The sequence below is a fragment of the Hyperoodon ampullatus genome, assembly GCF_949752795.1.
Source record: "Hyperoodon ampullatus genome assembly, chromosome: 11".
In the NCBI taxonomy this organism is placed as follows: domain Eukaryota; kingdom Metazoa; phylum Chordata; class Mammalia; order Artiodactyla; family Ziphiidae; genus Hyperoodon; species Hyperoodon ampullatus.
In genome coordinates, this window is record NC_136924.1 from 14,990,598 (window position 1) to 15,062,686 (window position 72,089).

The window sequence follows — 72,089 nt, forward strand, 5'->3', positions numbered from 1 at the left end:
TATCAATATACAAAAGACTCAGAGGAACCTTAAAAGCATATTGCTTAGTGAAAGAACCCAGTCTGTAAAGGCTACATATTGTATAATTCCAGCTATATGACATTCTGAAAAAGACAAAACTATGGAGTCATGTCAGTTAATTTGTCCTTCTAAATGCTAAGCATACAGAATTGGTGGGAGCTGGGAAATCCCTGAGATATCAAAGAAAAATCACTGTAGCTGAGGAGATGAGAAGTTAAGGGGAAGTTCTGATGATGGGGAGGTGAGTTCTTGGCCAGAGTCTTCCTTGCAAATTGTACACTGTTAACTTGATTACTAAACATAAAAGAAAAACCATTAATTGCTGTTTGGTTTTTTTTTTCCGAAGAGAAGTTTTGACATTATGCAAAGATCAAAACTGAGATTTGGGCAAAGTGAATTTCTGATCATTTCACTAAGTGAAACAATTGCCATGATGCATAATATGAAAACTCAATGCAGAAATAATGGACTTTAATAGCAAATGAAAGTAACATTTCAACTCATATCTCGAAATTTCTGGGCAGAAGTGAGAATACCCTCAAACAACAGCACATGTTAACATGGCCATGATCAATTATTTATGGAAATTAAAAGGGTCCCTTGAGAGCCATTTATCAAAACTGTCCTCTGTATAGCTAAAGAATTCCTATAATGGACTGATAACTCCATAATACGCTTTAGCTTTCTTTCATTATTTTGGATTCACAGATCCTTGTGATAAACAAGCAGATACCATTCTCCTTAGTTGAAACCAAATATTGGTCTGATAGTAGATTCATGTTTTCTCATAGGATAGGATAATTAAAACTGACACATTACATCATACTACCTAATTAATATTTTCTTTCTTAAGTTCAGAGGGACATTTATAGAACCGTAATTTTGGAAATATCTATCGCCATCCTGAAAGGCTGTCACCATGGGATTTCCATCATTCAGGGAAACTGCATACATAGTAGCCTGAGGCAGAGGCCCATTATTTTCTTTTCTGCTTTTTGATCCACACCAGAAATTTCTTGGGGAAGTTTATATAATATTCAAGTTCATTTTGTTGGCAAAGGCAAGATGTTATTGATGTCTGACACAGACGTACTGTATCATTTCTAAAAATTTTTTCCATATTTTCTTGAGTTATTTTTGACAAAGTTAAATTAATACAAAAATTTATTCTCTTATTATTTTATAAAGAGATGACTCCTAAAATATTATATATTTTTGGTACAAAAACCATGTGAGGGCTTCTCTGGTGGCGCGGTGGTTGGGGATCCGCCTGCCAATGCAGGGGACGCGGGTTCGTGCCCCGGTCCGGGAGGATCCCACGTGCCGCGGAGCAGCTGGGCCTGTGAGCCGTGGCCGCTTAGCCTGCGCGTCCGGAGCCTGTGCTCCGCGGCGGGAGGGGTCACAGCGGTGAGGGGCCCGCGTACCACACAAAAAAACCCAAAACAAAACCATGTGAATTTGCTCTGAGTAGTACATCTGAACTTATGATGGCCTTTGGCCTACAGAAGACAAAATGCCTAACCTATTCTTGGATCTCTTATTATGCAGCAGACAGGACAATGTTAGTATAAAACTCATTGTTAAAACTGGACAGAAACAGTCAGAATAAACAGTTGTAAACCTTCAATGAAGTGAAGAAGTAACAATTTCTACCAAGGGATTGCTCCGTTTGGGGCCCAAATTATAGTTTTGTTAGGGAGAAAAAGTTCACTAGATGGGAGGTTGCTTGAATTCGCAACCATATCTATCTTTTTCTTCTGAAAGAAAGAGGCATTTGTTTCCTGACATGTTATCAGAAAAATTGTTCATTTTTATTCTTCATCTGTCACTCAAAGTTGTCACTACATTTAGTGGCTATTTATTCTGCACATCATTCCTACCTCTAATAGTGGTGTCAGCCTGTCTGGTATTCATATGCCAGTAACACATTTCTTTTTACTTCAAACACAACTTCTGAGAAGTAACTTCCTCCTTTTGTTATAAATCTCAAACGAGTCACTGCAAGAAGTTCCAGTCTGCTCACCCTCCTTTCTGTTCCTCATTTTTAATCAGAATAGGAACTAGTGACACTTTCGTTGATTAGTGGGGCCTTGTTTTAAATTGTTCCTTGAGTTGAAGTGTTTGATTCAAACTGATTTCTCCATGCATTTCCACTGAGCCTTCTTTGGGACAAATGACACAAATTCAAATTTGAATGGTGGAGGGTAAAGGCGTAAATTGATCTCTAATCTTCATATCATAAATATTTAAATAAACCTAGCTCAATAGTAAACATTAAGAAATGGCGATATCAGTTTTTATTACTCATTTCTTTCACATTGCTTGAGAGCTCAGAAGCTCACACCCCTAGGATGGATATAGGCTGAACAACAAACTGGGAATTCCATCTAATGCATAATTTAAAAGCATCTGTTTTGCAAAACAAAACCAACAAAACCAAAAAACCAAACCCAAACAAAACAAAAAGCTGAGTACTGGAATCCTTTCTTTACCATTAATATACTGCATGATTATAAATAAGTTAATTAACCTCTCCATTCCAGTCATTTCTTTGGCAATGAAGTGAAAACCAAAGTTACCGCATAGAACAAAAATACTTAAGATTGTTCTTGAAAGGTTTTTATTAAGATTTTCTCAACTAAGTGTTTACTATAATAATTTATTTACCAAGAAAATGTTAACCAATATCTAACAAAGATAAAGTCTTAACACAAAATTATTTGAAGAACCATGATAATATCCTGAAAAGTATTACCTAAATGAGCTTAAAAGTGAAAAATGCCAGATGGCTTTAGAATTTCCATTTCCAAAATGGAATTTTAGTGTTTGATCTTGCTTCTTCAGAGGACAAGTGTTTCATCATGTATTACTGTAGCAATGATTTTCTACCTTATGATTTAGTGAAACTAGTTAGCTCAGTCACTAGGTCTGTCCTTAGAAAGAAAGAATCTCCCAAAGAAGAATTTACTCCTTCTCATTTACATAGTGGTCGCATTGTGTGACACTGCAAAGAGCACTGGAATACGGGGTAGGAGATTTAGGATCCAGTCCTGCTTCTGTCATTAAAAAGTCCCCAGACCACTTTGGGTCTCAGTTTCTTCATGTGTAAAATGAAAAGTTTGGGCCAGATAATTCCTAAGGTCTCTTCCAATCCAAAGATTTTATTTAAGAATTTGGAATCTGATTTATATTGCATACAAAAGTGGAAAAGTTAATAAAAGTAATTTTAAAAAGTTGAGATGGTAACTTTGAACGTAAAGGTGAAACAAGCTGTGTCACAGTGTATTTAGCTAAAATGACTGATATGCAAATGGTGGTATTCTCAATCTTAAAAATAAAATCTATATTCTCTGCATTGGACAATAAACTGCCAAAACAACAAACAAACAAACAAACCCAGGCAATGCTGACAACCTGACCGCAGAATAACTTACTTTCTGAACCAGGGTTTCTCAACCTCAGTGCTACTGACATTTTGAGATGGGTATTTCCTTGCAGTGGGGGGCCTCCTGCACAATGTAGGATGTTTGGTAGCCTTCCTAGCCTCTATCCACTAGATGCCAGTAACATCCCTGACCCCCAAGTCGTGATAATCAAAAAGGTCTCCAGATATTTGTCCCTAGCTGAGAATCACTGCTATAAAGTGAACCAGCCTTCTCTGGCTTCCTGTCTTGAGCTGTGCCCAAGGTACCATAGTTGTCAGGATATCTTAACACCTTTTAAGTATGTATATATATTTCTATGAACCAAAGCACCAAAAACAAGAATTATTATTAGTATGCGAGTTATAATACATGGATGCTTACTTATGCCAGGCACCAAATAATCTTATTTCCTTAAGCCAGTATCCATTCAGTTAACTCCTCTATTCTATGAAAAATAGACTCTTTATCCCCAAAGACCTTGCTTTACGGCTAGAGAGACACACAGCCCATGAATATAAAATGGGCTTCAGACCGTTTACAAAGTAGGGCACTGATGAAGTGAGTATGACTGAAGAGGTTGCTGAGTGAAGGTCTGATAAGAGTGGACAGGAAGAGAGGCGGCAGAGAGGAGTGAAATGGCCCTTACGGGGAGGTACTGCGGGGCAGAGGCAGGAGGCAAGCCCAGCGTGAGGGACGGCAGGCCAGGCGCCCCAGGAGCAGTGAGAACTCTGAATTAGAAAGAAAGGCAATGAAGGCTGTGGGAGGAGTTTGTGGAGTCCTGAGGCCCAGCCCAAGGGCTTGGCTTCAATTTCAGCTGTAAGTGACAAGAAAGCTGATCTTGAGAAGGGCAGTGAAGTGCAAGCAGCTTTCTGATGGAAGCAGCACCTTTCATTCCTACTACAGGGGCTTTGAAGGAAATTGAAAGACTATTCAAAACTGCCATTTTACTTCCCAGGATGGCAGTCCAAGGATGATTTTGCGGTTTTTTCTTTCCACTCCCACTTCACAAGGGGATCAGTATGGAAATTTAGAGTCTAGCACGCCTCACATACAACCATTTTCAGGGCAGCTAAATGATTCCGTGACCAAGATTGTGCAGTAGCTATATCTTCATTGTAGGTTATTGGAAAGTGCCATCCTCCTTGCAAATAAATGCCAAAGGCAGCAAGGCCAGAGTTAGTCAGAGCAAGAAACCATGCAGAATACTGACCAGAGGATGAACGTGGCGGTCATATGGGTTTGGTCTTCAGTCCTGAATCCATCACGTACTATTTGTGATCTTCAATTTTCTCTTCTGTTAAATGGAAATAAGAGGTGTATTGAAAGCAATCATGGTAGGTTGAAAATATTGGGATAAATAATTATATAATACATAACATATAATTTATAATATAAAGCGCTTAGCAGAATCTCTGGTGGTTAGTTAGGAATCAATAATATACATTATTGTACATACATTACATAAAATAAGTTACATTATTACTCATTTTAAAATGTAAATACTTCTCTTCAAGAGTTTTACAAATGTACTAGAATCCCCCTGAGGCTTCCTTTCACATGTAAATATGTTTTGTGAATCCACAAAATGAGAAATTTTTAAGTAAGATAAATGGTATGAGGAGAAAGGCTTCAACTATGTCTGGAAAAGAGAAAGTGCTCAAGAGGACTTATCGTTTTAACTAAAAGGTTGGTGAAAGAATGAGCAGATCAGGTTCAGAGTTCCTGAGAGGGATTATGGAGAGAGGAGAGGCTGAGGCAAAGCTGATGCACTGCATGTGGCCCCACGGGTGCACGCGGGTTTGTGCAGTCCTGCCCAGGGCAAGAGGCATCTCTTAGAGGGAGTGTTACTGGATTCAGGTTCAGCTGCTCATTGCTTGAAAGCCAATACTCTAGAGACAAGTGTTGGTAGGAAAGGAAAGGTTGCTTTATTCAGGAGGCCAGCAATCTGGGGAGAAGGTGGACTCGTGTCCAAGAGCCAACTCCCAACTGCCGATCAGCAGGCAAAAGATTTTAAAGGAGAGTTTCAGGGGTGTACAGGTGGAACGAGGGGGCTATGTGCAGAACAGCACAGTCAGCTCCTACAATCATCTTGAAATTGGTCATGTGGTGGTCTGATAAGCGTCATCTTGATTGTTTTAAGTACAGTTAACCTTTAGTTCTAGGGTTGGTTTGTTCCCGTTTCTTTGAGGCCAGTTCTTGGAATTGTGCAAGATGGAGCAGCTTATGTCATGGCTATAGGCTGGTCATCATGTAGTTAACTTCTTCTACATGGTGGAGGTTTCAGTATCTGTAAAACAGCTCAAAAGATATGACTCAGAATATTATCTATAGCCCTTGAGGAGGAACTAAAAGTCCTTGACTTTGTTTAATGGCTAAACTACTATTATTTTTTCTTGCTTGACTCTTTTCCTTCATTTCTGCATTTTCTCACTTCTCTGATTAAACTTATTCCTTGGTGAAAGTTTGTCTACAGACAAGAGGCAGGCAGAGGACCTGGGGTCTGTCCTGGGAAGGGCCCAGAGGTCCCTGCTCCATTACAGGAGCTTTTAGTGCTTTTGGATGTCCCTGGGCGTACTGTTCTCTTCATATTGTTTCTTGTGTCCCCTTCTTCCTCAATTCCAAAGAAAATAGGGTTTTGAGCAGCTCAAACACATCCTGCCACTCTCAACACTGGGAAGGAGTGGAAAGGGGCATCTGTCTTTGTCTGAAATGAGTTGGGGACATATAGGACAGAAAGGATGTCTCTTGCACGAGTGAGGAGGTGGCCTTGCATATGGTAGTTTCAACCAGAAACCAAAGGATCCTATGAAGAATATAGCTTAAGCCAAAGCTATTAATCAAAAGGGGGTCTGGCCTGCTGTGAAACTGGAGAGTAGGAGGTAAGGCAGATAAAAGAGAAAGACCCAGTCCCAAAGCCAGATAAGTTACTGGGCCTCAGGGAGGTGAATGAGGTGCTAGTTTACCAAACCCAATGCATTCATCTTAATCTCTTGGTTCTATGTCCAAGATGCCAATATGTGGATCTTGATTTTTCAGGAGGAGTAAACAATGTCCTTCCATTTGAGGCTGGTCTAATTTCAGTTTAAGACACTCTGTCTCTGAAGCAGTGACCTCTGGTCCTCCCAAGTGTTGACGTCTTTCTGCACTGGTGCCTTCTCCTGACCCGATCTCTCTGGTTTCTGATTCTTTGTCTGACTTCACCTCTCCAGTTCCTTCTATCTTTTGGTTTTTTATGTATCTCTGTCTCCAGGCTATCTGTTCAATGTGTTCTTATAATCTGGTTCCAACTTCTACCTTAGTTCATTTTCTGCTGTAGTTCTCCTGGCCCTGGTTTATAATCCTTCATTGCACAATCTACGGTTGCTCAAGTTTCAGTGTAACAAAGGAGGAGGGTCTATGGAACCTCAGAAGAGACTATTCAGTGCTGTACAAAAGAGGACCAAAGGACAACCATCATGAACACTGACTTTGTTCTATGTGTCCTTACACTGTTAGAACTTAGGTGAGTCCATGAACTGATGGCACGTGCCTGCAGTGTGAGAGCTTGTGATGAGGGGAGGCACGGGAGAAGGAGATCATCAGGAAAGGCTTGACGAGATGGAATTGCGTGGTTCTGAATGGAAGACAGCTTCCCTCTGTCCTTGCCCTCTCTGACCACCCTCCTTGCACTCTTTGATGGTTATGCCAGAGTTCACTTGAGCTCAGCCTGTGTATGAGATGAGCTCCTTATGTGTCTTATTAGCCAGATATCATTCTGCCATTTGATGTTTATTAAGTATGGCATCTTCTTATGATACAGAACACTTTCCAGAGACCAATTGTGACCGCAAAAGCTAGTTCAGGTCTCACATTCGTCAGTGTTTTGGGAAGAACATAACCTTTTTTCACTGTTTAATTCCTGTCCATGCCTTGCTGTAAGTAAATGCTCTCTGACTTCCTTAAGATGTTTTTAACTTCCTTAGAAGTACAATTGCATTGTTATATTATCGGATAGTATATAGAGATAACATAATTCCATGTTGGCTTTCTATTCTGAGCTGTTCCCCTTCATCTCTTTCTCTTCATTATCCAGTCTGTAAAGTTTATGTCATGTTGTCAAAATGTTACTTTTAACTAAAACGCATCATTCTCATCATCTAAAGTTCTGCTAAAAGTGAAAAACTGGGAGCAGTATAAAGGAGTAATTGGTAAGTGGTGAAATTCAGAGTTATTATGCATGTATCTTATGTATAACAGGCAGCCGTGAAAAATCGTTAAAAAGTATGATTTCAGAAAATGTTTAATAGCATGGAAAACGCTTATTATACAATCTAAGAAAAAAAGTGAGATGCAAAGACACATAAATATAGGTAAAAAACATAGATCACATATGAAGAAAAACATTGGAAGGAAAACACCAAATGTTACCAGAGTTTATATCTGGTATGATTTTATGGCCGATTTTATGATTTTTAAAAAGAATTTATATGCTTTCCCAGTTTTTTTTTAAATTAACTAATTAATTAATTTTTGGCTGTGTTGGGTCTTCGTTTCTGTGCGAGGGCTTTTTCCAGTTGCGACAAGCGGGGTCCACCCTTCATCGCGTTGCGCGGGCCTCTCACTATCGCGGCCTCTCTTGTTGCGGAGCACAGGCCCCAGACGCGCAGGCTCAGTAGTTGTGGCTCACGGGCCTAGCTGCTCCGCGGCATGTGGGATCTTCCCAGACCAGGGCTCAAACCCGTGTCTCCTGCATTGGCAGGCAGATTCTCAACCACTGCGCCACCAGGGAAGTCCCCAAGTTTTTTTTTTAAGTGTGAATTATATCATAAAAGAATAAACACGATAAAAATTTCCTTAATCATACCTTACTTATAATACCCTTTCAAGGGACAGCTTCTTGTTCTACAGTCTTCCCAGAAACCTCCTCTCCTTTATATTAATTGCCTTTTGTATCTTTTAAGTAGCCAAGCATTTATATGTACATCTGAACAACTCTCATCAGTAACATATTTAATGCTACTTCTTTGTGACTTGTGTAAATAGTTTTATTTTTTTGTAGTCATCAGAAGGGCACTTTTTGTTTGTTTGTTTAATCTTGGTGTCTAAGAAGCAGAACTGCCAAGAAGGTGCAGGCTTTACCATGAGTTAGCAGTCAGAAATCAAAGTGAAATGCAATGTGGAGAGAGAACGGTTGGTTGTGGGGTGTTCTATGCTAGGCACTTCCACGGTGACCTCATTTCCTCTTTAGACCCCACTCAAGAAGTAGGTGTTCGCTCCTCCTCACATATGAAGAACCGGAGGCTGAGTGAAGCTCTAAGACTTACACAGGGCACACAGCTGGTAAGTGCTGCCTCTTCCAGGCCTGTTTTCTCAACCGGACTCTTCTACTTTACCTGGTCAAAACCACATCTATCTGGCAATGTGTGTACACTGAGAGAGCAACAACATAACTGAAAATGTAAGTTTATGAATGCATGACAGAAAAGTGTGTGTATGTATATGTTTTAATGCTTCTCATTTCACATCACAGCAACTTATTTTGTGTATGTTGTATATAAGTTCCTTGTTGTCAGAGAACAAATGTTTTTATTCCTTTTTAACTTCCTACGGTTCAGTCCAGATTCTCAATGGGTGCTCTCACCTAGCCATTAAACCTTAGTCTTATACACTACTCATGGCACACTGCTATTCTGTATCCAGAGATGGTTTGGTGCATTTCATTATGTTAGGACTTCGTGCAGAAGGATAATAGCTAATGAAACAACAAAGACTTCCAGACAATCAAAACAATTCGTGCGGGAGCTATAGCTATGATCTCGTGCATACCTTCATAAACTTTAGAGAATTAAAACTGGCCAATTTTGTAGCTAATTTTTAGACAAGAATGGTAGAAAATGTGAGTGTAATGAATGTTACTTATATAACTACTTTCTAGAAGAATAATAGTCTCTTAAATTAGTGATATTTTCTGAAGTGTTAAAATGTAGTAATAACAATTGAGTTCCAAATATATTGCTGAAATTAGAACATTTTGGTAAGGTCGGTAAGCAAAGTTGTAGTAATTAAATCACCAGTGACTAATGTATCTGATAGTTCTTAGATTCCAATATATTGCTGAATCAGAATACTGAAAAGACCAATAAGAAAGTGATAATAATTAAAATACCACCAACAAAACCAAAGCCACTTGGCTTTCTCTTCATGCGTTTTTACTCATTTTATTTTGCAAAACTTTATATGTATCCTAGAATTAATTAATTGATTAGTTAACTAACTGAATATCTAATCACATCCTGGGTGTTCTGCCAGATATAACTCGAAATACAAAGACAGGAAAAGACACAGTTCCTGGCATGAAGGATGTGAAAGTCTAGTCTGTTATTTGTATTTCAACAAGGACACAAAGAACAGTAAACGAAGGTGGGGAGAGGAGAAGAGGCAATGTGGTCCAAGTAGAGAATGAGTCAATCTAAAGGGGTTTTATCAGTTCATCCAGAGGCAACAAATCCTGTTGGCCAGATGACAGTGAAGGTGGTTTTCATAACATTTCACTGCAAGACGCGTAATGGTTATAAAGCCATGAACCATGTAGTTCTGTTCAGGGCAGTACTGTATGCAAAGGAACTCAGCTACCAAAAGTAATTTCAGAACATCTCAAATACTGCACTTGTGTTTCTCATATACTAGGAAGGGTACAAATAGCTCTTGGAAAATTTCCTCTTTTCTCTTTCCCACAAGTTGCCGTCACACCCCATAGCTATTCGCACTCCTAGCTTCTTTTCTGAGCCATTTCCTCTGCCCCCAGTTTGGGCTGTTTTTATTTTTCTCTTCCCACCCTCTCTGGCTCTTTATCCTAATTGACTCTGTTACATCTTCCTCGTTTCCTACCATCTCGCAGGCACTGCTCTCTGTTCATTCTCTGACGATTCTCCATTACTAATGCCCAAAGCTTACTTTCTTTTGACATCTCTTCTCTTCTCAGAAGATAAACGAGAGGGGGAAGCAGCACAAAGCCAGAGTCTTCTTTAGCAGCCTGGAAAGACTCTTAAATAAGTAGTTTCTGCACTCTTATAGAGGTTCAAAATCTTTCCTAAAACCTACCATATCTGAGGTCCTGCACATTAGTCCTTTAATCTCTTGCCTATAGAATTGCTCTGTCAGAGTGCTGTTGCCTGTGTATTTTCATACCTCTGTTGCTGCACATTTCATTGCAGCTGTGATTCACTCAGGAAACAGCCCTCAACTGTAGAAATGTAGGTCAGGATCATACATATGTAGGATGTCATTCATATGGAAGATAAAAGACAAGAATTTCTATTGTAAACTTCCTCTTTCCTTAATTCATTCTAGTATTTTCCAGTATTGTAGGTCTTGGTACTTTGATTTTTCCTGGTTTCATATGGAAAAAAGTGGATTCTTTCATATTAGTATTCATGGACATGTGTACATGTGATACAACCCATAAACTATCATTAAATAGATTATTTACCAAAATATATTATTTTCCAAAATCGATCCAATAGTTATGACTATCAGCATGCATATTATAGGAACGAATTTGATAAAGTTTTCATGGGTTATGGGCTGAGAGATAAATTTTTGAGTAGTTAGAAGGCTCTACTACTGTGGTGGTGGACAGATTACTTACATTTATATGTATATGTATTGTACACACACACAATTATTTTAATAATGACATGAGATATAGAAAAATAATTGCACAAGTATTATAAAAAGTCTCATCCAAGTCCTTTTCCACTAAATTCCTCTCCAAACCAGAAATGCTAAAAGGCTGAAAACTGGTAGATGTGAGCTTTCCCCAGCTATTTGCGTCCTCTCATACTTGCAGGAAGTGTTAATGAACTGAGGGCTTACACAAAATCCAGCACACGGTTGTCACTCAAATTTTTACTGAATGGAAAATGAAACCCCCAAAATCAGAGCACAGAAGGATACAAGGTAGGAAGGAGCTGAGTGCATCCTGTTCATTTATATACTGAGTAACTGTTCCCTGCATAATCACAGAGTGGCTGAAGATGATTCATCTGAAAGACCTATTTAAGGAAGGAAGTGAAAGTCAGAGGCTAAAAAATGACCCATAATCAGGTGCTGACAGTTGTGTGTTGAAAGGTTCTATGTAAAGCCAAACTTTCCAACCACAAAAAGGGACCTGTTTTGTTCAACATTTTGGAGTGAAGAAATTAAGGGGAAAGCTGAGCTAAGATGAAAGGTCTAGAAATAGTTTTAACTTTCATGCTTGACACAGAGAAATAAAAGAAATCTACTGAGTAGATTAAACAAATAAATGTCCAATCATGCGTTTAATTTGAATTCCCATGAATATTTGTAGAATTTGTAAGAAGACTCCAAAGTTTATTTTTCATACAAGGTAGGCCATCTCATATGCCCAAAATTGAAAAGCCTTATGAAATTGTGTACAGATGACTTAACGATTCAGGGGCAGAATGTTCAGATTGTCTGTCGTTGATGTTCCCTGCAGCTCCCTTATAAGTTTACTCACTCATTCATTTATTCCTTTTTAAAAAATTCAACGGATAGTTAGTACTTCATGCTGGGCATTGTGCTAGGTTTTGGGGATACAAAAAATGTGTTTCCTTCTGTTAAGGAACTTACAGTCTGGTTTGTAAGACAAGAAAAGAGACTTTAATGGTACAGTGTTATGAGTGCTGTGACAAAAAATAAGCCCAGAATGCTAATTCAGACCGGGGGATTGAAGAAGCCTTCCAGGAAGTATTAATGCATGAGATGTGCTTTGAATAAAAACGAGTTTAACCAGATGAAGGCAAGGCACTAGAGCATGGGTGCTAAATGTATAGATTCTATAGCCAGGCTGTCTGGGATCAAGTCGTGGTTTTGCCAGAAACTATGCATGACTCCAGGCAAATGTCTCTCCCTTTTCTCCATGAGTGGGGATAATAATAGTATCCACCATCTACTTACCCATCCCAGGGTTGTAAGGATGAATATGTGAGTTAATACTTCCAAAGCACTCAGAACAGTGCTTGTCTCACTGAAGTATTATGTGTGATGAATAAAGGGGTTGAGTGTCCTCAGTAGCAGGGAGAGCTGGTGCAGTGGCCTGAAAGGGTATGCATGCTGCATTTAGGAAAGAGTTAAGGATAGAGCGCAGAGTCCATACTGAAAAGGATTGAAAGATAAGGCCAGAGAAATATGAAGGGTCTGTTAAAGAATGTGGCTATTATCCCAGACACCATGAAGAACCTTGAAAATATTTTAAGCAAAGGAGTGATAAGATTAGATTCGTGTTTTAAACAGGTCACTGGCAATGCTGTGGAGAGTAGATTATAGGGTGGGTGGCAACTCTGGCATTTGGGAGGCAAAAAAAAATTTTTCCATGTTTCCTGATAGCAAGAATCATCTGGAGTGCTTTTTAAACATACGTATTTCCAGGCTCCTTTCTGGGAGATTATGACGCAGAAGATTTGGGGCATGTCTGGTAATCTGTGGTTTTAACAAGCATAAAAACATATGCTTCCTGTCTTCAGATGATTTTTGTCTTCAGAGCGATTTTGCAAACACTGAGTTGGGGGGTAGTTGTAGGCATCTAGATAAGGACTAATGAGGACCCAAACAGAAGTGGTCGAAACAACGTGGTTGGAAATAAGGGGGCTGATTTCAAAAGGAAGGTGTAACAGGACTTAAGCAACCGATAGGATGGAGCCAAGGATAACATTCAGATTTTTGACTTGGGTGACTAGGTAGAATGTGGAAGAATCTGGAAGAAAAGTAGGTCTGGCAGTGAGATTAATGAGATCAGACTCAGACAGGTTGAGTTTGGAGTGTCAGTGGGGAGAAAGTCCAGTCAGAGGTTGCATATACATGCCTGAAGTAAGGAAAGAGATTTAGGCTCTGGAGACATAAAATTGGAAAGCATCAGTGTACAGGTAGTAACCAAAGATGGGCAAACTCTAACATTTAGTTGGTGGGTAGGGGAACATAATCCTTTTTTTTGTTGTTCTTGCATTCATTCACTCATTCAATAATTCATTCAACAAACCATTTTAAATGCTTATTTTGTGCTAGGCACCATGCTACACACTTTTTGCATAAAGGAGACTGTGAAGAAATAGCTAAGAGGCTTATAAGGAAAAGAATAGTGTCATCAAAGCCAAGGGAGAAGATTGTGTCAAATGATGCCAAGATGCCAAATGAGATGATGAGGGAAATGGGTTCCCTGGATTTAGCAAGAAACAAGAAGTTCACTGGTAACTTATGAGAGAATAGATTCTGCTGAGTGATGGGTAAGGAAATTGAACTTGAGGCATGGCTTGAGGCGTGAATGGGTAGTGAGAGAGTGTAGTTAATGAAGGAAGAAGAGAAGTACATGAGCTAGACTGCAGAAACATGGTTTCAAAATCTTCCCCTACCTGAATGCATGTCCTTTTGCAGTGTTTCTTTGTAGTTACTCTCATCAAGAGGTGGAGTCTGTTTCTTCACCCTTTAATCTGAGCTTAGTCATGTGACTTGCTATGACCAATAAAACATTAGCAAATGTGATGTAAACAGAAGCTTGAAAAGTCTTTGAGCATTGGGGCTTGCCTCTCTTGCTGCTCTTGGGAATCCTGTGGCTGCCACCAGGTAAATATAAACCTGGAGTAATTTGCTGGAGATCTGTGGCCAGTCATCTTCATCACCCCACTGGCAGCCAGCATCAACTGACAGCCAGCACCAGCCACCAGACATTGAGCGAGACATTGAATCAGCCCTTAGCCAATCTACCCACTGACTTTAGCCCCAGAGTGAGCCTAGCCAATCCTAGCAGAATGACCCAGCAAATACCAGCTTAAATCACTGATTCACAGAGAAGTGATACTGTTTAAGTCACGTAGTTTCAGGGATAGTTTCTTACACAGCAAAAACTAATGGATAGAACAGAATATTGTCTGAGTGTCGAAGATTTCATATGTCTAAGTTAGCCCGAGGTTTGTATCTGAGCTGGACTGAAGGTCGGAAAAGCTCAGGTTGTTCTTAGTCTCTTTTCTCTTCTTAACACATTGTCCCAGCCAGAAACAATAAACGTAGTATATAAGAGGGACTTCCCTGGTGGCACAGTGGTTAAGAATCTGCCTGCCAATGCAGGGAACACGGGTTTGATCCCTAGTCCGGGAAGATCCCACATGCTGCGAAGCAACTAAGCCCCTGCACCAAAACTACTGAGCCTGCGCTCTAGAGCCCGCGAGCCACAACTACTAGCCACAACAACTGCCTAGAGCCTGGGCTCTGCAACAAGAGAAGCCACTGAAACGAGAGAAGCCACCGCAAGAGAAGCACACGCACCACCGCAATGAAGAGCAGCCCCTGCTCGCCGCAACTAGAGAAAGCCCACACACAGCAACAAGGACCCAACGCAGCCAAAAATAAATAAAAAAGTAGTACATAGGCGTGGAATGGCTAGGTCATGTAGTATTATTGATTGAAAAAAGGCAGATCCCCCCACAAAGTACATACTGTGTAATTCCATTTATATAAAATTCTAGAAAATACACACTCATCTATAATAACAGAAAGCAGATCAATGGTTGCCTGGGAATGAGATGAAGGAGGGAGGGATGGGTTAAAAAGGGTCACAAGGAAACCTTTAGGAATAATGGGTATATCCATTTTATTGATTGTGGTGACAGATTTATGGGTGTATACTGTATACAAATGTCAAAACTCATAAAATTGTACATTTGAAACATGTGCAGTTCAATGTACATCAACTGCACCTCAATAAAGCTGTTAAAGAGAAAAAGAGGAACAAACAAAACCTTCTAACTGTGCTTCCTATTCATAAATGAGGTTGCAGAATAATGTCCTCCAAGGATGTTCCTGGCTTTATCTATGGACCTGGAGATGTGAGCTGTGGAACTGGGTAGGACTGTATATATTTTACCTTACATGGCAAAGGAGCTTTGCAGGTATAATCAAAGGTATGGACCCTGAAGTCAGGAGATTATCCTGGGTTAATTGCATGGGCACAATATAATCACGTGAGTCCTAAACAGGGAAGAAACTTTCCTGGTTGGGTCAGAGAGATGAGACGGAAGAGGAAGGAGGAGAGATTTGAAGAACTCAACTTGCCATTGCTGGCTTTGAAGGTGAGAGAGGGGGCTATGAGCCAAGGAATGTGGCAGCTTCTAGAAGCTGGGAATGGGCCTCAGTTTACAGGAAGCAAGAAGACAAGACTTCAGTCCTTCTCCCATCACAAAGAACTAAATTCTGCAAATAATCCAAATGAGTAAGAAACAGATTCTCCCTTAAAATCTCCAGAAAGAAACGCAGCCTGCAGATACCTGGTTTGTAGTCCCGTAAGACCCATACTAGATTGCTGACCTACTAAACTATAAGACACTTAATTTGTGTTGTTTTATGCTACTATATTTGTGGTAATTTGTTACAGCAGTAATAAAAACTGAATGCACAAGGTTTTCATGGGCAGAAGGTTGAACGTATCGGCTAAAGTAGCTGTTTGAATGACCTGTATTTCCCAGCCATGAATCACAAATAATCAAGAGTTGATTGTATTTTTGCTTCCATTTGCTTCCATCTTACTAACTTTAGACTTATTCACCTTTTAAAATGCTGCTCTGGACACTAAGGTTTGCTGCCATAGGCTGGTTGTGGGAGCCTAGCCCTTCTGATCCCCTAGTCAGAACCATACCCAGGTTACATTTTCCAACTATAGGTATACCTTCTCATTAAACACTGGTCTCATCAAACATCACTATTGTAAATTATGGTTTTTGTTTTTGTGTGCAGACTTTGAAAGGCAACAGACTCCAAGGGGAAATATTATAGACTTTTCCAGACACTTATTCTCTCTTCAGGGTTTAAAACCTGAAAACAGATTGCCTGGGTTTAAATACTGGCTCCACTCTACACCTTATGACTTGCTTAGCAGTTGGAGACAGCAGTGGTACACTGAAAGCGAGGCTGAAATGAGCCTATTCATGTAAAACACTTTTAACAATGCCTGGTATGTATAAGCACTCAGGGAGTGTTGGGTTGCTAATTATGATGATGATGACGACGATGTTTTTGCTGCTGATAGGAAAATTTCTATCTCAATAGTGAATTCGTATATCCCAATTTCATATGTCCTAGCAGAAGAGATCTCCATTTGCCTTTCTTGTGTGCCTGTCCTGCTAAGATGCACATCATTTCCTCTGTCTTTCTTGTCCTAAAATTTCCTGTTTCTTGTTTCTACTGAAGTAGAAGCAGGAAGAGAAAATCGCATCGTGACATTTGCTGAGCATAGCAGAATTCTGTCCAATGACTTTTTTTTTTTTTCCAATTAGAAGGGTGTGTTGCCAGGACAGAGGATTATTTACACTTTCCTTGTCTTTTCAGCCTTTTCCAAATGGCTTTGATGTCCATATTGAGACTTTCCTCATCAGCACATGATAATGAGCCAAAAGATTCCTGAAATTCTGTTGTCTCTAAAAACAAAACAGAACATTCTGACCAAACCATTTACAATTTTATTACACATCAGCTTTCCTGTGTGATATTTATTTGAGGAAAGGCCCTCTCTGATGTGAGGGACTTGGTTTTAGATAATTAAATTAGACAGATTAAAATGACGATCTGAGTCAGGAGAAGAAAAAGATACATTATGTGATGGAAGCTATTTTTAATAAACTTGAGTACACAGAGGAGAAAACATATGGATGATATTGCTAATTTAGTACCGTGTGTGCTTCAGGCTTTATGTGCAGTTTTCTAGACGGGCAGCCAACTTTTTGGTCTTCATTTTTTAATGGAGTGCTGCAAGAGATACTCCCTGACGTATGGAATAGTCAACTGAAAATCAAGTAGCAGGGTTAACGTAGGCAGTTTTTTTCACTGTGGTTACAAGATGACAGAGGCTTCCAAATTTGCACACATACATTGAAGTGGAAATGGGTGTCAAATCTAAGAGCTCTGTGTGGGCAGCCTGGACTGTGGGTATTTCAATTTGAAAATTTTGTTAGTTGCCATAGTAATTGTCACATCATGTGGTTTCTGTGGTCTTTGTGATACTGAACACCTATTAGAAGCACTCAGCAAGCAGAAGTGTTTTATTTATTTTTTCCCTTGTGCATACTTATAGAGAAAAATAACGTGTAGTCAGATTTCAAGTTGAATTAAAAATAAAAAAAGATCACTTGCATATCTTTACGTAAACCATGTTCATTTCCCAATTATTCTTTTAATTAGTTTTTTTCTTCAACAGAGAAATTATCAGGAAGTGATTTTTTTTTTTTTTTTCCCAAAACAAGGAGTCCCAGAAACCAAGGTTACAAAGCTTCATAAAAAGAACAGGAAACTCCTCTCTTGTCATGAATGTGTTGTGTCAGCATGATGCTGCTCAAATTCAGACTGAAATTTAAGCTGAATTGAAAGTGACTGTGTATGTTACTAATCCCTTTGCAAATGGTGCCCACCATGGCCACGGATTACTTAGTCCCTGGATGCTATTCTCAAAGCTAGGTTTTGCAGGTGGTTTTTGAAACAATGACAGACATTATTTGGCTAAACAAAATATTTATATTGCAATAGTTATAAAAACTTGAATGTTTATGGCTAAATATTCACAGTCCTCCTCATCTTTGCCATAGAATTATTATTTTTTAATCTATTTGAATATTGTTTTTGAAGTTAATTTAAGATACAGATAATAATGATAAAAATAGGAATGTCTTCTTTGCGTTATTTTTTTTATCTTTTTCTTCCAGTTTTGAGATATAACTGACATAGAGCACTGTATAAGTTTAAGGTGTACAGCATAATGATTTGACTGAACATACATCATGAAATGATAATCACAATAAGTTTAGTGAACATCCATTATCACATATATCACATCCATCATCAAAATTAAAGAAATAGAAAATCTTTTTCCTTGTGATGAGAACGCTTAGGATTTACTCTCTTAACAACTTTCATATATGAAGTACGGCAGTGCTAATTACATTTATCATGTTATGCATTACATCCTAGTACTTATTTATCTTATAACTGGAAGTTTGTACCTTTTGACTGCCTTCGTCCACTTCCTTCTCGTTCCACCCCCTGCCTCTGTTAACTACAAATCTGATCTCTTTTTCTACGAATTTATTTGTTTTTGAAGCATAATTGACCTACAACACTATCTCTGTATGGTACAGATGGAAACTAGATTTATCCTGGTGATCATTTTGAAACATATAGAAATATCAAATCACTATGTTGTGATTTGACCATATTTTCTTATTTTAATCAGAAGGGGATAGGGCTGGTGCCAATCTTTGGTTGAGCTATAGGACGTGGGAACTGAAGTTTCTCCGTTGGCTTGCAGACCTCATGAGAGGAGAAGGTGGCACCAGTGGCTCGTCTGGAGCCAGGATGGCTGTGCATGCTTGGATGGGGCAGTAGGAATTGACCACCTCTTACTATTTCCAATGAAATTCCCTGAACAAATTTGGGGTGAGTGACAAATGTCATTTCTCACTTTTAATACACTAGATATATACACTGATTAATTAAAAATTGGTAGCATGTCACAACATGGGAATCTTTGTACAGCTATGGATTTCACTGCCTTTGAAGTTTATTGTCAGTAGATGTGTTCCAAGTGAGCTTTATGTATTAGTAAAGATACTTTGATCATAAGAATTCTGCCAACCAGAAAAAATGACAAGGAAACTATACACTCGGCAAACTGCTGGGGATGAAACCATTTGCAGTTGAAAAGTTCTCAATTTTATAGCCTGGCTCTTCTATGTCCTTTCCTGCTGGAAATATTTAGGATTATGGAAATGCTAAACTTTTATTAAAAAGTAAATAGTGTACAGTGAGATAAAGACTCAACTAATGCTTTCAAAATTTTATTAGATATGATAAATAATGCAAAAAAATAAAAAATGAATTAAATTTAAAAATTAAGAAATAAAATTAGAATTACATTTTTAAAAATTAAGAAAAACACAAGACAGTATTACCTTCATAACAAATTGTTCTCTTTTTTTATTTAAATCTTTTAAATTTAATTTTGGATAAAGCATTCTTGTTGTTCAAAAAAACATAAGAAGCTATACAGTGAAAAGCATCTTTTATATCCATGTCTTTCATTTTTTAGTTTGCCCCTAGGTCCAACCCTCTGGATAACAGCTATTATTATTATTATTTTTTTTTATTTTGTGTCCCTCATGACTTTTAAAGAGGGCTCTTTGTTTTTTTAAATTAAATTAAATTAAATTAAATTTATTTTTGGCTGCGTTGGGTCTTCATTGCTGTGCGCGGGCTTTCTCTAGTTGCGGTGAGCGGGGGCTACTCTTTGTTGAGGTGTGCGGGCTTCTCATTGGAGTGGCTTCTCTTGTTGTGGAGCACGGGCTCTAGGCGTGGGGGCTTCAGTAGTTGTGGCACATGGGCTCAGTAGTTGTGGCTTGTGGGCTTAGTTGCTCCACGGCATGTGGGATCTTCCTGGACCAGGGCTCAAACCTGTGTCCCCTGCATTGGCAGGCAGATTCTTAACCACTGTGCCACCAGGGAAGCCCATAACAGCTATTGTTAATCTTGGAGTATTCATTTAGAATTCCTTTATGCATATACAAGAAAATATAGCTACATTATGTTTCTCCTTTTTACCCAAAAGATGACATACTACACACTCTATTCTCTTTTCACTTAACAAACACTATTCTACTTTTGCTTAATCACACTATTTTCAGTTAATATACCTTGGATACCACCTGATATCAGTGCAGGGAGAGTTTCTGCTTTCAGTTTTTAACAACTACCTGTAGTTCCATTATATGGACATACTACTAATTATTTAGCTAGTTACATATTGATGGACATTAGTATATTTTCCAATTTTTTTGTTGCAATGACTAATCTTGTACTAATGTACAGGCAGCATTCCACACATCACTAGTGGATATCTGGGTTTTCCTAGCAGTGGAATTGCTAGGGTGAAGGGTATATACATTTGTAAGATGTATAGATATTAGCACACGGCCAACTTATACTCCCATCAGCAATGCATAAGAAAATGCTATTTTTCCCTCAGAGTCCTATCAACTGAATGTGTTAGCTAACTTTGGATTTTTGCCGACTGAGAGGTAGAAAGTGATATCCTGTGTGGTTTCTGTTTATATTTCTTTTTTTATAAGGGAGGTTGATTATCTTGTTATTTATTTAAGAGCAAATTTCATTTCCTTTTTCTGTATTTGAAAATGGTAATGGTCTTACCAATTTATATCAGTATATTAGAGAATCTGGCCCTGTGTGGTGAGTTTTAAATATTTCTCACAGTTTGTTTTTTTTAAAACTTTGTTCATGACTTTCTTTCTGCAATTAAAAAAAAATTCTCCTGTGTCCAAATTTACCAAGAAAATAATTTATGACTTGGGGATTCTGAGTCATAAAAGTTTAGACTGACCTTCCTAACTCCAAATTTATAAAGTAATTGTTCCAGCTTTCCTTGTTACTGTTTTATGGTCATATTTAAAAAAATTTAAATCTTTGGTACCTTTGGAATTTATTTTGGCATATGAAGTAAGATATGGATATTACTTTACTTATCCCTAAGTAAAGTAATATCGACCAGTCCCTTTTCTTCCCTTTTCTTCCTAATGACTTGAGATGGCATCTTTTTTATACATGCAATTCCTGTATGTATCTCATACACTTACTTCTGGAATTTCTATTTTGCTAATGGACCACTATGCTACTTTTAATTATTTAAGCTTTTAAAATTGTTTTAATGTCTTTTAGGGCTGGTCCCCTTCTATGTTTATTTTTCTTACTAAATTTAGCATGTGGTGATATAGCTTAGAACTATTGGGCTTTCACTGAGATCATGTTAAAATTACAAATTAATTTAGAGAGAATGGACACATATATGACGTTGAGCCTTCCTACCCAATAACATGGACTTTCCATTTGTAGAAAGGCTATTTTGTGGCCATCAGTATTATTTTAAATTTTATTTTTAACAGGTCTCACATTTTTCTTGACATTAAGTTTATGTAATTTATCTTTTCTGTTGCTTTTATATATGAATTCTTTTCTCCTATTAAATCTTCTAACCGGTTGTTTGAATATATAAAAACAACTGAGTTTTGCACATTGATTTTGTACTTATTAGTGAATTCTCTTATTGTTTGTGGTAGTTTTTAATAAAACCTCTTGAATCTTCTAATTATACTACCATGTTATCTATAAGTAGTGGTCTTTTTACTCATCTCTTCCAATTTTTATATTTATAATCTTTTTCTATTGGGTAATGGTAATGACTAATAACTCCAGCACAATGTTACATAGTAGTAGTGTTAGTGGATACTAGCCAACACAATGAAGACACTTCCATAAAAGTCAGAAGCATTATGATGGCTTTGTTTTGAATTAGATACATTTTATTGTGACAAGATAGCCTCCTATTTCTATTTCAATGTTTTCTTGGTTGTTTTGTTTGTTTGTTGTATCAGGAAAGGCTGATGAATTTTGTCCAACACTTTTTCAGCATCTATGGAGAGATTCTATACTTTTTTTCTTTAGATTTGTCAATATGATGAACTGCATTAATAGAGTTTCTAGTAGTGGACCATTATGATCTCAGTTGGTAACAATGGTTTTTTTATTTTGTTTTTGTTTTTTTAAATGAGCTCTTGGATTCTTTTTGCTAATATATTATTTAGAATATTTGCACTGTTATTAATAGTGTGATTAATAGTCTCTAGGTAGTTTGATCAAAGAATGTTATTTTTATGGTTCTATGTTTTTAGATTTTGTAAAGTTTTCTATTGGTCATTTTTGGGAAAAGAAGTGTATTCTCTAATTTCAGGTTATGGTGTTTATACTATATTAATCATTTGCATTATATGAATTATGATATTTAGGTCATTGTATCCTTACTTATTTTTTCCTACCTGATTAATCATGCACTGGAGAGATGAATTGGAGTCTCCCAAGATTAGCATGTTTGTGTTTATTTCTCTTTATGTCTCCTGTAGTTTCTGCTCAATGAATGCTGCTATTTGTTGCATAGATAGACTTAATTGTAATATCTTCACTGGGAATTGAACCCTTTGGCATTATTAAGTTCTCTTCTTTGTTTTATTTAAATCTGCTTGTTCTGACTTCCACCTTGCTTGATATGAAGATTATGACTTCTTTATATTATTTATTTTTGTTTGGTAGACCTTTGATTTCTCTTCTATCTTAAGATTATCTTAGGTTTTGCCTTGTATTTGGCATGGAGTAGGGTTTTACTTTGTGATTTAATCTGTAAAAATTTTCTTTTATATACATGAATCAAGACAATTTACATTTATTGATTTGACAGAAGTGTTGGGTCTTAGTTTTGTTATTATTTTATATCATGTTTTTCTTTTATAACTTTTTAAAAAGTCTGTTACTATATGGTGTGTTTTCTTTATCTGCTGATTGTTTTCAGTGTGAAATTTTGCTGAGATTTAAGGAGGTTTTTATTTTATTTTTTTTAATATTATCATAATTATATCTTTATGTAATGTCACTGGTCGTAATCTTCTTCAAACAGAATCTATTAGTTTCCTTTTATGATGATAAAAGTAGTTCATTTACTATTATTTCCTCATTTCTCTCTCTCTCTCTTTCACTCTCCAATTGTAGTCAATTAGCTTTCTTAATGTTCTATTTTATAGAGTTATATATGCTTATAAGTCAGTTTTAAATTATAGCATTTGCCTCTTGGCTACTGCAGATGGAATTACTTACTATTCTACTCCATTCTTTCCCTTTTCCCTCCCATTTAAAAAAATTTGAGTTCTTATTCTATTGTCAGGCATATACAATTGGCAGTATGTTCCTTCATCATAAACTGTGGTTTGTGTTAGTCTTAATTGCAGAGTTAAATACATTCAATGGTCACTACAAGTCCTTTTGCTGTAGTTCTCCAGTTATGTCTTGGTTGACTGATGCTTCTCCTCTAGTAGTTTCCCTGAGAAGTGTCCATGAGAACAAAATTCCATGAATTTGTGCATATTTAAAATGTCTGTAATTTTTATTCTTGAGGGTCAGTTTGGCTGGATATAAAATTTTTGATTCACCCTCTCTTTGTGGAGTATTTTGCAGGCATGCTCCATTGTTTCTAACATTGGTAATTCATATGAAGAAATCTGATTCCAATATAATTTCCTTTCTTTATAAATAACTTGATATTTTTGCCTGGATGTCTGATTCTCTCATTTCAAGCATTCAATAATTTTAATACTATAAGACTAGTTATTGACCACTGTGGGTCAATTTTTTCTGTCATGGCGCAGTGTGCTTTTGTAATATAGAGATCCAAATCCACATTTAAAGAAAATTTTCTTAAATCGGAACTTTAAATATTTGTTTTGTTAAAAATTTTAATTTTTCTTCTTGGGTGTGCCCTCTATGCAAATGTCAGATCTCCTTTGGAAGTTCTTTTTCTCCTGTTTTTTCTCTACTACTTTTCAGTTCTTTAGTTTCATTCATTTTGTTTGCTTTCTTACCTCTGTCTCCCTTAATGTGTTTTTTGCTATGTCTGTTCTTTTTGATTATTCTAATTTTATATTAATTTCTAAATTTTAAAATTCTACTTTCCTGACTGGAACGGCATGAGTGAGGCTGGTGGGGAAAAAGTCAGACATTTAGTGGTACCAGAGAACAGAGTGGTAGAAGATGAATTTGAAGAATCAGGCAGCAGCCAGATCACGTAAGCCTTCAGCTATGGCAAGGAGTTTAGACTTTATTACAAGTGCGATGGGAAGCTATTGGAGGATTTTAAGCACAAGAGTGACATAATCTGATGTGTGTGTTAATAGGATCACTTTGACTTCTGTGAGGAGAATAGATTGTAGGGAGGTGAGAGTAGAAGAAAGGAGACCAATTATGAGGCTACTAGAATAATCCCAGTGGCTTGGCTAGGGTAGTGTTGGTAGACCTGGTGAGAAGTTGTCAAATAGCAATTTCTCTCTTCTTTTTTACATTATGTAGTTATTGCAGCAAATTAACTTATGCATATTTAAACATGCATGTGTATTTACAAGAAGCTCTTTAGCTGAAATGTATATGGCCTGTTTAGGTAGCATTTATTCATTTAGCAAACAAACATTTACTGATGACTTAGTGCCAGCACAGTTCTAGGAACTAGCAAGGCAGTGATGGAAAAAAACAGATGCAGTCCCTGACCTCAAGCAACCTGTAGTTTTGCAGGTGAACATAATAATAAAAATTATAGAAATAACTAATATTAAGCAAGCAAGTGCATGTTCTAGGTAACGTTCAGAGCTTTTCTCACATAATTGGTATTATTATTACCCTTATCTTATAGGTGAAGATACTAAGGTTAAGAGTGGTTAAGTATGTTGCCTAAGTTCTCACAGCCAGTAAATGGTGGTGCCAATTTTAGCCTAGGTTAAATCAGTGAGCAAATAAATAAGAAATATGAAGAAACATGGTAGGGAAAACCTGGTAAACAGGGAAAGCCTCTCTGAAGAGGTGTGTTTGAGCAGGTGAATGTGCAGGAACCTCACACACAAGAGCCAGAGTAAGAGCATTCCTAGGCAGAGTGAATAACAAGTATGAAGGTTTGAGACCAGAAAGAGCTTGATACGTGAGGAACAGAAATGAAGTCTGGATGGTTGCAGCATGGGTAAGAGAGAAGAAAATGGTACATGATGAGACTGGAGATCCAGCTATGGATTGTAAGGGCATAGCAAAATGGGAAACACCAGTTAAGAGGTTACTGCAAGAATCCATTTGGGGATCGTGGCCTAGACTAGATAGTGACAGTGGAAGCGGACAGAAGTGGATGGATCTGAGATATATTCTGGAGGTTGAATTAATAGTCCTGCTAATTAATTTAATAAAGGAAATAATAGAAAAGAAATACTCAAAGATAACTCTTAGTGTAAATGTCTAAGAATATCTGAACATAGATCTACTATATGAATTGAGTCAAAATAATTCAGCCTTAAACATTTGAAATAGTATGGTAGGAATGAAGATGGAGTCAGGTGGAGGTTAATGAAGGAACAAACATTTATTAATTAAATAGGGGATAGACATTTCACATATGGAATCTCTTTTTTGTGTATAATATTCATTCATTTATTCAACAAATATTTGAGTGCTGGACAATGTCTTAGGTATTGAAGGTTATAGCAATGGGGAGGGAACTCCATAAACCTCAGATTATTTGCTCTCACGAAGTGTACAAACTGGTGGGAACTTACATTCTCTATTACCTGTATTATGTAGATATTATTCTTCCTCATTTTTTAGATGAGGACCCATGGCTTTGAGTACATAAGTGATTCATCCAATGACATTTGAAGTGCTTTAATGTCGTAGGGTCTAGATTTGACTTTGATCTTTATTTTTTTTTATTTAAAAAAATATCTATTTATTTATTTTTGGCTGCGTTGGGTCTTCGTTGTTGCATGCGGGCTTTCTCTAGTTGCGGCGAGTGGGGGCTACTCTTTGTTGCGGTGCACGGGCTTCTCATTGTGGTGGCTTCTCTTGTTGCGGAGCACCGGCTCTAGGCACGCTGGCTTCAGTAGTTGTGGCTGGCAGGCTCTAGAGTGCAGGCTTAGTTGCTCCGTGGCATGTGGGATCTTCCTGGACCAGGGCTTGAACCTGTGTCCCCTGCACTGGCAGGAGGATTCTTAACCACTGCGCCACCAGGGAAGCCTGACTTTGATCTTTACGATTCTAATGTTCATATTTATTCCTTTACTGCATGTTGAAAATGCAGTATCCAGATACGGACCTAGATAACTACCCATGTAAATCAATGCAGGGAATTCCCTGGCTGTCCAGTGGTTAGGACTCGGCGCTTTCACTGCTGGGGCCCGGGGTCGATCCCTGGTTGGGAATTAAGATACCGCAAGCAGTGCGGCATGGCCACAAAAAAACCAAACCAAACCAAACAAAACAAAAAATCAATGCAGATAATCTAGGAAATTGAAGCTTTTCTATAGAGTGTGTTTGTATTTTTCTTTGTTCATTCATGTTTAATTTAAATTGATGTTTAAATTCGGCATTTGCAATTACAAGATGCTGATAACAACCCTCTCAATTAGGACTGAAGTGTGTCTAACACTCTGGAAAACACATCTCCCAACCCCCAAAGTGCCTGAGTTTATGTAAAACAGAGAGAGTTTTTTCACTGTCAGGTTTCCTGCCTCTCACTTCACTCCCACAGCTGTGTGTTTGAATATTCAGAGGCAAGGCTGGAGGTAGGAGTCACTAACTGTGGGCGGGTTACTGTTTCTGAGCTGCTCACCTTGCAGTAGAGGCAAAACACAATGGAAGTAACAAGAGAAGTTTCTGAAATGTTTGAGTTACTATTCTGCAACTTTGAATTTAAAATATACTTATAATGAATTAAATTTTAAGGCCCCTGAATAGTATATAAAGTACCAGAAGCAGTCTCTGCAGATAAACATCATCAGTGTGTAAGTAGGAAAACTTCTTTAGCTTCTGTCTCCCTCGGTTTTCTAACAGCTCCGTGGATCCTTTTCTGCCTAATGTGAATGCGCACGTGCTTCTCTTGTTGACGTCCCTAGTGAGCCTCTGGTGTTAAGGCTGCATTTTGACTTGCCACTCCTGAAAAAGACAAAAGTGCTCCTTCTTTGCGGACGTGAAACCTTCACTGCCATCTGCACATTCTGGCAGCTTCTCATGACCCTTCAACTCCCAGGAAATCCTCAGAGGAATGAAAAGGACAGGCCCGCCCCCGCAGCAGAGTGACTTCCCGGTTGAGTCACACCTGCGGGACGAACGCTGAAATGTACACTGACAGGCCTGCTTCGTACCCAAGCGCTGCTAGGACTCAGCACACGGCTGCTTGGAAGCCTGGCACATCCCCACACTGTGGGGGAATGTTGCCTCCCCAACGTGTTCTTCTAGTTGGAGTGGAAACCTCCCTCCATCCAATCAACTTTTCTGGATTAACTGGGGTATGTGGAAGGGGTGGAAGAGAATCCCTTTGGCCCCCCAGATTCTGAGAGAACCGTTACAGGAACCTGGCCCTGCGGTCTGCTAACTGCTGCCACCCACACCAGTCTTAACGGCCACACTCTGAAGGGCCTAGTCTGGAAGCAGCTCTTTGGACTGCTTGTGTGGTCATAGCAGCCCTCAAGACCAGACAGCCTGCCAAACCCCGGGAAACTTGGAGTTTAGGTCAACTTAATGCTTTCCCAGTAGGCGCTGGGAAGAAAGCAGGTGTGGAGTGACATGCATGCATGACAACCAGTCTAACTCTGCCTCAAACATACTGTTTTTGCCAGACTGGTTTCCTGACCAACTGCTTCTTTTTGTTTTTAACTTTTTCTTTTTTTTAAAATAATTTTATTCATTTTATTTATTTATTTTTGGCTGCGCTGGGTCTTTGTTGCTGTGCGTGGGCTTTCTCTAGTTGCGGCGAGCGGGGGCCACTCTTCGTTGCAGTACGTGGACTTCTCACTGTGGAGGCTTCTCTTGCTGCGGAGCATGGGCTCTAGGCATGCGGGCTCAGTAGTTGTGGCTCGTGGGCTCTAGAGCATAGGCTCAGTAGCTGCGGCACACGGGCTTAGTCGCTCCGCGGCATGTGGGATCTTCCTGGACCAGGGCTCGAACCCGTGCCCCCTGCATTGGCAGGTGGATTCTTAACCACTGTGCCACCAGGGAAACCCTGCAACTGCTTTTTATAAAGATATTTTTTTGGTATTAAATCTTAGTTTTATCTCTATGACAAAATAGGGTATAAATAATAAGGAAATAAAAGAAAGCTCTCAACTGGAGAAAGTCCACAAATTATGTTGTTTACTTAACCAATAACATCAATATCACTTGACTTTCACATATGTTTTACAGGTATAGGATGTTGTAAAATAACCAAGCACCTGTTTTCACGTTGGACATAGGCAGTTAGAGGATGAGGGGTTTGGATGTGGTCTTTAGATGTCAGACAGACCTGTGTATTTAACACCTGTTCTGCCTCTTACCCTGTGATCTTGGACAAGTTACTGTATTTCTCTAGGCCTCAATTTCCTAATCTAAAGAATGGAGATAATTATTATGTAGCACTTGTCACATTGGATTGTTGAGAGGACTGAGATCATGCACATAAAATGCTTAGCATAGTGCCAGCCACATAAAAGGCTCTGAGTGTCAGAAGTGATGTTGCTAATGAAGCTGATAACACCACCTGTAATGGGTAATTTTATGTGTCCACTTGACTAGGCTAAGGAATGCCCAGATAGCTGGTAAAACATTACTACTGGTGTATCTGTGAGGGTGTTTTCGGAAGAGATTAGCATTTGAATTGGTAGGCTGAGTAAAGAAGATTGCTCTCACCAATGTGGGTTGGTATCAGCCAATCTATTGAAGGCCTGAATAGAACAAAAAGGTGAAGGAAGGGGGGATCTGTTCTCTGCTTGAGCTGGGACATCAATTTTCTCCTGCCCTCAGACATCTGCACTACTGGTTCTTGGACCTTTGAACTTAGACCAAATTACACCACAGGTTTTTCTGGGTCTCTAGCTTGCAGATGGCAGATTGTGGGGCTTCTAAGGCTCCACAACTGCATGAGCCAACTTATATGTGTATGTATACATCTGCCTATCTATCTATCTATCTATCTATCTATCTCTCCTGTTGGTTCTGTTTTTCTGGAGAACCCTAATACACCACCATTACGCTGAGTTTTTTCCTTCTTATATAGATTGATAACCATTGAGAGAGCATAGACTATTCAATGATTGGGAATATGAGATTCTGGTCATTAGACAAATTAAAAAAAAAAAACCCACAACTAGATCAATGAATATATAAAGTCCTTCACAGATGCATTTATAATGCAGCAAATGGATTTTACCAAGGTTTTGATTAGTGTGCAGGTATTTATTAGTGAAATACTCAAAGGTATGAAAATTACTTTTTTTGTCAGGATCAACTTAAGTTCAATAAACCAAGTGCGTGTGTGTGTGGGTCTGTGTATTTGCTTTACTCATATTGTGAATATGTTTTCTTGAAGCTGATTTGAACGAATGACTCTAAAGAAGAGATATGCTGCAAGTAAGGATGTAGTTTTCAGCCATGGGTAAAATAGGGTAAGGTTATCACATTATTGCGATTTTTAGGATGATTTTAATGTCAACAACAAGGAGTGCTCTCTCAGTATTGCCAAAATAAACACTGTTTGGAATTCAAGAGGGATTTATGGAATAATAATTAATTTCTATATTGATCAGGGGAAAATCTACTTAGTGCTTGAAAACTTAAGGTCATGGTAATTTATTGCATCTTGTGATAGCAAATCAACGATTTTTTAAATTGAGGTACTGTTGATGTACAATATTACATAAGTTGTGGGTGTAGAACATGGTGATTCACAGCTTTTAAAGGTTATACTCTATTTACAGCTATCATAGACTATTGTCTATATTCTGTGTGTTGTGTAATGTATCCCTGTAACTTATTATTTTATACATAGTCGTTTGTAGCTCTTAATCTTCTAGCCTTACCTTACCCCTCTCTCCTTCCCTCTCCCCACTGGCCATCACTAGTTCTCTATATCTGTGAGTCTCCTTCGTTTTTGCTATATTCACTAGTTGGTTGTATTTTTTTAGATTCCACATTAGGCGATATCATACAGTATTTGTCTTTCTTTGTCTGACTTACTTCACTCAGCATCATACCCTCCAAGTCCATCCATGTTATTGCAAATGGCAAAATTTCATTCTTTATTTTATAGCTGAGTAGTATTCCACTGAATATATATACCACATTTTCTTTATCCATTCATCTGTTGATGGACACTGAGGTTGCTTTTGTAACTTGGCAATTGTAAATAATACTGCTATGAACATTGGGGTCCATTTGTATTTTTGAATTAGTGGGTTTTTTTTTTTTCTTTCAGATATATATATATATATACCCAGGGGTGGAACTGCTAGGTTTTTGAGAAAACTTCATACTGTTTTCCATAGTGGCTGCACCTATCTATCTTCCCTCAAATTAACTACTTATTAAACTTTTTACTAGAAAAAATTCTCCTAGTCTTTTTTTTTGGTCCTTGTGTAGATAATGTTTTTGAATCTTTCGTATACATTCAGAATTAGAAACTCAGGCAAAAGATTCAAAAACTTGCATCTGAAGGAAGGAAAGCTTCTTTGGAAAATGAATGAAATTAAAGTTATCCAGCATCAACCTTGGTACCACAATTTTGAAGAGCTGATAAAATTCTCTTTCCTTTGGTTGAAATTCATCTCTTACTAGGTGTACAATACCAGATTGGTAACTATGCTCTGTACAAAACCCTATCTTAGTTCCCAGTGCTTTATTAGTATCAATCCATTCTGACTTTGGCATGTTGCCCCAGAGTTTGACACATGCACAAGTCTGAGTGAAAGTACTCCAAGCACATTGGGACATGTTTAAATTGCCTACCATCCACCAGTGGGTATTTCAGAATGTCTCCCAATTTTTGATTACTCAAGTATTACTGACCAAGTCAGGATTAATCATCTGTCACTTTTCACATGTTCACTTACAAATTGAGAATTGTCATTTTATGCTAATATATTCCTGGTAAACTTTGCCAGTCACTTTTATCTCTAATAAATCAAAACTACCTCTTCAATTAAATGATTACTTGTAGATGGAAACTACCAACCCACAGACCCTCCCCAGAGCTAGTGCTTTATCTCTGCCACTGATATTCAGAGCACCCCTCCCCCCAAAAAAGAAGAAACTTGTCAGGGTGTTTGTTGAGAATGGTGTACCTATGACATTTCTGGCCCAGTCTACCCACAAGTGCTAGAGTTCTAGTCATAATTTCCAGGTTTGGAAAACATTAGCCATCAGGCAACTGGGCAACGGGCCCTTCAAATGGGAGGACAGTATTGAGGGAGTAAGAATGATCCAGAGAACATTATATTTTATGACTTTCCTTGCTGCCCTGCATTAACTAAAATTTTATTCAGATGACATCAGATTAGACTATGCCTTAAGGTAGCCTGAAAGGGGGGAGGGGGAATAAACCACACATATGAATGGATGGGATTACTCTATGTTCCATACTCTCACAACTTTTTAAAAAGCTTATAGCCTACTATAACTCATTTCCCTTTATAATTGGGTATGTCTGCATGCCTAACTCTTCTGTTGGACAGCATTTCAAAATTCAGAAAGGTAGAACATGGCCTCCTTTGCTTTTGCATTCCGTATATGGTTCAGCACAGTATCTGGTCAATGGTGCTCAGTAGGGGTTTGCTGACCATGTAGGGGATGAGGGGGCAGTACTATCCCTTTGCCCTTTGCCTTGGTCATGGTAGAAGTTAGATGTTCCTTGTCAGAGTCTCTATATAAAAGCCATTACACACATCTATGACATCTCTGTGTTCATCAGATGTCTCTCCTCTCACTACCCTCTCGAAGTTACTGTCAAGCTGCCATGCATGTCAGGGCATTTTGAACCATCAGACCAAATATATTCACCCAAATCCGCCATATTTTAGTGAAGCAGAATCCAAGATTCAGGACAAGGGGGAAACCTATGGCTCGTACAAGGTAAATTGGTAATGACCAATTCAGAAATATAGGGCAAGAGAAGGGAACATCAACTTTGTCAAGGATTGCTTGATGAAGTGATTGAGAGTGGGTAACCAGGTAGAGAGGCACAGAACAGTGAAATCCTAAAACTGAGAGATGTAAAGACAGAAATGGACATCCAAATACATGCACATACGCACCCTAGCATTCTAGTTCCAGGGCTGAATCTGTAAGCCTGTTCCTTGACCTGGCCTCTTCATGTTCCTTCTGCCACTTCACACCCCAGCCTTTAAAAACAGATAACTTACTTATGCTTTCTTTGCAGGAATATTTTAAAAATTATTTATTAAAACAATAAAACCACTGTCAAACATGATGAGCTCCTCAGAAACAAAGCACATCTCTGACCTATAAGGTGCTTCCTTAAAATTATTTTAAGTGTTAGATAGTGGTAAAGAGATAGATAATCTGGATAGAGTCTGGTCACTTATATGCCAAATAAGCAAATATCAGCGGCCAGATGAACTGTTTTTTAATTTTTTAAAGATCCTCCCCACAGCTATTTCCTGTGATCCTTTCTCCTTAACACTTTCTTTATGAAGGAAGTGAGGGTGGGAAGAGACCAGGTCAAGAAAGAAAAAGATTTCTTTTATGATACAGATTTACAAGTAATACATCTTTTGATAAAGCTGTTTAAGGATAAAAAAGTCTACGGACATCTGTGACATGTGCATCTTGCAAAAATGAATAAAAAATGACTTGGTTGCTCTGACTAGGAAATGAAATGGAAAAAGAAATCTTATTGTTTGAAAGTAGGTTCTTACATGTGATTTAAAAAATTTGTTACTAAGTGTTTTTTTCATAGGAAGAATATGTTAGGATTCATTTTAGAAATTTTCTTTTGATCAATTTTATAATTGGTTAATTTTGTTATGTTTAACACATATTTTATTGGAATAAAAAGAAAAGATGTGAGCATATACACATAAAGCAGTAAATTTTGTAATGCAAACAATAATGAAAATATTACCACCTAGTTGTCTTTTTTAGATGATTTCCAAATAATTTTCATTTTAAATGCTTTAAGACTATAATTCTTTCCAAGTAAATGAGACACTCTTTATTCTAATTTTAAGTGATCCTTTTACCCCTATCAGAAGTAAAAAACATCTTCTAAACATCCTCTTCAAACATTTGGTGATGTAATTCAAATGATTTGGGAAGGGGAGAAGCAAGTTGTTCAGTTGTGTCATTTAGAGATACAGAATCTCAACTGGAATACGGGAACTCACAATTTGTAATTGATTATGATTTTTTTAATGAATGGGAAAAGTCGAATTAGGGATTTTACCATCATCAATAGACGCGTGGAACACTTCCTATTTGTTCTAAAAGCAATTACGGATATCAGAATGTTTCCGGAAATTCATTTTCAGCGTGACTCTTGCTATATCAACATTTTTGTTACTAATCCATTAATTCATGATAATGATCCTGGCACAGAGGCACTGAAATGTTCTCAAATACACACACCCTTACACACACACGCACACACACACATGCCAAAAGTCATAGGTTCAAGTATTTCCTAATCCAGCACCCTTCCATTTAGGGTCCGGAATTTCTTACGTTTGAAAATACTGCATTATTCTCAGACTATACTAAATGTATTAAAGAATAGTGGTTCTTATAACTTAGAAAGACTTTACAAACAAGGGTATTTAAATTAAAAAAAATCCAGATATCCCTCAGTCAATCATAAATACACAAATGTACCAAGACATACCATTTTGCAAGCACTGAGGTTTTATTTGACTTCAATTCAATCTTCTAGTTTAGTTACAAAATAAGACACAAACAGACGTAGTAGCAGTATCGAGAGCTACAACTTTTTGGGTGTCAGGTCCTCCCTGCATGACATCCCATGTAATTTTCACAATAGGTCTGTGAAGTTGGGGTTATTATTCTGATTCTAAAGATGGAGTCAGAGATCCAAGAAGGTACAAAGCTGAATTTGAACTGAGTCCATTTCACTTTAAGCTTGTGCTTTGTGGTTTCAGAACTGTGGTTCTAAAACATCAGAGGCAGTCATGCCCTATTTACTGGGATATTTGCATTTTAGCCAAGTTTGTTATAAAGTGCATTTTTCTGAAGGAAACTCTACTTTGCCAATAATTTATATTACACAATTTGAGACTGTTTACCAGTATACAAGTTTTATGAGGGCTGAGACCATGTTTGCCTGTTTTTTTGTTTTGTTTTGTTTTTTGTTTTTCTTATTGCAGACACAGTGCCTGGCAGATAGGAGGTATTTAATAAATATTTGTTAAATGAATTAACCATGGGAAAAACGTTTCTTATATATAATAAAAACGTAGTTATGGATTCAGAAAAAAAATATAGTGTGCATTTTAGGTTTAAGAAATAAATAAAAGGAATGTTACTCAAATATGGTTACATATTCAAAGCAGTAGTAAAATTCTTTGCTATACTTTAAATAATAAAGTATTTCTGATAATCAAATATAATGTATATCAGGAATTTGGATATTATGAATACCTGCTTTATGAATTTCTCTCATCATAAAGTAGTCAAGCCTTAGAAATTGAGCAATTTCAGTAAATTTTCAACAGCCTCAAATTTATTTGAACATATATAATTTCAACTTCAGAATAAATTTCTTTACTTTTTTTGCTACCACTGAAACTTGCTGAATTTTTTCTACTGTGATAATATTTTTATAACCTGCTTTAATCTGCCTAGGTAATCAGTGACTTACACTCTGAATTCCATCTCTTTTTATGTTGTGTTTAAGACATTCTGTAAGCATCTTAAATTTAGGGACACTATAGTGTTCATCATTGTATCTTTAAGATTTAACATGGATCTGGCCTACTGTAGAGACTCAAGAAATTCCTGTGGAAAGGAGAGAAGGAAGGGTGTGAGAGATGCAGGGGGGAGGAGAAGGGAACAGAGAGGAGAGAGAAAGGGAAGGACTGAGGGAAGGAAGGGGGAAAAGAGGAGAGAGAGGAGGAGGAAGGAAACTAAATTCATTCTTGGGTTAGAAGAGATGAAGCCAAGAATCAACAATGCTGAATCCTTGCTTAGGGGTGGGATGGGGGGCGGGGAGCAGTGGGAGGGAGGTCCAAGAGGGAGGGGATATATGTATACATATAGCTGATTCTCTTCGTTGTACAGCAGAAACTAGCACAACATTGTAAAGCAACTATACTCCAATAAAAAAAAAAATAGAAATAGAGACCTACTGCAACATCTGCCAAGATGTTTGCATGTTAACCACCTAGAGACTAACAAAGTCCATTAATAGTCTTTGACTAGTAGTCTTTGACTAGTTAGTCTTTGACTAAGACTTGTGTCCTTACAGATACTTCATATCAGATTTTTTATTGAGCCTAAGGAAGTGCTAATCATTGTCTGACATTTCACTACAACCCATAAATTGCAAGATTAGTAAAATCATTCAGATGACTGTTGCCATAGAATACATTTATTAATTAGTAGCTATATCCTCTAGATTCTCCAGGTTCTAGGGGATGTAGTGAATTTTTGACTAGTACTGTTCCAATAATTTTGACTCTGTATCATATACTCATACTGCATGCAGTTTGGTAATACCTTTTTTCATGTGCATCTTAAGTACATCTTATCTTTCCAAATTTGAACTTCTGTGTTGCTTACATTGCTGGTACTAGCAAATATAAGGAGGTTTTTCAGAAAAAAAGGAAAGGGAATACAAGCAGCACACAGTTCCTGTGACAACATTCTAAAATTTCTCACTAGTAAGAGAATCTTTCTACTCCTCAAAATCAATCAGGCAGTAAGCATTTATTGAAAACCCAAAGAATGAACTGTGTAAGGCCCTTAAATAAGAATAATCTCCAGGACTATTAGTGCCAGCCAAATACTTATTTTCTATGTCACTCAGAAAGGGAGCCATATGATGCCTTTCTGAACAGCTGATTAAAACACTTAACATTGATTTACCTTTTATCTAAAGATAAAATAAACTGAATGGGGAATTACTCAAGAGTTCTCAAATTTAGATTATGCAAATGTCTAGTATTCTTATTCTTACTCTCAGGATGCACACAAACAAACAAGAAATTATTGAAGGCTCCTTCCTTGAAAAAATACAAGTACTAAGTAAATTATATATCATTTTAAAATTCAACTGTCATTTATTTAATGCCTATTATGTTGAATAGGGATGTGGGATAGGGACATTGCAAATTTCATAAAAATGTCTGATGCCCCTGTGAGTATGATCATGTTTTTGAATATTTCTGTCGAACGAGGGCTATGGGTCTTCCTAATGGAGTGGAAAACTGTCTTATCTCCTGCTTCTCTCCATGTTTAGTCAGCTGGTTGAACCTATTAACCTATTATTGACCGATCACCAAGAACAAGATGCATGTCTTTCCTGAATCTTTAATCCATTCCAATCAGGGGGCATCTGAAATTCCTAAACTAACCATGAAGTGTGATGTGGTGGGAAAACCACAGTGTTTGGAATCAAATGGATTGCAGTTTAAATCCCAGCTCTTTTAACTAATCTCTTGGGAAAATTACTTAACTCCTCAAAGGTTTTTCATCTATAAAATAGACCTCTTTTTTTTGGTCACAAGGTTGGCTAGAGGATTAAAATGAAATAATATAGGTAAAGTACATAGTCCAATTCCTGCCATGTACTACTAACTCAACAAATGGCTCTGTCTTCCTAGTTTCCCCCTAAACTGGCAAAGGGGAAGTTGTGGAGGAGGGCAAAAGTCAGGTGGAATGAGAGGGAGGGACTTAAATCATTGGAAACCAATTACACCCCTGCTCTGGCTTTTGGGGTCACTGCATCCAGGGACTCTGTACTTTATAACATAGTTAAAGCATTGTTTCCTAGTGAGGCTGATTATTAAAATTCCTTGGAAATGGTCCTGGGCTCATATTCTGATGTAAGATGGGTCTAAAATTCAGATTCTGATTCAGAATGTTGTAATGGGAGCCCCCAAATCCATGGGTTTTTTTTGGGGTTTTTTTGCGGTAGGCGGGCCTCTCACTGTTGTGGCCTCTCCCATTGCGGAGCACAGGCTCCGGACGCACAGGCCCAGCGGCCATGGCTCACAGGCCCAGCCGCTCCGCGGCATGTGGGATCTTCCCAGACCGGGGCACGAACCCGTGTCCCCTGCATCGGCAGGCGGACTCTCAACCACTGCGCCACCAGGGAAGCCCCCAAATCCATGTTTTTATAATACTATAGATTTTTTATGTCAAGCAAGGCTGGGAACTGCTGAACTAAGAGAGGTGATATCATAGGCCATGATGACAAGGGGGGACTATGAACTTTCAAAGAGCCCATGCTTCTGGGACAAATCCTTGGGACTCAGTGAAGCAGAAGGATATGTGATTTTGTTATTGTGTGGTTAATTGTATGTGTCAACTTGACTGGGACACAGGGTGCTCAGATATTTGGTTAAACATTATTCTAGGTATGTCTGTGAGGCTGTTTCTGGATGAGATTAAAATTTGAATCGATAGACTGAGCAAAGCAGATTGTGCTCCCTCAATGTGGGTGGGCCTCATCCAATCCCTCGGAGGCCTGAGTAGAAAAAGAGGCAGGGTATGGGAGAATTCTCTTTCTGCTTTCAAGCTGAGACATTGGTTTTCTCCTTTACTTAGACTGGATCTTACACCATCAGCTCTTCTGGTTCTCCGGTCTTCAGACTTGAATGGGGTTGTGGAAAAGATGGTCATTACCTGGCAGAAGTTAAGACAGCTGAGACTCATTTCAGAAGCTGAAGCTTGCAAGTGCAGGGTTGGGAAATGTGACGGGAGCCTGGAAAATGAGGTTCATTGCCACTTTAAATAAAGAAGCTCCAAATGGCCTCGCATGACTTCATTTTACAGGTAGTGGAGATCCTTGTGGAGGGGAATGAAGTCAGGAAAAACAATGAAAATATTGGTGCATGGCAGAGGAAGAACCAGCAGTTATAGTGAGCACCTCATAATCTGCCATTTAAAGAGATGATGGAGGTCTTGACGGTCCATACCCTGGTGCTACCCACTTAGACTTGCTCATCTAATAAGAGGCTACTTCGCTTAACGGCTTCCTTTTCAGTGCATCTTTGGAGTACCGCTGAGGTCAAACGTAGTGGTCCCTATACAATTTTGACAATTCTTTCTTCCTTGCCCTTAAAGAACATCATCTCCCAAAATGTGCTCAGTGGAATAGATGTTCATAGGTGTTGGGTAAAAAGAGGTTCTACCATCAATGAAGTTTGGGAAACAGTGGGTTAACAAAGATAAACAAGTTTCTTTGCAGCAGGTTTTCTCAGATCTTTTCTTTTCTTTTTTTTTTTTTTTTTTTTTGCGGTACGCGGGCCTCTCACTGCTGTGGCCTCTCCCGTTGCGGAGCACAGGCTCCGGACGCGCAGGCTCAGTGGCCATGGCTCACGGGCCCAGCCGCTCTGTGGCATGTGGGATCTTCCCGGACCGGGGCACGAACCCGTGTCCCCTGCATTGGCAGGCAGACTCTCAACCACTGCGCCACCAGGGAAGCCCTCAGATCTTTTAATAAATTAGTGTACATTGGGAATGTGCAAGAAAGAGATATAGTTTGAAGCATTTCCCCAAAACTTTTGACCACTGTGTTAGTCAGGATTCTCTTGGTTTTTAAGTTACAGAAATCCAGCTTCAATAGGCATAAGCCATACAGGGAACTTGCTGGCTCACAGAACCAAGGTTGAATCACAGGCATGGTTGAATCTGGAGGCCTCAAATGTCACCAGGGTGTGTCTCTTTCCATCTCTTGGCTCAGTTCTCCTCTGAGTTTGCTTTGTTCTCATGAAATCTTTCTCTATGCAGCTCCAGGCTTACATTATACTTATAGTTACAAGTTTCACTTTGGAAAAATCTCCATAGAGAACAGAACTTATTTAAGTGAATTGTTTTTGAATTTAGAAGTATATACATCGTAAGCAATTAAGTTATAATAATGAGATATAAAATGTAATTTCTGAAGACCTTGTTTCTGTATAAAAATCTTCTTGATGACAGCCTGTGGTATTGGTGTGCACTGGTTTAAGATACTATGAAAGTGCCTAACAGAAGCTGTCCCTCAGAAGAATTAATGTGCTTGAGAACATTAGAACATTAGAACAAACATTAGAACTCAGTTTGCTTCCCAATTCCCTGACATTCCCGCATCCCCCCAATAGTGCTTAATAATTTACACAGTGCTTTCTTATTGCTTCCAACGTCATTAGGACCCACCTTGGTTTAAGGAAGTAGGTTATCAACACATTAAGGTGATCATACAATTTTATAAACTACATACTATAGTATTTATAGTGGAACCTTAAAAAAAAATCTTAAGCTATTACCCTTACACTATTACCCTACCACCTCTGGACCAGGAACCTATTTTAACTGTGCTACAATTAAAACTACAGAAGATATACCCATTTGAAAACTTTTATTAGTTGTCAACTTTATTGTAAATTTCTGACTAGACTCCAGATATATTCGACTGTGAATCACAGGATTCTTCATTAGTGTCCCAAATTGGCTCTAAATCATCAAGATCACATCTCGACACTGGCAGGAATTGCTGAATAGTCAATATGAAAAAGGCTTCTCTTTAATTGGTCAACTAGTAATCATTTTAATTTTGAAATGCATAATGCTAATGACTCTATTTTTACATATGGGATATTTTGAGGGACTTTGATATTTCTAACCTAAGGAAATTATTCCAGCAAGTTAGAAATTAAATTCCTTGGAGATGCTCATTTCTCTTCCTATATATTTACAGTGTCTTTATGGCTAGCTAGGAAGAGAACTATAATGAAGGCAAATCATCTGGAATTTTTATAACTGGAATCACAAACGCTGGTCAATCTATTCCATGATACTGTTCAATGTTCACCGATGACAATATCTTGAGAAATTTCAAGATTCTTCAGCAGTTTCAGAATCATCAAAAGAGATCACATTATGCCTAACAGTAAACTAACAACTGAATATTATTTATATTATTGCTTGAAAGCTAGTTATCCACATAGTATACATATGTGTATCTTCTTTGAATTGTTTGATCAAACAGATAACTCTGCAAGATAATAGTTTCCAACAGAATTTTTTGTCTCAAACCTTTTGAATAAAATGCTTAGGTGTTCTCCCACATCAAAAGATCTTTTAGGTAACAGCTAACATTAATTGATAAGTGCTCTATTCATATAATGTCACTTAATCCTCACAATGACTTTATGAAAGAGGTAGCATTTTTTTAAACCTAACTTTACAGAGGAGGAAACTGAGGCACGTGGAGGAGGTTGGTTAAGTGCCTAATGTTACATACGTGTCAATGGCAGAGTAGGACTAGGCAATTCAACTCCAGAATCAGTGATAGTGACCATGGTTAATACAACTGTTAATTGTTTTACCTATGAATAGATTACTTCACAACATGACCCAAGGCACAACAATGGGAACACTGAGATTTATCTCCAATGTAGGAGAATCCTATGTTAAGCACACCCACACACGTACGTGGTAACGCCAGCCCGACGGTTCAGCACCTTTTGGTTATTGCATGGCTTTTGTTTTCTTGACTTCAGTGAAAAAGACTTTAACAAAGCTCCCATAAATAAGAGACCAAGTAAATAAAAATCTCATATTTGTACTGTTACACTAATAAGCTTAATAACAATAATCCACAAACATCTGCAATAATAAAATAAAAACTTCATTACCATTTCAATGCAGTTACTACAAATCTTCAGGTTAGCCAGTACACACCAGCTGTGTCTTGGTGCTTCACAACATAAAACAGCAAATCATTCCAAATTACCACTCTCTGTTAGTGACTCTTGCTCCCTGGCTCCCGTCCCAAACACTCCTGCTGTTCAGGTCTATTGTTTCTTCTCACTAGAAGCCTTTTATTTCCTGGGAAAGCTTGAAGGATTGTCTCCATGAAAAATTAGCCTAATCTAACTTCTGATTTCCCACTATATGTCCTTCCAATGTTCTGGGCATAATTAGCCCTCCTTCCCCTCTATCCACTGACACCTAATACACATTTCTAGGAGATGAATAGAATACACCACCCAAAGAATGAAACTGAAGGAGTTAACATAGTTTATGCTCTTTTGTGGTTTTGTAAAATGCACTAGTCCAAGATTCAGATAATGAGCTTTAGTCTCTCTATAGGAGCTGTGGAGTTGAGAAAACTCCCTCTCCATAATTCCTGCCATGGGCCTCTAAGTCATCAAATTCCATATAAAATTACAGAGGACTTCCCTCTGAGAGTTTATGGCCTCAGAACAGCAGGTTAAAAACCAGATTGGTAGAAAATGAAGGATCATCTTTGAACCACATGTAACACATATGCCAGCTTATAGAAGCTTTATACTGCTTACGACGTCATACTTAACAGGCACTTTATTTTTATACTGCAAAATACTTATCTATTCTCTTTCATCTGGAGCTTAAACTTTTTTTTTTTTTTTTTGCGGTACGTGGGCCTCTCACCGTCGTGGCCTCTCCCGTTGCGGAGCACAGGCTCCAGACGCGCAGGCTCAGCAGCCATGGCTCACGGGCCCAGCCGCTCCGTGGCATGTGGGATCCTCCCGGACCGGGGCATGAACCCGTGTCCCTTGCATTGGCAGGCGGACTCCCAACCACCAGGGAAGCCCTGGAGCTTAAACTTTTTTTGCAATCCTGAATACAATTGAAGAGAGGGAATGAGAGGGTATTTGATCTTAGCCTTACTGGTGATATATAAAATTTCAGGAAAACATTGTCTTTTGGATTAACCCTTCCAGTACATAAACATAACTAAGAAATTTGTTTCTTCTAGGATATGGAAACCCAAGTCTATTAACTATTGAAAATAGGGGTCATTTAAATATTTTCTCTATTTATGATTTCTAATCAGATGCTAGAAAACACTGGGAGAATACTTTTCTTGCATTATCTTCTCTTTTGTTGTCATAACCTAGTATCTTGTATAGATGCTCTCACTTTGTTTTTCTAGGGACTTGGGGATCTGTTTATAAGGCCTCTTCAGATCTTCATCTGGGAGCCTTTTATGGGGCAGGTGGATACCCTACTGGAGCTGTGAGCTGCCTTCAGAGACCATCTTCCCCTTGGAATATGGCAGCTGACTGAAAATGAGATTAACACTAAAGGCATGTACCACAGATATTTTAACTCTTTGGTGATGTGCCTATTTTGACTCCAATAAAAGAGGACTGCTCTGCCTGCTAACACAGAGTGGAACTCTGCTGAGAAGAAATGAGGCAGCCATTCATGACACCACACATCCTTTCCCAAGCAACCTGTTATACAAATGAAACATTGTTCATACATGGCAAATTCACAAAGGCAGAAGGTAAGAGGTTAGAAGAGTCTGTCTGTGTGGTTCCATTGTATGTAATAGGGAGAAAAATTGGTAATAAACATGGTAATGGGCTCATTTTCATAGATTGAGCTCATTAATCTTCTCTAGGGCTGCCTTTAAATCTTGACAAGAAATTTGCCACAAAGAAGTAGAGGCATTGTGATATGAAGAATGTAGTAAATGGAATGCCCTGAAAAGCTGATCCATTTTAAACGTCAAGCTAAGGGTAAGCTAACCTATTTCTTATTACTTCTATGTAACCTTCCCTTTGGTAGCTAGCACACGGTACTTGACATATTTTTCAAGATAGAAAAATAAAGTGACATCTGTTTATAGAGTTCACTGGCAGATCCACACATTGTGGGCTGTTTTGACAACTGGTTTCTAAAAATAGATTTAGGACAAATGTAGACATTCTTTGTCATGGTTAGAGTCATCACAGACTCTAGTAGCCTGCGTGAGCTACTCCTGACACCTGAACACCTATTTTTAGGAGGCCTCAAGGAGTGAGTTGTAGTCATTGTGGAGATATCTGTGAGGCTCCCAGTAATTCTTAGATGATGGATTTCCATTCTAAACATGAACTCTCACAAACAAGATTCAACTTAAAGGACTGAAAACATTTATTCTGAAAGCACTACCTTGAACCTTGTTTCACCATTCCAAGATATTGTAATATAACACACCATTGCAAATTTACTAGACTCACATGTATGGTTTGTATAGACTGGGTTCAAAGTGCACCATTCTTCAAAGGGACTAGGAAAGTTACTGACTTTGAACACTAACAGTCAGGTGGCTGTGCATGTACCAGTGTCAGCATATGATAGGAGAGGTCAGATTCTGGGAGGCAGGACAACTCTGAACAGGGATTCAGTCACAATATTTGATGGCTCCAAATTGTTACAGGGTATGACACTGAGTACCTTGTGTAGACATAGAATAGAGATAGTAGGTAGCTGGATAACTTTTTCTGGGATATTTAGAATACTGAATTAAAAACTGGCAGCCCCTTAAAGGAGACAGAGACCTCAATCAAACTCTTCAACAGGAGATATATATATACATATATATATATGTATATATATATATACACATATATATACATATATATGTACACATATATATATACATATATATGTATATATACATGTATGTGTTTGTGTGTGTATATATATATATACACACACAGTGTACAATATTTTTGTTTAGAAAATATCTGTGTATTGAAATACATTAAATATCTTCATGCTCATGGCAATCATCTAGGAATAATTAACCTACCAAATAAAATCCATATTAATTAGAAATACATGGTTTAATTCAGAGGACAGGATACTGTTAAACAGAAGGATAGTGTTAAACACTTAAGTAATTGAGGGCTTCCCTGGTGGCGCAGTGGTTAAGAATCCACCTGCCAATGCAGGGGACATGGGTTCGAGCCCTGGTCTGGGAAGATCCCACATGCCATATAACAACTAAACCTGTGCGCCACAGCTACTGAGCCCGCACACCTAGAGCCCGTGCTCCGCAACAAGAGAAGCCACCGCAATGAGAAGCCCACACACCGCAATGAAGAGTAGCTCCCACTCGCCGCAACTAGAGAGAGCCCACGAGCAGCAAGGAAGACCCAACACAGCCAAAAATAAATAAATAAAAGTAAATAAATTTAAAAAAAGTAATTGAGACAATAGAACTCTTTATGAAGAAAATATTGATTAAGCAAATAATGTTAATGTTTTTTCCAAGATAGGATTAGATTCAAATTTCTTGTTTTCGTGGTAGCCTCTAACCAGACTGTTTATAGTTTGATAGTTTCTTCATCATTTCTTTCTATAGTTTGATACTTTCTTTATCCTTTTCTCTCTTCACATGTTATCTTGACTAATATCCTTGATGTTGGTGATAAATAAAGACCCTTTGAACATTTTCACTCTGTCTTCTTGATCAGTAGATTTCTTTATTGTGATCTCATTTTCCAAAGGCCCTGTAAGTTGTCCTGTCATTAAAATGCCTTTTGATTTCTACAGATGATTTATTCTAATTTGAAAATCTTTCTCAACTTCTCAGAAATTCAAGGGTAGACTAAATTGGCAGTAATTGAAGAAAGAAAAATGTGTGGATATTAAACTCTGCTAAAGAAAATCTGGGAGTTAGGGGTGAAGGCAGAACTGGAAATGGGGGCAGAGGAAGGGGATAATTAAAACCACTCTGATTAAATTTAGCGTATTGAAACATTTCAACAAAATGAGAATGATCATTCACGCCCTGAGGGAAAATTGCCATTCCATTCTGGATGGAATTCCTATTTTTGAGAACTGAAAATTTGCTAAAGTAGTAGATTCATCCAAAATTAGCTTGTAAAATGCTTGCAGTAAGCAACATCTCCAAATTATGGTCAAATGGCATTTTGTACAGATATTTCATGATAAAATATCTTACATAGGTTAAAGTACAATTATGGAAATGTCTTCTATTTCTTCAGGGTTTTATTACCATATTTTGCAAATTTAATATCATATACTGAGCTGATATAAGCTGAAAATAATGTATTTCTAGGCCTGGCAAGGATATCCAGCTTCTGTACTTAAGAACCAAGGGAGGCTGTCCTTAAAAATGTGTGAGATTTTTCACCCGGTAAAACATTGCTAATGCCATGGTTGGTCACCACCCTCATAACTTATCTCAGCAAGTCAAATGAGAACTATTTATTAAATGACAGTAGTGTGCAAAACCCTGTATGATAATGATTGAATGACACAATATTTGTTTAACAAAAAAGAAAACAATCCTAGTACAGTGGTGACAAATAATAAGAGCTCAATAATGATTAACTTTTTTCCTGATTTTTAATGGGGAAGGAGTTTGGGGTGAAGAGAAGTAGGAAGAAGTTAAGTGACATTCAAGAGAAGGCCCTATGGTTTGAGGTGTTCTCAGGGTCAAGAAAGGGGTAACACTGATCTGCACCCTCTCTTTCAGATCCATTGGTGAATCAAGGTACAAGTTTATAACACAGCCAGTTTGGTTTAGAGGTATAGTGAAAGCAAAGCTTGACCTTTCTCATGGGAACTGAATCCACAATCTTGTCCTCTCTAGTCTTATATTCTACTAGAATATAAGTACAATACAAATGCGTGGTGGTTTTAGAAATCATATTCAAATTTAAACCTTTGATAGAGAAATTAGTATAGTCCTCTCCCCCTCAACAATTATATCTCAGTGGCCCACTATTCTTTCATTTGGCAGAATCTGTTGGAAAATTATTTGGGTTGTTTTAACATTTATACAGTTCAAGGTAAATCCTAAACAGGGTTATAAACCGCAGGGATTTTCAAACCTACATAGCCCCCTAATTCTTTAAATAGCCCCAAGGGGCCCTAGGACCCCTTGAAGTCAGAATCCAACCTGAGTAATTTGAGAAGTTCTCACTCTGTTCCTGCCTTGAAAAAGATCCAAAAGCAGTGAGTCGGTTCCTCTGGTCTCTGTTGGGGTTGAGTCTACTGAGGAAAGGTGCTTTGTAAACAACAATGGAATTAGAGCTCCAACAATAAAACTTTGGTTTGTTTTTGCTCCATGGGTATGGTGAATTTGGATACTGTGATGGGTCATAAGGAGACAGTCTTTTTCCCTTCTCCTTGAATTGAGTTGGTCCTGATATATTTTGGTATTAGAATGTGGTAGAAGTGATGTTGTGAAATGATACCTCTTGGAATCCTGTAAGAAGCCCAAGCAACGTGGAGAGACCATGTGGAGGAGAACCCAGGTGCTCAGTCAACAGCCCCCAGCTGAGCTTCCAGAAACATGTGAGTGAGCCACCTTGGATCCTAGCCCAGTCTGGCCTCTGGAGGAGTGCAGCCCCAGCTGACAGCATGTGGAGCAAGGAACTGCCTAGCTGAGCCAGTTAACTCACAGTGTCTTTAGCAATAAAATGATGATTGTGCTTATTCTAAATAGTAAATTTTGGAGTGCTTTGTTATGTGTTGAAATCCATACAGACAAGAATACTCTCTCCAAGTTTGCTCTGAGTCCAGTGGCACTTATTTGTAAGATGGCTAGTTGGGGGATATCTATATTTTTAAAATAATTTTTTCTTAAATGCAATTGTTTAGAGTGGATAAAAATCAAAGTTGGGCCCATGGTGGAAAAAGCTCCATGCATACTTAAGTCACTGGAAAAGGGGTGAAGCCAAATGTTATGAAGACAATGAGTGGTGCTGGGGGAGAGGTGTCTGTGTGGGGGAGAGCTGCATCAGTATCATCTGGTCACTGTAATGGCTGGTACACCCTAGGGGATGTTCTTGGACTTCAGAATTCTGCCCAGAGTTTTTGAGTTGTCTTCATTGTTTTATTATTTTCATATTGAATTAGAAGCTCTGTTACATAAATATAATTTTCTTCAGCATCTGCTGATTTTTTTGGACCATAAAATTTAGCAGGAAATTAAAAGCATGAAGATTTGCATGGCATAATGCTGAGTTATGCAAGTTTGAAATAAAACTTTATCTAATTCTATCACAGAAATCTGTGTTTTAGAAGCATAAGGCCTGACAAACTCACATTACTCACATTCACATTTGTGAATGCCACCTCACTCTCCTCCCGAGATGATTCTGTTGCTTACCAGTTTGATGGGCCAGTAGAAAATGCAGTTGCCAAGAGCCTGGGTTAGGTGCCAGCTGCTTTTGGGCTCCTTTGATTGCCATGTCCCTTCTGGAGATGACAGGTTGACAAGGAAGTGGCAGGAGTCAGAATTGAGTCAAGGTCAGGAGACAAGAGACATGGCATCAGCCCTAGTGGAAATTAGCAGAGTTCACCATTGGATGTAGGCATTAGGAACATTGCCAAGAATTTGACCAGAACCATTCAGTCTGGTATTGAATTTTAGGGCCCTGAGTTTTCTATTTATCCTATGATGAAGCAGTTAAATTCTGGGGGAAGAAACAGGCTAGAAAGTTTATGAGGCTATTTTTGTGCCTACTTAGAAGTAAGAGTAAAAGGCCAGATATCAATTAAGGGTGCTGGCCTTTGGTGCAGGGCATTGAGCCAAGAGTAGTGATGCTAAAGTACTAGGTGAATGAAAAAGGTAATAAAGGGAGGTGTGAGGTGTCAGGCCAAAGAAAGCAGGTAGAGAGCAAGAATGAAACCAGTCATGAGGGGATATCAATAGAGAGACAGAGAGTTCAGGTTTGGGAAGCAGAGCTTAGAAAGATTCCTGGATGCAAACTGATGCAAATGGTGGGAGATTTTAAAATGTTATCTGCAGTCAAATCATGTGGGAATGCAGGGAACAACAATAAGCATCGGAAAGATCACTGCATTAAGAATCAAAAGGCCTGTAATGTAAACCTAGTTTAGAAGCTAACTAGCTGAGTGACTTTTAGTAAGTCATTTTCTACCAAGAAATCAATGGCAAAATGAAACGATTGGTACCATCAAGTAGTTGTAAAACAACTGACTTTGATTATCCACTTACTACTAGAATTTGTGCTGTGCTCCACAGGGACGAGCTTCTGACATGAGCAGGCTATAGATTATGTATTAAAATTCTAAAGAGTCCCATCTTTGTTGTCATTGGAATTTTCCTATATCTAAAATCCCATTTAGCTGTGACTCTGTATGCTTATTATTTCTAGTCTTGAACTTAGAAGTCAGAGTTTATTTTCATGGTTGAATTGGCTGTCAACCTTCAGTCTATAGGAAACTGTTAGGAAACCAGCAATCTGTGGTTACCGACATTAGAAATGTGGGAACAACTCTTGTTCTCCCTCTGGACTAAGATTCTTAAGTCTGGGGAAGAACCTGGGCTTAGAGTCCTTGAACCATCCTTTAAGAACCAAAATGAGGGAGGGCTGCCATGAGTGTGGGCCAGAGGTGTGGGGTCTACTGAGACCGGGGGATCAGAGTGTACCTCAACTCTGTCTCTTGACACTCAGTGAAGGGACTCATTAGAGGGTGAAGGATTGTGGATCTTTTGCTAAAAGGCAAAAACATCTGTAGGACAGAGTTCTTTAGTAGTTCCCTGAGACAGACAGGTAACACAGGGGGGCAACTGTTTTATATAGACTAAGAAATATATTGTCTATGTGTTGGCCATCATTTGTCTTCTGAGAGGCAAAAAGTATTCTACTTTTCTCTCCCTAATTCTGCTTGAAGGTGTTCTGGAATGTGTATCACAATGAAATAGTGGAGTCCCAGTTTCTTCTTCTTTTTTTTTTTAATTTAAAGATTTTTTATTTGATTAATTAATTTATTTTTGGCTGCGTTGGGGCGTCGTTGCTGCACGTGGGCTTTCTCTAGTTGCGGTGAGCGGGGGCTACTCTTCGCTGAGGTGCACGGGCTTCTCACTGTGTTGGCTTCTCTTGTTGTGGAGCATGGGCTCTAGGCATGCAGGCTTCAGTAGCTGTGGCTTGTGGGCTCTACAGTGCAGGTTCAGTAGTTGTGGTGCTCGGGCTTAGCTGCTCCACAGCATGTGGGATCATCCCTGACCAGGGATCGAACCCGTGTCCCCTGCATTGGCAGATGGATTCTTAAACACTGTGCCACGAGGGAAGCCCCCCAGTTTCTTCTTATCATTAATGGAGAGGACGGAAAAATAGGCCCTGGACACAGACTAAACTTTGCTTTTATAGTTAACAACTATACCATCAGTTTTATCAATATTATACTTCTAACTAAATCACTAAGGATCATCCTAATCATCACCACCATGATTGCAATTCCCATTAAAGGTGCTTACTCCATACCAGGCACTGTACCAAGTACCAGCTAGTGTAACTCATTGAATACTCTCAAGAATGAGATGCAGTTGGTGTTATAGTCCCTATTCCCATATATGAGGATTCTTTCAGTGGACGGGAAAATGCAAAATATTTAACAACCAGTCCCACCAGGTAAGTGACGGATCTGAAATGGTGCACAGATATCCTAGTGTTAACAGGTTGAAAATTAGCCCTCATCTTCCCTGCTACTCTCTTCCTGGTTAGGATAAAATTCTTTCTTTGAGTCTCAGTTTAAGTATTACTTCTTCAAAAGGTGCCTGCCCACTAAGGGCCTGGTTAGTGTTCTCTCTGCTATGTCCTCATAACATTGTCCCCATGAGTGAAGCCCATCATATCCCTAATAGCTTAGAGTCTCCCATCCTCACCAGAGCAGTGTTCTTCTAATCACATTTCTCATCCTATCTCTCCTTGTAAAAGGGATAAACAGATGTATTCTTGGGGGAAGGGGTCTCTCAGTTATCATCGAGATTAAATTTTTGTTATGATTATAACCATACATACACACATACATATATATATATATATATATATATATATATATATTTTCAATTATGTTGGCACCAAATAGTGGCTATTGAATTGTCATGGGTTAATGATAGTAGAACAGAAGTGATTCCAACTTGCAAATTCCAATATTTGTGCCAAGTAATGATCAAATAGTTTCAGTTATGCCACCTAAACAAAGACTTATAGGTGTTCATATAGAGGACACATGTAGGAAATAGTACACTTTTTTATGGTACTGGAACACACTTGAGTCACTATTGGTTTCAAAAAAACAACATTTAGGATGCTCGATGATGCTAATTTGAATTTTACTGGTGTTGAAGCTCTGCTTGCAACTATGTTGTGATTTTGCTGTATTTTTTAAATGCATGACCTAAATGCATAATGTATTCATATTTAGTTTTATATTTATATATATATTTTATGTAACATTGTAATATAATTAATTTAAATCAACACTAGGTGTCTGGGGGGATTTGTTTTTGCCCATAAAAAGGAGACCTTTATGTTTACCAAGTCTGAGAAACACTGGATGAGACAGTAATTTCCATGAAGTCAGGACCTGTGTTTCTCTTGTGCACAGCTTTATTTCTCCATCTAGAGTCTGCCCACTGCTAAAAACACAGTATGTTCTTAATAAATACTTGGTGAATAAACAGGATGCTAGATATTTCATCTTAATGACGGGTTCTTTCTTTTCCTCATCTGTGCTCCTGTATGAGTTCCATTCTCTGGGCTTTACAAGGAATAAGCATTGGCTTATCTGACTTTCTCTTCCTGCTAACTTAATGCTGTGCCCTGTATTTTATGTTTCTGACTGTACCCTTGGTAATCCCCACACTGCTGTCAGTCTTTATCTGTCAGTCTTGCAGAACCCCTCACAAAAAAGGGACACATTGCTGTATAAAATGAGTGATCATCAGTCTCCTTTTCATACCAAAAATGGAAACTTTCAAGAGCACACCTTTGCATTAACATACTTAGAACATTACAGCTTATGAAAACAAAATGTAATAACACAGGAGATTTCTTTGACACTAAGTCACTGAAACCGCAAAGTAAGAGATAAAATAGGCTTACTGTCTTTTTTTTTTTTTTGCGGTATGTGGGCCTCTCACTGTTGTGGCCTCTCCCGTTGCGGAGCACAGGCTCCGGACACACAGGCTCAGCGGCCATGGCTCATGGGCCCAGCCGCTCCGCGGCATGTGGGATCTTCCCAGACCGGGGCACGAACCTGTTTCCCCTGCATCGGCAGGCGGACTCTCAACCACTGCGCCACCAGGGAAGCCCGGCTTACTGTCTTTTAAATGTATTAACAGTGAGACACATATCAAAAATATTTTACCAGGAAACAAAATATTAGGATAGACATAATAAAAAATGTTTTTAAATGAAAAATGTTTTCTTCTCCACTAAATTGCTAAAATAATCTGCACTGAAATAATCAGGTATCTTGTGTCTAGAGATAAAAGAATGTAGAGACAGAAGTTCAGTGAACTTGGATTAAACATTGCTTTACCACTTATTTCTAGACACTGAGTTTCCCTGAGTCTCTTTAATTTTCACAGGGTTGTTGTGAGATAATTCATATGTGGAAGGTTTATTCCTATTGGAAAACACTGTATTTATTATAAATGTTTTGAAAATAATTGGTTAAAGTCATTTGATTAACTAGCTGGTAACCAGACCTGCTACTAACTGGTTCCTTTAAAACTAACCATTTAAATTACTCTCCTACCACCTTCAATTGGATTTAGAAATTATACCCAGCCTGCATGACGGTCACAGAGGTGGCCAGAAGGTGAAGGGCACTGTGGTGCCCATTTCATTGGGCTTTATCATTTAGTTGGAGTATGGCATGTACAGTTGTGTCCTTGTCTATTTGGAATCCATTAAAATTGTTTTGGAGTTAATATTATTGTATGACATTACCTGATTATGAAGATATTAAACATACAGATTAAAGTATCTGTGAAATAATGCAACAGAACATAATATCACATATAAGGATTTTTTTTTCTAAAACGTGTTATTTCTCCTTCTCTATGAATGAAGTCTGTGACAGATGGGAGATAATATGGGTCATCTGGTGGTAGGAGGCTGCCATTATGACAAACACCTGTTCTGGGGTGCTATCCTCCCCCCTCCTCTTCATAGTAGTAGAGAAATCAGTTCAAAGGAAATACTTCAAAAGAAAAAAATAACAAACAACAACTACAAAAGAAATTCAGAAACAATGGAACTCACCATTGCATTGTTATGTGGTTCTTCTTGTGCTAACTGAATCACAGCTGTGGGGCAATGAGACCAAGGGGATCGCCTGACAAGGGGGGAGTCAAAAGAATTGTGTTCTGGGTCACTCTGCCATTTACTACTGGAGACTTTAAGTAATCACCTAATTTCTCTATATCTCAGTGTTCTTAACTGTGCTTCAAAGGTTCACTGAGAAAATGTATATAAATTTTATAAAGCAATGTACAAAACCATCAAAGTTAAAGAATTTTATTGAAGCTGGATTCCCTAGAATGTGTCCTATGCTGGTAGTGTGTATTATGAAAATCAAAGAGAACTAGGATTCAGCATTTCTCAAACTTATTTTTCTAGGGAACTTTTTCATCTATTAAAATTCAGTATAATTGTGTTCATGGGACTCCCCTGGTGGCACAGTGATTAAGAGTCCACCTGCCAATGCAAGGGACACAGGTTTGATCCCTGGTCTGGGAACATCCCACATGCCGCAGAGCAACTAAGCCTGTGCACCACAACTACTGAGCCTGTGCTCTAGAGCCCGCAAGCCACAACTACTGTGCCCACGTACCACAACTACTGAAGCCCTCACGCCCTAGAGTCCGTGTGCTGCAACTACTGAAGCCCGCGCCTGGAGCCTATGCTCCACAACAAGAGAAGCCACTGCAATGAGAAGCCCGCGCACCACAACGAAGAGTAGCCCCTGCTCGCCGCAACTAGAGAAACCCTGTGCAGCAACGAAGACCCAACTCAGCTAAAAATAAATAAAATTAAATAAAAAATTCAGTATAATTGTGTCCAATTAGACCACCATAACAAGATCACCTGAAAGGGCATGGCAGAGCTTGTCTGGACCCTTTTCACATCAATTAAGGCAATATGGCTAGTGCAGAGGTTAGAGGAAGCAAGCCTCTTCTCTTTGTTTCTGGTATGTGCCCAAATTACAAACATCTGCTGCAAGCAGAGGCTTGTTTTTCAGAACTCTAGGTAAGAAAGTATTACCCGGGATCTTGTTAAATACTCAGATGCCTAGATTCCAGCCTCAAAGATTCTGATTAAATAGATCTGAGGTAGGGGTCCAGGAATCTGCATTTTTACAGGGCACTCCAGGTGATTCTGATGCAGAAGTTTTTGAACCAAATACTGAGAAACATGAATCCATAGTTCTCATCTCTGGTTGCCCAACAGATTCATCCAGGGAGCTTGTACAATCTACTGATACTCCAGCATCACCCACAGAGATTCTGATGTGATTGGTCCAGTGTAATGCCTGAGCATCACCAGGTGAATGGACTATTTAGTCAGGCTGAGAACCACAATCCAGGGGTGCTCAAACTGACAGGATGATATAAGGTTCACCTGGGCAGGCTTGACTAAATTACAGATTGGTAGGGCTGGCTCCTAGAGAGTCTGATTTAGAAGGTCAAGTTAGGTTCAAGAATTCATGTTTTTAATTAGCCAGTGAGCTGATTCTCATCATTAGGCACATTTTGGATAAAAGTTATTAGATATCATGGCTAAGTTTATCAGATGATTTTCTATCACAGTATAAAGTGGAACAGAGATTCCTGGGGTGCTAAGACCTGGGTTACGGAAGATTTGATAAGAAAGAAAGGAAGACTAGAGCATTCACAGGGAAGGCAAGCTTGCAAGCCTTGGATGGGGAAAGTGTTTCAGTGGTTGGAAGGTATTAAGAGCCACAAAGGGAAGACAAAACAAGAATTAAGAGAAAGTCCTACACAGATTTTTCTATTTTGATATTTTTGCACAGCCTGGGTCCTCAATAATTCTAATGGGAAGAGTTTTGAATAATGTCGAATCTACAACATAATCAAACAGTTTTTAAAAGTATATATGATTTCTAAATTTTGAAAAAATTTAAAATAAAACAGTTTAAAATGCTGAGGTGTTCTGTGTAGGTCCTTTTTCCTGAGAATCCTTATTTTTTTTCAGGTTTTAAATGATTAACATTTATGGATGTGGGTTTAAGATAGAACTCTGTGGCTCTCTTTACTACCTTTCAAGGTAGTGAGAATTAAAACTTATTTCTGTGTATGTGCACATCACATTGATTCTTTATCCATTTTCCAGGTTTTACTATAGTTTAAAATTTTTTAGGTTTTTAAACATATGTTACTATAAATTAGGTCCAATAATCAGAGTGCTGTGTGCCCCTGAGCGTGTATAGTTCCAAAACCTTATGGAAATGCCCACAGACAGTTTCTATCTTGGTATATTTAGAATCAAATATCTAATTTTCAGAAACATTTAACAAGATCGAAACTAAACACATTTGTTTAAGGATATTTTAAGTACTCAGCATTCTCAGAGGAATTAATAAAATTACATTTACTTGATATGGGATTGTTTATAATGAATTTTCAGAGTTTGCAGAGTAACAAAATGGGTGAAAAAAAATCAAATGGTTAAATCAGTGATTCAGTTGTGAAGATGTTTCAAATTTTCACTTTTAGCTTTGAGTGACTCCATTGATCTAGCCATTTAAATCTACTGTAGGAGAGTACCTCCAGTTTAAGCAGCCCTTCCCTGGCTTCTCTTTCCCCTTACTCGTCACCCCCAGATTGCCAACACCTCCTCCCTTTTCCCTCACCTTCCTTTGGCTCCTAGGTTTATTCTCTGATCAGTGAGTGGCTAGAAATGATAAACAGTGTTGGCAAGAAAATGCTGTGCCAATTCCATCAGGAGATGTGCCTAATAAACAGAGCTGACGGCTAAGTAAATACTGGATGTTTTAATAAATGCTATGTGTTTCATGTCAAGTATTTACGGAGGATCCAGGGAGAAGGGAACATTGAATTGAGTGTTTTCAGTGGTAGAAGGATTCACCCACAAAAATTGTCTTGTTCCTGACCATGATTTAGTCTTTGGAACTTAGACAGTCTTCCTCTTGGGCATTCTCTAGTCCTCATCCCTTCCCCCGCTTCTAACTCTGTTGCTCCTCCTCCCCCGAAAAAGTGTGTTATCCAATCCCTCCAAAAGGGTTTGGATCAAAATGGGTGAATCTGTGATTCCCTGAAGTCACAGGCTCATTAGGAAAGGATCATCTCACAGATGGCCTCTGCAGGAGCCCTGAGTGCTATTTTCATAAGTTGTTTAGACCTAGTTCTATTTATATCAGTTATGTGGTCTGTGTAGTGTTTGGAAAACATTAGTGGAACCTGCCCGGCCCACCATTATTAGAAATGTGAAGGACTGGAAAAATTAGGCTATTTTTTAAAACTGTTTTTTCATTTCTAAGGATTCCCCATGTGACTATTTTCCAATTTGGGGGTGGAGGAAAAGGAAAAATGTAGAAAGAAATTTTCCTGCCATATTTTTACCCAGTCTTTGGTACACTAATCATAATGTGAATCATGGAGCAGTAACACCCCCCAAAATTTCCAGGGTAAATGTCCTCAGTGTGTTTGCCTTTTTTGTTTAAGGATGGCAATGTTAGCTTAGGTATGCAGTTTCAGGGCAAAAGCTCTTTTTAGAAAATACCAGATTCAGCCTTTATATTGGTTGATAGGAAATATGCTTGGAGATTCTGTTACTTCTGACAAAACAGCTGGCTACAGCTGTAGACTAATTTATATAGATATGACAGGTCCAGCTGAGAAACTGCCAAATGTAATAGATTGAGGCTTGTTGAAAAATAAGGCAACAAGACACTGCAGGAAACATTCTCTGTTCGCTGGATGACCTTGTTCAAGTCACTTTTTAGAGGACACAGTGGTTTTCTCTCTCGTTACTGATCTTCCATTGCTATTGATAAATATCAATTAAGGTCCATCAATTCCCTCTTGACCTTTTACACCCCTTTCTAATTTCTCTGTCTTTACTTATTTGTGTTACATCAATTATTTAAAGGCGTAAATCCTTAAGACTGAGAGGAGGCTTAGAGAATCTCTACTTTAATACTTGTACTTTAACAGAAGAGAAAACCAGGGCTAAGAATGTTCAGTGACTTGCCCAATGTCACAGAGTTAGTTTGTGGAAGAAGCAGGACTTCTCCCTGAAATGGACCTTTGTCTCATATATAAAAGCCCTCCGCACACTGAGACGCTGCCACAGTCCAGCTCTGCATCCTCCAGCTCTGTGCTCACTCATGTCCTGCTGCCAGGGAGGCAGACACCAGAAAGAGCACACAGAGCAAATGTGAAAGGAGGGAGGAAGATGAGGAACAAGGCGATTGCTGTTTACCCAGTGGTAACAAGGGCTACCTTTTCTTATCAGCCTTCAAGAAAGAACAAAGGTTTCTTTCAGTGGAAGTTATTTATGGCACTCGGAAGGCTTTGCCAGTTAGAAGGGGATTTCAGAATTGAGTCTCCTTCCCCCTCCTCCCCCTCCCCTGAATTCTAAAACTGGGTTCTATGTGTATGATATGTTAATTCATATGGCTCCAATATGGGTGTGGAGTTGATATAGAGGTGGGAATTTCAGGCCACTGAAGGAAAGGTACTAAGAGAAATTTAGATCACATACATAGGGTACACAGCTCTCTCCAGGGAATTTCTGCTAGAATGTAAGGTCCTTGGGAATAGGGACTTTGTTTGCTGCTATATCCCCTGAGCTTAGAATAAGCCCCTGGTACACAGTTAATAAATATTTGTTGAGTGAATGAATTAAAGAAATGGCCTAGGGGTAAGGATACTCATATATACATCCCTAAACAAACCCCAAACACTCCCAGAACATACACTTCTCCCCCACTGCACTCATTTTCCTCTTTCCCTCAAGTACTCAGGCAATAATACGATGACAGCAATGATTAAGAGTGTGCATTCTTTGGTCACTGAGATGCCTGCAGCTCTTCAGCAGTCATGCTTCTCTGCTTACATTTTAATTAAAAAAATTATAATTCCTCTACAGTGGAATTGCAGTGACACCGAATGAAGCCCTGCCTTTCATCCATAAGGTCTTACATTCTATCCTTCACTGATGTTCTTTCCCATGGATCATTGCTCCATGGTTTTCCTAGGAAGCTTATTTTCACTTCTATGTCCAAGAGAAAAATGGAGAAGTGATTGGCTTTCCATTTTAGTTTTGGTTAAGAAATGAGTTAATGCTCTGGGGATGTATGATGTGAGTATGAAGTGCAGATAGCTCCTGGAGCAGTTTTGAAAGTAGCCACCAGAAAACATGTTTGCTTCAGCTGACATTTCACAAAGTTCTAGTAAAATAAGAAAGAAACTTTACTTTCATTACTATCACATCAGCATTTGGGTTATTAATTGTGCATATATAGAGCAACACAAAGGTACTTTTCTACTGTGAATTAGAAATAACTTTAAACCTACAAGGACACAGACATTATAGGAATTGCCAGAAGCTAAGAAAGGGTATAAACACTTCTGATTAGTGAGCAAATGAGCTCAGCGATGGGCTGTAGTCCTGGGGTGAGCTGGCAAGCTTAGTTGACTTTCACAGTATCACCTCTGCCTCTTTACCAGCCTTCTTGAAAATGTAGCATTGGTACCCACAAGTATGTTACAGCATAAATCCTCCACTCTCTATTGTAGGAGAGTCAGAAAAGCCATCTGAAGTGCCCTTTTGCAGAGTGTTCCTGGCACCAAGGTCCATGAAAACATGTTTTTAGATGCATGAGATGTTGGGAGTCCTTTTCTAGATCAGTAGAAATAGAAATATCATGTGAGCCAAATATATAATTTAAAATTTTCTAATAGCCACATAAAAAAGTAAAAAGAAACACAGGAAGTTATTTTAATAATATATTTTACTTAATCTATGATATCCAAAATATTGTCAACATATTCTCATCATAAAAATTATTAATGAGATATTTTGCATTCCTTTTTTCATACTAAGTCTTTGAGATCTGGTGTGCATCTTACACATACAGCAACAAATCATGTTGGACCAGCCACAATTCAAGTGCTCAACAGCACTTGTGGTCCATGGCTACCATATTGGACAGTGCAGGGCGAGATAGTCAAGGCTCAGTATGGCTGATGTAAAATATATAGTTCTTTGACATCAATATGGAGTTATGATCTCTTTTATTCCACTTGAATTGCACAGCAACTCTGAGAATGGTTTTATAAGTGAAGAAACCAAGTTTAGAGACAGTAAGTGAATTTCCCCAAATCCTGGTGGGGACTTTTTCTTCAGTCATACTGCCTTCTAGTTACCCATGTCCAAGAGAACTGACACATCACCTTAGGGCCTCTTTGGCACGATAGGGGCTCTAGAGAACAAGTGACACTGATATTACTGACAGGTAAAGACCACCTTTACATCTGTCAGTTGTTGGAAACTGTAACAAAGGGTAGGTATTAATGGTCAGTAGTCCATGATAACAAACAGTCCCAGTTAGAAAAAGTGGAATGTGCGTTCTGTAAGGGGAGGGAATAATCTGCCAGTGTTTGGGATATATAAGCCTGTGGAGAAAGAAACTGAGATGAACATAATTTCACCTATTTGTAGAATATGTCAGCCACAAAATGACAAATATTGTGTTGGATACACAAATTATCCAGAGCTTACTGATGCTGATCAGTAAATAAATAGTTGTACATAAACTCAGTACATTTCATCACACAGGTATGAACTAGATTCCACGGAAGCACAGAGGAGAAAGTCCTTTGCTTAGAAAAAAGGAGTAGGTATTTGAATTGAATTACTAAGTGAACATGGGGGGGGAGAAGGTTTTTTCAGGCAGAGAGAACAGCTAGTAATAATGAAGCTAACACTTATTCAGTGCTTATGTGTTCCAGGCAGTGTTCTAAGCTTTTTACAAATATAATCTAATTTTATTCTCAAAGCAGCCCTATTAAACATTTAATTCTAAGTGCAGTAGGAAACAACTGGGCAATTCTGAGTATGATCTCCTTTACAAAAAAAAAAAAAAAAAAATCGGTCTAGTTGCTGTGTAGGGACTAGACCGAAAGTGGGCAAGAATGAAAACAAGGAGGCCCGTTAGTGTGAGTTTCAACGGTCAAGGCAAGAGATGGTGAGTTTTGGATACGGAGTTTCCAGAAGAATGTCTAGATTTACTTTTTTGAGCAGGAAAATCTGAAGTCAACAGAGCTACACTGCATAGCTTAATGTAAGGGGGAAGGAAAAGTGGTGGGTAAATTTCAATATTGGCTGACCAAGGTACTTGAATAAATTAGGGGAAGAATCACATAAATTCTTCTTCTAAAATTTTGAGCTGTCACCTGTGTCCTAGAAAAGGAGCCAAAAGAGAATACATTGTTCTTTGATGCTCCCTAAAGCCCATATGAGGAAAAGAATTAAAAAGAAAAACAAAAACATATACACACAAGGACCTACTGTACAGCACAGGGAACTCTATTCAATATTCTGTAATTACCTAAATGGGAAAAGAATTTGAAAAAGAATAGATATGTGTATACGTATAACTGAATCACTTTGCTGTACACCTGAAACTAATACAATATTGTAAATCAACAATACTCCAATATAAAATAAAAATTCAAACAAAAGAAAGAAACCGCAAAAAAGCACACACCAAAAAAACCAAAAACACTTGGATTGTATTTTAAATGGCCACAATAAATCTGCTGCAGAAATAAAGTGTGTAGTTTGGGTTACTGAAGCATTATATCTCCCAGTCATTTGTTAGCCTACAGCAGTCTTATTTCTGTCCCCGTCATTGCACTGAGTTTCTGCAAAGGGATGTATCAGTTTGGATGCTTCTTATTGAATGTGTCAGCAGATCTGATTTAAATGGGCCCATGAAATTGAAATGTTCAGAGGTAGATTAGCTTTAGGAAAGGCTTGATCTAGTGGACTATCAAGGTGACCAATGACCCAGCTTCTTTTTGGCTTTCTGTCTTGAGATGACCACCAGCAGCTCCCAAGGCCATTTGCTTTCTTGTTCACATCTGGAGCCTCCATGTCCCAGAATTTCCAATAAAATCCTAAAAATTCAATGAACCTTCTTCATGTGCCCATCTCTGAACCCAGCATGGTAGCAGGAAGATGCAGTCCTCTGGAACTAGATCTGAGGTCAATCCCACACGATTCATATGGCTGACAATGGGGGAAACAAAGCATTGATTTCTCAGAGGAAATTTGGAATTCTCTTCCCAGAAGGTAGAAGAATAAAAACCGGGCAACAAACAGCAAGTGTCCACTAATCCAAATGATGTCTTTTTATCACCATCTTACTTTGTCTCTCTACAATATGTGAGCCCATCTCCTCTTCTTTGAAAGAATCTCTTTCCTTGATTTAATTACACCCATCATGCCCATTCCTTGCTACCTCTATGACTGTTGTGCTAATTCTTTAGAAGATTATCTTCTGTTTGCCTCTTAAATATTGATATTCCCCCAGGCTCCTTTCTTAGCCTTGCTATCCTACCCTGTCCCTGAGTGGGGAGACCTGACCCAAGACTCAACCATGACTGGTATGGAGATTCTTGATCTGGGTTCTGGAAACTCTTAAAGGATTCAAGTAAGACTTTAGGAGGTTAATTGTATGCACATATTGTGTATGCATATATACTGGGAAAAACTGATAGCTTTCATTAGTTTTTCAAAAATGGTTCATGAGCAGAAGTTTAAAAACCACTTTTACTTTTGCCATTATCACCCTAAAGTACTGTCTCGGTTCAGACCTCTCTCCACAGCTCTAACTCTACCTTTCCTACTCTATATCCCCTTCCTGATGTCCAGCAGGCATCTTAGTTCACATCAACACAAATTTTTTTTTTTTTTCGGTACGCGGGCCTCTCACTGTTGTGGCCTCTCCCTTTGCGGGGCACAGGTTCCAGACACGCAGGCTCAGCAGCCATGGCTCACGGGCCCAGCCGCTCCATGGCATGTGGGATCTTCCCGGACCGGGGCACAAACCCGTGTCCCCTGCATCGGCAGGTGGACTCTCAACCATTGCGCCATCAGGGAAGCCCCCAACACACATTTTTTATTAAAAAATATTTTAAAGGTATGGGCCAGTCACTTACTATTTTAGGTTATTCAGGGCTAAGAAATGGTCCCTGCTGTCCAGTGGTTTTTAGTTTAGCAAATCATTTTGATTCACTTTAAACTCAATATTCACTTCCTTAAACCTCTCTTCTTGTATTCTGTATATTAAGGACCACAATTGACCTTTCAGCTCAAATCTGGAAACCCAGGAGCCATTTAAGCACACTGACTCTACTGGGGACAGTGGGAGATTAGTCTCTCTAGGTTATTCTGTAGATTGAATATTTCTATTTTACAATAAAATGTAAATTTATATTTGAAACAATCCTATTGTTTTGTAATACAAACCATATAAATAAAGTTTGACAAAATATTTCCTGGTCAGTAGGAATAAACCAAAGAGAAGTGATTTTTAAGCGCTGGGGGGTGTGTATTCCACTAGAGGGTACACAAGAATTTTGTTGCAGGGGAGACAATGGGAGGTTTTTCTGTTTATTAAAAAGGGATCATGGATTAAAAATGGAGAAACGCTCCCTTAGAATATCCCTCTACCCCTTAAAGCTCATGTCTAATCTAAAACTTGTCCTTCCTACATTCCAGATCTTTCTTGTTCATTGCTGCTGCTTGAGTCCTGGGTCCCTCTGCAGCATTATTTCCCTGGTCTGTTGTGCTATTTGCAAATAGCACCCTACCCGTTTTTTGGCTTCCAGTCTCACTCTTTTCCTTCCCCTCTCTCCACCCTACACAGGAATTCAGAAAGGTCATTTTTTTAAATCAATTAATTATTTATTTATTTTTGGCTGTGTTGGGTCTTCATTGCTGCGCGTGGGCTTTCTCTAGTTGAGGCGAGCGGGGGCTACTCTTCGTTGCGGTGCACGGGCTTCTCATTGCGGTGGCTTCTCTTGTTGTGGAGCATGGGCTCTAGGCGCGTGGGCTTCAGTAGCTGTTGCTCGTGGGCTCTAGAGCGCAGGCTCAGTAGTTGTGGCGCACGGGCTTAGTTGCTCCACAGCATGTGGGATCTTCCCTGACCAGGGCTCAAACCCGTGTCCCCTGCATTGGCAGGCAGATTCTTAACCACTGTGCCATGAGGGGAGTCCCAGAAAGACCATTTTTAACCAGAAATCTAATTTGATGTTATGCTGGTTACTCCAGCATAAAATCATTTAGTGGCTTCCCATTCTCTAGAGGAAAATATTCACATTCTTTAGCACATTGGATTACTCTATGAACCTCTTGTAATCTGGCCTCTCCTCACCTTTCCAGCTTCATGCTCTCTCCTCTTTCCTTCTCCATTTAACATGTATTCTTGAACTTTTGAGGTGCTCTCTTCAAAGGCAGCCATGGCCTCCAAAACTTGTCTCCATTGTTTTGTCTCTACCTACAACAGCATTTCCTCCTTTTTCACATTATCAGTATGAAAAATCAAACACAACATAGTCCTTGCCAGTGGTGATCTAGCAGCAATACACTCATAGTAGAGAGAATATTATTATCAATTCCCTCATTCAAAGAGGTCCTCCCTGGGCACTCATCTTCTAACTATACAGGTGTTTCCTTACTGTTTCTGATTTGCACAATGAGCACAGGACATAGCATTTTTTTTCTTTCTTTAGAAACAAATTTCTGCATCCCGAAATTTGAAATGGAACTACGGAACATTATCATTTAACTGACATCAGACATTTTTCTCTTCTCATTAATCTTAAACTCTGAAGGATTTACTGAAGTCTCATATCCCTTGATCTGACACTTTAAGAGTTAGGAACAGCCACAAAGACTACAGCTGGGAGATAAGATGTAGATTAAAAGAACCATTAACTCACAATGGCATTAGAAAACCTTAAGTGTTGAATTCAATTTGGACACGGTTCAAAGCACCAAGTAAAGTGGGCGGTAAAGGCTGTAAATAGCTTTTAGTGCCCGGGAACTCAACATTTTCCCTTGGATCAGCAACAGAGGAATCACATTGCTAAAAATTAGGTAATTTGTTAGTCACTCTCTCCTTCTTCATGAACCACTACACTTCTGCTGCTTTATTCATAAAGGCCATACATATGTCTAGCAGTTAGGAGTGCATCCTTCGAACTATATTGATAAATTTGAATTCCTATATCTTCACCTCAGTGTAAGATCTCAGGCAGATCTTGAGCACGGGCTCAAGGTGCGCGGGCTTTAGTAACTGTGGCACGCAGGCTCAGTAGTTGTGGCGCACGGGCTTAGCTGCTCCGTGGCATGTGGGATCTTCCTGGGCCAGGGCTCAAACCCATGTCCCCTGTACTGGCAGGTGGATTTTTAATCACTGTGCCACCAGGGAAGCCCTGCAAAATGTGAATTTAATTGGGTTTGTGAATGATTTTTTCTTATGCTGATCTCAGCTTTTATTAGTACATGCATACCTCGTTCTATTGCACTCTGCTTTATTGCACTTCGCAGATACTGCGTTTTTTACAAATTGGTTTGTGGCAACCTGCCTCGAGCAAGTCTATCAGTGCCATTTCTCCAACAGCATTTGCCCACTTCATGTCTCTGTATCGCATTTTGGTTATTCTTGCAATATTTCAAACTTTTTCATTATTATGATATTTGTTATGGTGATCTGTGATCAGTGATCTTTGATGTTATTATTGTAATTGTTTTGGGGCATCACAAACTGCGCCCATATACAACGGCAAACTTAATCAATAAATGTGTGTTTCAAGTGCTCCACCAACCAGGCCATCTCCCATCTCTCTCCCTCTCTTCAGGCCTTCCTAACCCCTGAGACACAACAATAGTGAAATTAGGCCAATTAATAACCCTACAATGGCTTCGAAGTGTTCAAGTGAAAAGAAGAGTTGCACATCTCTCACTTTAAATCAAAAGTTAGAAATGATTAAACTTAGCGAGGATGGTATGTCAAAAGCAAGCTTAGACAGGCTTGAAAGCTAGGCCTCTCGTACCAAAGAGTTAGCCAAGTTGTGAATGCAAAGAAAAAGTTCTTGAAGGAAATTAAAAGTGCTACTCCAGTGAACACATGAATGATAAAAAAGCAAAACAGCCTTATTGCTGATATGGAGAAAGTTTTAGTGGTCTGGATAGAAGAGCGAGCCAGCCACAACATTCCCTTACACCAAAGCCTAATCCAGAGCAACGCCCTAACTCTCTTCAGTTCTATGGAGGCTGAGAGAGGTAACAAGCTGAAGAGGAAAAGTTTGAAGCTAGCAGAGGTTGCTTCACGAGGTTTAAGGAAAGAAGACAACTCCATAACATCAAAATGCAAGGTGAAGCAGCAAGTGCTGATGTAGAAGCTGCAGCAAGTTATCCAGAAAATCTAGCTAAGATCATTAATGAAGGTGGCTACACTAAACAGCAGATTTTCAATGTAGACAAAATAACCTTCTATTGATAGAAGCTACCATCTAGGACTTTCATAGCTAGAGAGGAGAAGTCAATGACTGGCTTCAAAGCTTTAAAGTACAGACTGACTCTCTTGTTAGGGGCTAATACAGCTGGTGACTTTAAGTTGAAGCCAATGCTCATTTACCATTCCAAAAATCCTAAGGTCCTTAAGAATTATGCTAAATCTACTTTACCTGTATTCTATAAATGGAAAAACAAAGCTTGGATGACAGCATAGCTGTTTACAACACGGTTGACTGAATATTTTAAGTTCACTGTTGAGACCTAGTACTCAGAAAATAAAGATTCCTTTCAAAATATTACTGCTCATTGACCATGCAGTTCATCTCCCAAGAGCTCTCATGGAGATGCATAATGAGATTAACATTGTTTTCATGGCTGCTAACACAACATTCATTCTGCAGCTCATAGATCAAGCAGTAATTTCGACTTTCAAGTCTTATTATTTAAGAAATACATTTCATAAGGCTGTGGCATCCACAGATAGTGATTCCTCCAATGGATCTGGGCAAAGTAAGTTGGAAACCTTCTTAAAAGGATTCACTATCTTTTCACCTATCCTATTCTGTTCACCTATTACCAACCTATTATAGATGCCATTAAGAACATTTGTGATTCACAGGAAAGGCCAAATATCAACATTAACAGGAGTTTGGAAGAAGTTGATTCCAATCCTCTTGGGTGACTTTGAGGGATTCAAGACTTCAGTGGAGGAAGGAACTGCACATGTGGACATAGCAAGAGAACTAGAATTAGAAGTGAAGCCTGAAGATGTGACTGAATTGCTGGAACCTTGTGATAAAACTTTAACAGATGAGGAGTTGTTTCTTATGAATGAGCAAAGAAAATGGTTTCTTGAGATGGAATGTGCTCCTGGTGAATATGTGTGAAGATTGTTGAAATGACAACACAGAATTTAGAATACTGCTTAAACTTAGTTGATAAAGCAGCAGCAGGGTTTGAGAGGATAGACTCCAATTTTGAAAGATGATCTACTGTGGGTAAAATGTTATCAAACAGCATTGCATACTATAGAGAAATTGTGCATGTAAGGAAGTCTCATTCAATTCTGCAAACATCATTTGTTATCGTATTTTAAGACGTTGCCACAGCTACCCTTACCTTCAACAACCTCCACCCTGATGATCAGCAGCCATCAACACTGAGGCAAGACCCTCCACCAGCAAAAAGATTATGACTCACTGAAGGCTCAGGTGATTGTTAGCATTTTTCAGCACTAAAGTACTTTTAAATTAAAGTATGTACATTGTTTTTTAGACATAATGCTATTGCACACTTAAGAGACTATAGTATAGTTTAAAAGGAACTTTTATAGGCACTGGGAAACCAAAAAATTCAAGTAACTTGCTTTACTGTGATGTTTGCTTTATTGCAACAGTCTGGAACTGAACCTGCAATATTTCTGAGGTATGCCTGTGTAAAACAGGGAGGGATTAGGTAGAATTCCAAGTAGAATGTAGAACAAGGTAGGAGCACAAGAATGAAAGGGTAAGTGGAGTGTAGGGTAATGTAAGCTTAGCATGTTACAAACTGAACTCTACTTTCCCCTAAATCCTTCCTTCTTGCTAGGGAAAGACATCATCATTCATCTACTCACCTAAGGTGCAAACCTGGGAATTATCCTAGACACTTTCATTGAAAATCTACATCCAGTCAGACACCTAACGATGATTCTACTCTGAAACTGCCTGGAAGTCAGTACTTTTGTCTCTTTGCTCACAGCTACTGCCCTAGGTCAGGCCCACATCAACTTTTTTTTTTTTTTTTTTTCGGTACGTGGGCCTCTCCCGTTGCGGAGCACAGGCTCTGGACACGCAGGCTCAGCGGCCATGGCTCATGGGCCCAGCTGCTCTGTGGCATGTGGGATCCTCCCGGACCAGGGCACGAACCCGTGTCCCCCGCATCGGCAGACGGACTCTCAACCACTGCGCCACCAGCGAAGCCCCCACATCAACTCTTTTCTACATAAACTTTTTTTCTCTGCCACCAACACTCCTCAACTCTTACCCAGTCTCCCAAATGTTGGCAGCTGAGACCTTCCAAATAGAAATTGGATTATGTCACTTTCTTGAGGTCCTTAGTGACTCCCTGGACTAGTAGGAAACTGAACAACTCTTCAGCTAAAGGCCTCACCTGGTATGCCTCCGCCTTCCCCCTCCAGTTATTAAATCTATAACAAGCCCTGATGATGAGTCATGCCTCACCACTCCCTCTGACTAGAATGTAGTCCCCATCCTTTCCACGGCTTCATTCACCACTCACTCTTGATCAACAGTTTGTCTGACTATAGGATTCCACATTGGACATTTCCCCCTTAAAACTTTGAAGGAACTGCTCCAGAGTCTTCTCCCTTTTAGAGATACAGTTGAGAAGTGTAATGCCATTTTGATTTCTGACTCTTTGTATATGACCTGATTTTTTTCCCACTATCTCTGAAAGCTTTTAAGGTCTTTATCCCTAGTGATCCAAAATATCACAGTGATATATCCTTGTGTGGGTCTTTTTCATTCATTTTGCTGGAGATAAATGGTGGATGTTTTCAATCAAGACACTCATTTCCTTTAGATATGAGGAATTTTCTTTTATGATTTCTCTGCTAATTTCTTCTCCTCCATTTTCTTTCTTTTTTTTTTTAACATCTGTTTTGGAGTATAATTGCTTTGCAGTGGTGTGTTAGTATCTGCTGCATAACAAAGTGAATCAGCTATACATATACATACATCCTCATATCTCCTCCCTCTTGCATCTCCCTCCCACCCTCCCTATCCCACCCCTCTATGTGGACACAAAGCACCGAGCTGATCTCCCTGTGCTATGGGGCTGCTTACACTAGCTATCTATTTTACATTTGGTAGTATATGTAAGTCCATGCCACTCTCTCACTTCATCCCAGCTTACCCTTCCCCTCCCCACGTCCTCAAGTCCATTCTCTATGTCTGTGTCTTTTCTTCTGTCCTGCTCCTAGGTTCTACAGAACCATTTTTTTTTTTTTTTTTTAGATCCCATATACATGTTAGCATACGGTATTTGTTTTTCTCTTTCTGACTTACTTCACTCTGTATGACAGTCTCTAGGTCCATCCACCTCACTACAAATAACTCAATTTTGTTTCTTTTTATGGCTGAGTAATATTCCACTGTATATATGTGCCACAGCTTCTTTATCCATTCATCTGTCGATGGACACTTAGGTTACTTCCATGTCCTGGCTATTGTAAATAGAGCTGCAGTGAACATTGTGGTACATGACTCTTTTTCAATTATGGTTTTCTCAGCAATCCCAGTCGTGGGATTGCTGGGTCGTATGGTAGTTCTATTTTTAGTTTTTTAAGGAATCTCCATACTGTTCTCCATAGTGGCTGTATCAATTTACATTCCCGCCAACAGTGCAAGAGGGTTCCCTTTTCTCCACACCCTCTCCAGCAGTTATTGTTTGTAGATTTTTTGATGATGACCATTCTGACCTGTGTGAGAGGATACCTCGTTGTAGTTTTGATTTGCATTTCTCTAATGATTAGTGATGTTGAGCATCCTTTCTTGTGTTTGTTGGCAATCTGTATATCTTCCTTGGAGAAATGTCTATTTAGGTCTTCTGCCCATTTTTGGATTGGGTTGTCTGTTTTTTTGATATTGAGCTGCATGAGCTGCTTGTAAATTTTGGAGATTAACCCTTTGTCAGTTGCTTCATTTGCAAATATTTTCTCCCATTCTGAGGGTTGTCTTTTCATCTTATTAATGGTTTGCTTTGCTGTGCAAAAGCTTTTAAGTTTTATTAGGTCTCATTTGTTTATTTTTGTTTTTATTTCCATTTCTCTAGAAGGTGGGTCAAAAAGGATCTTGCTGTGATTTATGTCATGGAGTATTCTGCCTGTGTTTTCCTCTGAGAGTTTTATAGTGTCTGGCCTTACATTTAGGTCTTTAATCCATTTTGAGTTTATTTTTGTGTATGGTGTTAGGGAGTGTTCTAATTTCATTCTTTTACATGTAGCTGTCCAGTTTTCCCAGCACTACTTATTGAAAAGGCTGTCTTTTCTCCATTGTATATTCTTGCCTCCTTTATCAAAGATAAGGTGACCATATGTGCATGCATTTATCAATGGGCTTTCTATCCTGTTCTATTGATCTATATTTCTATTTTTGTGCCATTACCATACTGTCTTGATTACTGTAGCTTTGTAGCATAGTCTGAAGTCTGGGAGCCTGGTTCCTCCAACTCTGTTTTTCTTTCTCAAGATTTCCTTGACTATTTGGGGTCTTCTGTGTTTCCATACAAATTGTGAAATTTTTTGTTCTACTTCTGTGAAAAATGACATTGGTAGTTGATAGGGATTGCATTGAATATCTAGATTGCTTTGGGTAGAAGAGTCATTTTCACAATGTTGATTCTTCCAATCCAAGAACATGGTATATCTCTCCATCTGTTTGTATCATCTTTAATTTCTTTCACCAGTGTCTTATAGTTTTCTGCATACAGGTCTTTTGTCTCCTTAGGTAGGTTTATTCCTAGGTATTTTATTCTTTTCATTGCAATGGTAAATGGGAGTGTATCCTTACTTTCTCTTTCAGATTTTTCATCATTAGTGAATAGGAATGCAACAGATTTCTGTGCATTAATTTTGTATCCTGCTACTTTACCAAATTCATTGATTAGCTCTAGTAGTTTTCTGGTAGCATCTTTAGGATTCTCTATGTATAGTATCATGTCATCGGCAAACAGTGACAGTTATATTTCATCTTTTCCAATTTGTATTCCTTTTATTTCTTTTTATTCTCTGATTGCTGTGGCCAGAACTTCCAAAGTTATGTTGAATAATAGTGGTGAGAGTGGACAGCCTTGTCTTGTTCCTGATCTTAGTGCAAATGGTTTCAGTTTTTCATCATTGAGAACAATGTTGGCTGTGGGTTTGTCATATATGGCCTTTGTTGTTGAGGTAAGTTCCCTCTATGCCTGGTTTCTGGAGGGTTTTTATCATAAATGGGTGTTGAATTTTGTCAAAAGCTTTTTCTGCATCTACTGAGACGATCATATGGTTTTTCTCCTTCAATTTGTTAATATGGTGCATCACATTGATTGATTTGTGTATATTGAAGAATCCTTGCATTCCTGGGATAAACCCCACTTGATCATGGTATATGATCCTTTTAATGTGCTGTTGGATTCTGTTTGCTAGTATTTTGTCGAGGATTTTTGCATGTATGTTCATCAGTGATATTGGCCTGTAGTATTCTTTTTGTGTGGCATCTTTGTCTGGTTTTGGTGTCAGGGTGATGGTGGCCTTGTAGAATGAGTTTGCGAGTGTTCCTTCCTCTCCTATATTTTGGAAGAGTTTGAGAAGAATAGGTGTTAGCTCTTCTCTAAATGCTTGAAAGAATTTGCCTGTGAGGCCATTTGGTCCTGGGCTTTTGTTTGTTGGAAGATTTTTAATCACAGTGTCAATTTCAGTGCTTGTGATTGGTCTGTTTATATTTTCCATTTCTTCCTGGTTCAGTCTTGGAAGGTTTTGCTTTTCTAAGAATTTGTCCATTTCTTCCAGGTTGTCCATTTTATTGGCATAGAGTTGCTTGTAATAATCTCTCATGATCCTTTGTATTTCTGCCATATCAGTTGTTACCTCTCCTTTTTCATTTCTAATTCTGTTGATTTGAGTCTTCTCCATTTTTTTCTTGATGAGTCAGGATAATGGTTTATCAATTTTGTTTATCTTCTTAAAGAACCAGCTTTTAGTTTTATTGATCTTTGCTACTGTTTCCTTCATTTCTTTTTCATTTATTTCGGATCTGATCTTTATGATTTCTTTCCTTCTGCTAACTTTGGTCTTTTTTTTTTTTGTTGTTCTTCTTTCTCTAATTGCTTTAGGTGTAAGGTTAGGTTGTTTATTTGAGATATTTCTTTTTTCTTGAGGTAGGATTGTATTGCTATAAACTTCCCTCTTGGAACTGCTTTTGCTGCATCCCATAGGTTTTGGGTTGTCGTGTGTTCATTGTCATTTGTTTCTAGGTATTTTTTGATTTCCTCTTTGATTTCTTCAGTGATCTCTTGGTTATTTAGTAGTGTATTGTTTAGCCTCCATGTGTTTGTATTTTTTACACATTTTTTCCTGTAATTGATATCTAGTCTCATAGCGTTGTGGTCAGAAAAGATACTTGATATGATTTCAATTTTCTTAAATTTACCAAGGCTTGAATTGTGACCAAGGATATGATCCTGGAGGATATTCCATGAGCACTTGAGAAGAAAGTGTAACCTGCTTGTTTTGGGTGGAATGTCCTATAAATATCAATTAAGTCCATCTTGCTTAATGTATTTTCTAAAGCTTGTGTTTCCTTATTTATTTTCATTTTGGATGATATGTCCATTGGTGAAAGTGGGGTGGTTAAAGTCACCTACTATGATTGTGTTACTGTTGATTTCCCCTTTTATGGCTGTTAGCATTTGCCTTATGTATTGAGGTGCTCCTGTGTTGGGTGCATAAATATTTACAATTGTTATGTCTTCTTGGATTGATCCCTTAATCATTACGTGGTGTCCTTCTTTGTCTCTTGTAATAGTCTTTATTTTAAAGTCTATTTTGTCTGATATGAGAATTGCTACCCCAGCTTTCTTTTGATTTCCATTTGGATGGAATATCTTTTTCCATCCCCTCACTTTCAGTCTGTGTGTGTCCCTAGGTCTGAAGTGGGTCTCTTGTAGATAGCATATGTATGGGTCCTGTTTTTGTATACATTCAGCTAGTCTATGTCTTTTGGATGGAGCATTTAATCCATTTATATTTAAGGTAGTTATTGATATGTATGTTCTTATTTCCATTTTCTTATTTGTTTTGGGTTTGTTATTGTAAATCTTTTCCTTCTCTTATGTTTTCTGCCTAGAGAAGTTCCTTTAGCATTTGTTGTAGAGCTGGTTTGGTGGTGCTGTATTCTCTTAGCTTTCGCTTGCCTATAAAGGTTTTAATTTCTCCATTGAATCTGAATGAGATCCTTGCTGGGTAGAGTAATCTTGGCCGTAGGTTTTTCCCTTTCATCACTTTAAATATGTTCTGCCACTCCCGTCTGGCTTACAGAGTTTCTGCTGAAAGATCAGCTGTTAACCTTATGGGGATTCCCTTGTATGTTATTTGTTGCTTTTCCCTTGCTGCTTTTAATATGTTTTCTGTGTATTTAATTTTTGATAGTTTGCTTAATATGTGCCTTGGCATGTTTCTCCTTGGATTTATTCTGTAAGTGACTCTCTGTGCTTCCTGGACTTGATTAACTATTTTGTTTCCCATATTAGGGAAGTTTTCAACTAAAATGTCTTCAAATATTTTCTCAGTCCCCTTTTTCTCTTCTTTTTCTGGGACCCCTATAATTCAAATATTGGTGCATTTAATGTTGTCCCAGATGTCTGTAAGACTGGCCTGAATTCTTTTCATTCTTTTTTCTTTATTCTGCTCTGCAGTAGTTATTTCTACTATTTTGTGTTCCAGGTCACTTATCCATTCTTCTGCCTCAGTTATTCTGCTATTGATTTCTTGTAGAGAATTTTTAATTTCATTTACTGTGTTGTTCATCATTGTTTGTTTGCTCTTTAGTTCTTCTAGGTCCTTGTTAAACATTTCTTGTATTTTCTCCATTCTATTTCCAAGATTTTGGATCATGTTTACTATCATTACTCTGAATTCTTTTTGAAGTAGACTGCCTATGTCTTCTTCATTTGTTTGGTCTAGTGGGTTTTTACCTTGCTCCTTCATCTGCTGTGTGTTTCTCTGTCTTCTCATTTTGATTAACTTACTGTGTTTGGTGTCTCCTCTTCTCAGGCTGCAGGTTCATAGTTCCTGTTGTTTTTGGTGTCTGCTGCCAGTTGGTAAGGTTGG